A 72,089-nucleotide genomic window follows, 5' to 3' on the forward strand; every position below is an offset into this window, starting at 1 on the left:
CTTTTATTTTTATTTTTATACACCATTGAGGGCTATAAGTCCAAAAGTGATTTTTATTACTCACTACAGTGGGTTTTGATGTGATTTCGGAATAATTGATTTCAATTATATGAATTTTATTCCCTATTGGAATGAGGGGTTCATTATGTGTTGAGAAAATTGTTTACAATATTTATTGAAAAGAAGAAGAAAGGAAATTGAAAATTTCAGTTGGCACAATGAGCAAAATACTTGTGATTTGGAGTTGAGGACGAGATCCTCGCACTTTTATATGATGTGAAATATTTAAATTGTGCTATAAACCGCGATGGAAGTTATATAAGGACGAGGTCCTTGTGATGAAACATTTATGATTTTAAATTCTCCCTTTGTGAAATTAAATTTGAACTATAGTATTAATGGGGAGTCATGCCTATTAGGCCTATTTGATAATTCTTTTATATATTTCTGTGCATATTTATCCATATTCGTGCTGTAAATATTACGTTTTAGCCTATAAGGTGAGTGCCCGGGTGGTGTTAAATGCAACTCGTTGATTCGGATGAATAATTATGAGGTTTTCATGCCTCGCGTGTTGCTGTCAGTGTTGCGAAAATTTGAAATGAGATTTTAGTTAATATGAGATTAATTGTGGATGCTGGAATTAATTATAAATAACTATTATGACCAGAGATTTGGTTATGGGTATACGATGATGTGTACATAGGCACGAGTTGCTATAGCTTGTTGAAACTAATAACGTACGTTGATGTGATAATAAGGTCTTTTGAAATTAATTGGTGTAACGACCCGACCGGTCGTTTTGAGCATTTGCACTTCACTCGGTAGTTTACGGGCATGAGTAACTCCGTATGATGTATTATGACTTGTGTGAATCGTCGGTTTTAGTTTTCAGGTTGTATGAAATCGATTTGGAAGAATGAACTTTATGATTGAAGCTTTAAGTTGGAAGAGTTGACCGCGTTGGACGTTTTAGCATTTGACCTCGGATTGGAGTTTTGATGGTTCCGTTAGGTCCGGATGGTAATTTTGGACTTGGGCATATACCCGGATTCATAATTGGATATTTCTAGAAAGATTCGGCACTAATTGGCAAAAATTGAAATTTGAAGATTTGGAAAAGTTCATTAAGTTTGATTTGGGGTGCGATTTACCGTTTCAATATTGTTATGCGTGATTTGAAACCTCGAGTACGTCCGTGGTATTTTATGGGACTTGTTGATATGTTCGGACGGGATCTCGAGGGGTCGGGTGAGTTTCGGATAGGTTTGGGGTGTGTTACGCTCATTTTTTTTTACGTTTCGACGTCGTTTCTTCAAGCATAAATGGTACTATATTAAGCAAATGAGATCCAATTTCTATTATTATTGAAGCATTAGATCCATATCGTAATTACGGAAGCATAGCAAAAAGAATCGTCGAATTTGGACATCGTATAAGGAATTTATGGTCATTTTACTAAGAATTGGGTTGCCAGAATTTTCAGATTAATTACGCAATTGCCACTGATTTCGTATTTAAAAATCTGCACTATTTCCAAATATTGAAACCAATATATCTCCTTCAATAAAAGGTCAAATGGAGTGATTCAAGAGCCTAACTTGACTAGAATTTCATAAGAACTCCATTGGAGGCATCAAAAGTCAATTTCGAGATCTTTTGGCACAAGAAACGAGGCAGAACAGTGTTAAAACGAGGGTTTTGTTCATTTAACATATTTTGAGTTGGGGAGCTCGGAATTGGGCAATGTTCGAGGCGATTTTCAGCATATGAATTGGGATAAGTGTTCTCTACTCAGTTTTGATTATATTTCGTGAATCGATCTTCGATTTTAGCTTTGGTTGATGAATTTTTAAAGAAGAAATTGGGAGTTTGGCCTAAAGTTTCATAATATGAACTTTTGAGTTTTGAAAATCGATTCAGAGACAAATTTGAGTAAAACTAGTATGGTTGGACTCGTAATTGAATGAGTTGACGGATTTTGTGAGTTTTGTCGGGTTCCGAGGTGCGGGCCCGGGTTAGGCTTTTTGGCCGATTTTGGGCTTTTGATTAAGGGTTCGACCTTTTTCGATTGGGGTTGGTTCCTTTAGCATTGTTTGATGTATTTGAGTTGTTTTTGGTTAGTTTCGAATAGTTCGGAGGTCGGAATGCGCGATATGGCATTTTTAGAGCATCGCTTAGTTTGCTCGGTACTGGAATTTGCTTGTTAAAGGTAAGTAACTCTTCTAGACTTAGTGCTGAGGGTATGAAACCCCGAATTAGGTGTTATGTGATTGGTATTGGGGTGACGCACATGCTAGGTGATGAGCATGTGGGCGTGCACCTTGTGAATGGTGACTCCGTTGTTTCCATGGCATCATATAGTGGCCCTATCTTGTTGTTATTTTTGTTGTCGCCATATGATAAAGTAATTGAGCAGTCAATCATGCTAGATATCATGTTAGGATTTATACCGATATTGTTGGGACCCATAGTGGTCATTTCTTACTGTCATCTTATTGATTTTACTGATATGTTCATACTCAGTCATATCCGTGCATTCATATCATATCTCAGTCTCAGTTGTTATTTATTGATACATCATATCATTGTTGTCAGGCTAGTTTTATGATATTGAAAGCCCGAGAGACTCGAGAGATTGATGACTGCGTGAGGTCGAGGGCCTGATGGTGAGGATGTTTATGGGATCAGGCTGCACGCCATAACATATTTTACTGATTTATGCCATGATTGGCTTGTTATAGCGCTTGGGCTGAAGGAGCCCCTTCGGAGTCTATACACACCCCCAGTGAGCGCAAGTACCTACTGAGTGCGAGTGCCGAGTGATTGTGAGGACTGAGTGACTGGGAGGACTGAGTGGATTGATACATTATGAGTATGTATATGGTTTTATCACTGAGTTGCATCGCATTGGCATGCACACATGACATACAGGCATATAGATGCATTTTACCTCATGTTGTACGGTATCACGTCATTCATGACTTTTTACACACATTGATATGTGGGCATAGAGAGGTATTTCACACTTGCTATCTAGAAAGATAACAAAACATCTAATTTATTGTGGAAAGGATTTTTGGAAAAACTTACGGTTTTCAAACTATCTCATATTTTTACGACAATTTTGGTAAAGGATTTGAGTTTTCACTGATATTCTTGAAAAGTGGAACTATTTTTAGAAAATTATGAAAAAGCTGGACATTTTTATCTCTGAGTTACTTTCTTATTTATATGGTTTACGTTGTTATGAACTGCTATTGGTTATTGGTGTTGGACCCGACCTATGTTCCAGCTCGTCACTGCTTTCAACCTAAGGTTAGGTTTGTTACTTACTCAGTACATGGGGTCGGTTGTACTGATACTACACTTTTGTACATTGCGTGCAGATATTGGCTGTTGTTATTTCTGTGTTCAATGGTTGCTGGATTTGAAGACGTACCTACGTCTCTGTTGCATCTGCCTCTTTTGTTCGGGGTAGCCTTAGATTATAAAGCTCTGTTTATGTACTTTTCAAACAGACTGTGTATTTATTTCATTTCCTCTTTGTAAACTCTATTCTTAGAAGCTCCTAATTTGTACTACCAGTCCTTAGGAAATGTATGAGATTCAGTAAATTACTTTTGTTTAATTTCCTTATTAATATTATTGGAATTGGATAGATATTAGTTGACTTACCTATTGGGTTAGGTTAGGTGCCATCACGACTAGTGGATTTGGGGTCGTGACAATTTGGTATCAGAGCTCTAGGTTCATAGGTTCTACAAGTCATGAGCAAGTTTCTAGTAGAGTCTTAAGGATCGGCATGATGACGTCCATACCTATCTACGAGAGGCTACATGACATTTAGCATATACTTCCCATCTTTCTTTCCTTATAGTGCGGCATTGATTCAGCTTGAAGCGTAACTCTTTGAACTCCTTCCACGCATTCGTGTGCGCACTTGAGTGCTCGATATTAGCTGTGCATCGGCGGCTTGTGATTCCATGGATGAGGTACGAGATGTGATTTCAATATGCTGATGATGGGCTAGTTTGGAGGACTTGAGGCCGGGTTTTTACCATAGCTTGAGCACAGAGATTTTTGGTTGTGTGAGCACGTGCTTTTGGACTTATAAGTCCGATAGTGTCCCTATTAGTGGAATTTTTGGCTCAATGAGTGGTTGGATGGCTATATGATGAGTATGATGTGACTGTGGGATGTGTTCAGATAGATTGAATGTAACGAGAAGAGTTTGCAAAAAAAAGGCTATTGGGTGTTGATTTCTGTCTTGAATTGGCATATGGCCTCGAATTATGGGTGTGTTGAAAGATCTCTCATGTTGTTTAGTTGTGAAGTGAAGTAGATCTTCATGTCTTGTTATGAGTTCAGACTCAGGAAGATTAAGGGATTGTGTAATAGTTACGACTGTGGAAGGGTATAAAAAGATGTCAGTTTGAAGCATAAGTAGGTGGGTTATCTCCTACGGAGTGTCCTGAGGTTGTGTGATCCCTATGTTGTTTTGTAGCTAGTTCTCTTTTACCAGTGGATTTTATATGTTGCAATTTGAGTTTGGATCGCTTGTGGAAGTTGGCTTGACTATAACGAGGGTGAATGCGAGAGTTGCAGATAATTTGAAGAATTAGATGGATTGTGTTATATGAGCTTACGAAGGATTTAGTTGAATCTCACGGTGGTATTATGGCAACAATAGAGTATGGACATTGTGAGTTATTGTATGTTTTGATCTATGGCTTCGAGCCAAGTGGGGGAGTCTGCTATCGACGAGTTGATTGTACGATTATGTGTTGTATTGGTTTAGGTTTGAGGTATACTGGTGAATCAGTTATGACTGTAGGGGTTGAGATTGAGGATGACTCGAGTAAGGGAATTTCTGGATACGGGTTGTATTACACCCTATGAGTATATGGGAATCATAAAATAATTGCGTGGTTATTCGTAAAGGATGTAGTGTGCATGGAGTAGGAATTGCTCGGTTGCTTAGGAGTGTGGGTTACTCCCTTGGGTGTTGGTGTGCTAATGGGGCACAGGTCGTTCGGTACATTTGGTCAGTTTAATTGAGATTTGAGTAGAGTGGATGACTATCGAGAATGGTTCTAATGGATTCAAGGTTTATATGTAGCGATTTGGAATTTTCAAAAATTGTATATGGCTAGAAATTGAGAGTTACATGACGGTGTCGAGAATGTGGATTTTTTTTATATCATTGAGGATTATGCATTTCAGTATCAAGAAGGTGAAAGAAATAATTTTAGGTTCGCATAAGATCTCTTTAGAGTGGGCGTCTCGGTTGTGGTGCTTCAGGGTGCTTAAGAGGGAATTCAGTGGCTTATGGGCCTTAGGGCATTGTGGTTTTATACTACGGTCTCTTGTGTGGTGAAATTTGGTTAGGGATCGTGGTGTTCTAGCAAGGAGAAGTATCAATTTGAAGGCAATTTGGAAGGGACTTGGAGAGATAGGTCAGCTTGGTAGTTGGTTGTATGATCAGTTCATTAGGTACTTGCGACATGGCTAGTCTCTACGGGTGTTTTGTGGAAATGCTCTTCGGTTTGGCGACTCGCGTGGCCTGGTTGAGTTAGAGAGATTTAGTTCTGATCGCTTGATTATGTGCAAATGAGTTCGAAAGGTTCTCGATGGTTGCTACCACGGTTCGGGGTGTATATGTCCTACCGGTGTGTGGAAAATGTTGTGTATTGTGTGTGGAACATGTTGTGTATTGTGACTATCTCTGGGATGAAATCAAATGGAAGGTTTTTAGCTAATTGAGTATGTAGTTGCGGGTGACCCGGAGTGGACTATGAAGTTCTCATATTTTTCATATGATGGCATGGTAGATGCGGTGTGTTGTGTGGGATTTGAGACTTGCATGTGCTAGGTCACAGTTTAGTTTCGGAGGGAAGATCAGAAATTCGTAGGCAGCATGGACGGTCTCGGATGACTAAGTAAATGATGGCACTATTTGGTGTGACAGAGGGTATGTATTTAAGAAGGGGCAATGTGTTTGAGTTGTGGATACTTCACTGGTACTGTGGCACTCTCCTGGTTGATCAACTGCTGATATTTGTATTTTGCTATGTGGCAAGGAAGAATTTTAGAAGCATTATTTTATGGGATGATCGTGTATTAGAGATGTCTTAGACATTCTGGCGGTGGAGTTAGGATCGGATATGGTGATTCGTGTGCTCTATGGATTTGGAGACTAGAGTTCTCATGAGTAGATTATTCTTGGTTATGGACTGTGAAGTTGTGGACGAAGCTAGGCAGATGATAATGTCTGTTATGATTCAGTCATTTCGGACTTTCGGAGGGTTATATATCTACTTGTGGATGACTAGAGTTGAATTGGGAGCCCATGGGGAAGGCCCAATTAGGATGTGTAGTCTACACCGAGTCGGATTGGTTGACTCCATAATGCTACTGTTTAGGGATGTGCCATTCGGTTGTTGCTGAGCTATTCATGTTCTAAAATTTCTGTGAGTTACTCTTCTATGCTACGGAGAGTTGTGATTTGTTGGTTTTAGGCACACATGGTACGGCTCTATTGTGGTTTTATAGCGGAATTTGAGCGAGATGAGTAATTAGGTATTGCATGATTGAGGGCATATTGGTTATGTTCTTTCGGGTTTTGTGTGGCATTGTGTCATCTGATTCTCCGTGGTTATGGTAATGCACTTTGGGTAGTTGATATCGAATTTTGCGTGGTTAATGATTTTGAGCAGGGTGGCTCGAGGTATATGATATAGACCAGCGTTTGGATAGAGTCGCGCATTACAGCAGAGTTATATTGAGGTATGAACATTTGTGTTAGAGTCGGGTGAGGGTTCTACGGTATGTGATGGGTCCTTAGCATTGCGTGGTGGTGGTACCCGTTGAGCTTGCGGGACAGTTCTCTTGATTGAGTCATTTTCGCTATTGAGTACATTTGGATTGTTGCTTATTGGTGCATGGATTGCTCAGTTCGTGGCTCTGGTTAGTATCGGTGTTGCGTATCAGTAGAGTAGTTGGTATTCGATAAGATGAAGTCGTCGGATCTAGGATAGGTGCTATCGGATTTGGTTGCGGTATATTTGGAAGGATAATATCGGAAGTCGGCTTAGGAATTGGCTATAGTTCTTGTTGGAGGAGAGAGAGAGAGCTCCACGACTTGTTGATTTGATGAATGGTTATGAGTTTCTGCGTGTTCTTTCATTATCGGCATTGTACGAAGGTTTTAGAGTGAGATTTTGTTAGACATGAGGTTTATTACCGGGATTGGGTTGTTATGAGCAGTTACTGTGATCAGAGATTTTTCTAGGGGTATTTGAGTTATGTGGTATATCATGTGATGGTATTCTGGGTTATGATTGCAGTTTGGTGCAGCTTGTTTAGATGTATACAATGTGTAGGTTGCGAGATTCAGACCTTATAAGAAATTTCGGATGTTGGAAAAATTGTATTATAAGGCTTATGGGCTAGGTTGAATTGAGAAATTTCAGTTACGTTGTGTTATCGAGCCTATATGGGATAGGGTGACGTGGATCACCCCCGGGTATGTGCATGGTAAGGTTATACAGTGGTTTGATGGTTTTGGGAACAACTCTAGGCACATTCGAGGACGAACGTATGTTTAAGTGGGGGAGAATGTAATGACCCGACCGGTCGTTTTGAGCATTTGCACTTCGCTCGGTAGTTTACGGGTATGAGTAGCTCCATATGATGTATTATGACTTGTGTGAATCGTCGGTTTTGGTTTTCAGGTTGTACATAATCGATTTGGAAGAATGAACTTTATGATTGAAGCTTTAAGTTGGAAGAGTTGACCAAGTTGGACTTTTTAGCATTTGACCTCGGATTGGAGTTTTGATGGTTCTATTAGGTCCGGATGGTAATTTTGGACTTGGATGTATGCTCAGATTCACAATTGGATATTTCTAGAAAGATTCGGCACTAATTGGCAAAAATTAAAATTTGAAGGTTTGGAAAAGTTCATTAAGTTTGATCCGGGGTGCGATTTATCGTTTCGATGTTGTTCTACATGATTTGAGGCCTCGAGTAGATCCGTGTTATTTTATGAGACTTGTTGATATGTTGGGACGGGATCCCGAGAGGCTCGGGTGAGTTTCGGATAGGTTTGTGTTGTGTTACGCTCATTTTGTTTTATGTTTCGACGTTGTTTCTTCACACATAAATGGTACTACATTAAGCAAATGATCCAATTTCTATTGTTATTGAAGCATTAGTTCCGTATCATAATTACAAAGTCATAGCAAAAAGAATCGTCGAATATGAACATCGTATGAGGAATTTATGCTCATTTTACTAAGAATTAGGTTGCCAGAATTTTCAGATTAGTTACGAAATTGCTATTGATTTCCTATTTAAAAATCTGTACTATTTCCAAATATTGAAACCAACATATCTCTTTCAATATAAGGTCAAATGGAGTGATTCAAGAGCTGACTAGCATTTCACAAGGAATCCATTGGAGGCATCAAAAGTGAGTTTCGAGATCTTTTGGCACAAGAAACGAGGCAGAACAATGTTAAAACGAGGGTTTTGTTCATTTAACATATTTTGAGTTGGGGAGCTCGGAATTGGGCAATTTTCGAGGCGATTTTCAGCATATGAATTGGGGTAAGTGTTCTATACTCATATTTGGTTATATTTCGTGAATCTATCTTCGATTTTAGCTTTGATTGATAAATTTTTGAAGAGGAAATTGGGAGTTTGGCCGAAAGTTTCATAATATGAAATTTTGAGTTTTGAACATCGATTCGGAGTTGGGCTAGTTTCATGATATTGAGAGCCCGAGAGACTGGAGAGATTGATGACTGAGTGAGACCGAGGGCCTGATGGTGAGGTTGTTTATGGGATTGGGCTGCACGCCGCTGCATGTTTTACTTATTTATGCCACGATTGGCTTGTTATAGCGCTTGGGATGAAGGAGCCCCTCCGGAGTCTGTACACACCTCCAGTGAGAGCAGGTACCTACTGATTGCGAGTGTCGTGTGCCGAGTGACGAGTGATTAGGATGACTGAGTGATTGTGAGGACTGAGTGACAGTGAGAACTAAGTGACTCTGAGGACTGAGTGACTGGGAGGACTGAGTGGATTGATACTTTGAGAGTATGCATATGATTTTATCATTGAGTTGTATCGCATTGGCATGCACATATGACATACAGTCATAGAGATGCATTTTTCCTCATGCTGTACGGTATCACGTCGTTCATGACTTTTTACACACATTGATATGTGGGAATAAAGAGGTATTTCACACTTGGTATCTAGAAAGAAAACGAAATATCTAATTTATTGTGGAAACAATTTTTGGTAAATTTTACGGTTTTCAAACTATCTCATATTTTTACGACAATTTCGGTAAAGGATTTGAGTTTTCACTGATATTCTTGAAAAGTGGAACTATTTTTAGAAAATTATGAAAAAGCTGGACATTTTTATCTCTGAGTTACTTTCTTATTTATATGGTTTACGTTGTTATGAACTGCTATTGGTTATTGGTGTTGGACCCGACCTATGTTCCAGCTCGTCACTGCTTTCAACCTAAGGTTAGGTTTGTTACTTACTCAGTACATGGGGTCGGTTGTACTGATACTACACTTCTGCATATTACGTGCAGATGTTGGCTGCTGTTGTTGCTGTGTTCAATGGTTGCTGGATTTGAAGACGTACCCACGTCCTTGTTGCAGCTGCCTCTTTTGTTCGGGGTAGCCTTAGATTATAAAGCTCTATTTATGTACCTTTCAAACAAACTATGTATTTATTTCATTTCCTCTTTGTAAACTCTATTCTTAGAAACTCATGATTTGTACTACCAGTCCTTGGAAAATGTATAAGATTCAATAAATTACTTTTGTTTAATTGCCTTGTTAATATTATTGGAATTGGATAGATATTAGTTGTCTTACCTGGCGGGTTGGGTTAGGTGCCATCACGACTAGTTGATCGTGAAAATTGGAGTGTAAGAAGTTGGCTTTAAAGTTTATAAATGAGGATAAAAGAAATAATCTCAACTGAGATGGTATTGCCGGACCCATGCTAAATTGTGGTGACATAGAATCAACCACGAGTATGCATGTAATAATACACTCAGAAATTAAATGTCCTCAGAATAATTCTTGGCACGTTCGAGGACGAAAGTATGTTTTAAGAGGGGAAGGATTTAACGACCCAACTTGTCGTTTTAAGAATTTACGTTCCGTTTGTTAGCTTAAGGTCTCGAGTAGCTTTGAAATGTGTATTATGACTTGCGATGGTGGTCAAGTTTGGTTTTCGATTTAGGATTTAATTGAAAAACCAATTCTTGTTTTGGAAGCTTAAGTTGAAATAATTGATCCGATGGTGAATTATGTGTAAACGACCCCGAAATGGAGTTTTGATGATTCCGATAGCTCCGTATGGTGATTTTGGACTTAGGAGCGTGACCGGAAAAGTTTTTGGAAGTCCGTAGTAAAATATTTCTTGAAATGGCAAAAGTTGAATTTTGGAAAGTTTGATCGGGGAGTTAACTTTGTGATATCGGAGTCGGAATCCAATTCTAAAACTTTTCATAGATCTATTATGTGATTTATCACTTGTGTGCAAAATTTGAGGTCAATCAGAATTGATTTGATACATTTCGGCGCAAAATATAGAAGTTGGAAGATTTGAAAACTCATAATACGATTCGATGCGCGATTCATAATTTCAGCATTGTTAGGCATCGTTTGAAGCCTCAACTAAGTTCGTATTATCTTTTGGGACATGTTGATATATTTGGTTAAGGTCCCGAGGGCCTCGGGTGGATTTCGGAAGGTTAACGGAATGGATTTCGGACAAAAGGAGCTGCCGGAATGTTTCTGCTGCAGAAGTTGTTTTTGGACAGCAACTGGTACAATCGCAAAGCCGATTTTGGAAGCTTATATCTAGAAATCTATAAGGATTCTGAATAATTTCAAAAATATGAAAGTTGTAGCCCTTTTATTCTAGTTTCCAGAAAGTTAAACCATTCATCATTTGGATATATGTACAGAAAGTTATGGTCGACTGAATGAAGGCTAGTAAAGAAGTTTTGCCAGAAATTTCTGATGCGTGGAGCCTACTTTGGAAACTTATATCTCGAAATCTATAAGGAATCTGGAAATTAAAAACATGAAAGTTTTGATTTTAGTTTCCAGAATGATAAACCATTTATCATTCGGACATTTATACAAAAGGTTATGATCGATTGACTGAAGTTGGTACTGCAGTTTTTGGCTACAGCAATGTGCATCGCCAGAAATTTCTGCTACACGGGGCTGAATTTGGGAGCTTATATGTAGCAATCTACAAGGAGTTGTGCGATGAGCGTAACATGAAAGTTGTAGCCCTTTGTATCTAGTTTGCAGAAATGTAAACCGTTTGGCAGTTGGAGTTGAGTATAAGATGTTATGATTGATATACTACAGGCTGTCGGGGAAGAGTTTGATCCAAAAGTCCATTTTTAGTTCTAGAGATTAAAATTTGATTTTGCGACTTTCGGGACTTTGATTATGAATTATAGGAGTGATCTGGAAAGTTTGGTCTAATTTCATCAAGTCGCGATTTGGTTTTTAGCGCAAAACATGAGTTAATTGTTTAACAAGAAAAATTGGTATCGCATAGAGCTAATGAGCTACGAATTGAGTTTCGATTGAACGACTAGGTTTGTATTATTATTTGTGACTCATAGGACTAAGAATCGTCGAATTCCAAATTCGTATGATGGAGTTAGAGCCTTTTTAGTGAAAAAAATAATTACTGGTGCAAGCAAGTTCTGGTGTGGACTTTTAGTGATGAAAAATAAACTTTTAGTGACAGAAAATGGACTTTTAGTGACAGATGGGCAGAAACTTAAGGGCCAAAAATGGTCATTTCCTTCATTTCATTTTTGGATTTTTGGAGCACGGTTCTTGGCCGATTTGGAGGATTTCTTCACGACTTCGACTTGGGTAAGTGTCCTATATCCAAAAGTGATTATATTTCATAAATCCATTGCTATATTCATCATTTATTTCGGATTTAAATGGAAGAAATCAAGATTTTTGCAAAACTTTTCAAGTACGAAAATTTTAGATTTGGAGGTCGAGTTGTTATCGGTATTTGATAAAATTAGTATGGGTGGACTCGTAATTGAATGGGTTGTCGGATTTTGTGAGTTTCATCGTATTCCGAGATGTGGGCCCCACGGGCAATTTTTGAGTTAAATTTCGGATTTTGTTGGAAAATTAGTATTTTTATATGGAATTAATTCCTATAACTAGTGTTCACTGAATTGAATTATTTTGGTTAGATTTGAGTTGTCCGAAGGTCAATTCAAGAAAGAAGGCGATTTTGGAATATCGACCTAACTTCAAAGATAAGTATCTTGCCTAACCTTGAGTGGGAGAAATTCCCCTTAGGCATTGAGTCTTATGTGCAATTTGTGTAATTGAAAACCATGTACGTGAGGTGACGAGTACGTACTTGGTTTATATGTGCAAATTACATTGGTTAAAATTCTTAGACACCTTTATGTATTAAATTGAAAATTATTGGCACTTATTAAATCCTTTAATTGTCTTACCTAAATCCTTGTTTTATATGATGATTTGGTGTGATTGCCAACTTGATTTTTATATGAAATATTGTTTTGTTGAGTTGTTCACTCCCGGATATATTTGTTAAGATTTTGTTCATATTATGGTCGAGTCATGGGCTATTTATTGTGGAAAAATAATGTATTGTTGATTTATGTGGAAAGTTGTAATATTTGAGCACTTTATGTGAAATTTGTGATATGTTGTAATATTTGAGCACTTGATGTGCAATTTGTGATATGTTATAATATTTGAGCACTTGATGTGGAATTTGTGATATGTTGTAATATTTTAGCACTTGATGTGCAATTTATGATATGTTGTGATATGTGAGCACTTGAGGTGCAGGTTGTATTATGGTGTGATATTTGGGCACTTGAGGCGCGATTTGTGAAATATTGTGATATTGATACGCATGCGGTGATATAAGGTCAGGGTGTTAAAACACATGCGGTGAGATAAGGGTGGCTTAAAATACGTGGCTAGTAGGGGAATTACTAGAAATCATGTGGTGTGATAAGGGTGGCTAAAACGCGGGATGCTATTCCGGAAAATATAATTTCTTTAAAATTAAATGTGAAGACTCCCGCGGTGATATAAGAAAATGAGATATTGTCAATTTTTTTATGATTGGGACTATGAGGCGGTACCTCGGGAGTGCCATGTTGATATTTCTTTATTTATGTTCTTGTCTTGGGTGATTTTATTTCATTTAATATGTAAATTCTTGTCTTCTTCCGTGATGTACTAGTTGAATTTATTATTATGTGTTTTGTGCTCCTAGTTGCATTGTGTTGGCTTTGGCTTTTTAGCACGAGACTCTGAAGAAGTATATTTCCCATTTTTCTTACTGATTTTCTATGATATAAAAGAAATTATTATTATATTTTAAATTTTATAATTTTACATGCAAATCATTAGTTTATCTGATGCTTTAGTTTAAGTGCAATGTTATTTTCTTCACCCAAATGATTTCTAAAATAAATTCATTTCTTTGTTGATTTCTTACTTGATTTTAAAAAAAATTATAAACTCGCTTTAGTGGAAATAAATTGATTATGTGGATCTTATATACATTGATATTATTGGCATGTGAGTTGTTCGTGCAGTTATGATAGAAATATGGGCACGAGGTGCCGTGAAAATATGGATGTGGGTTGAGACCCGTATTTTTATGATTATGAAATGAGGTGTCACAAGGTGACTTTTATTTGAAAGAATTATATCCAAAAATATTATTTCAAAGAATTATAGTTGAAAAAAATTTATTTGAAGGGAGTATATTCGAAATATATATTTATTTGACAAGGTTATATTCTAAGGATTTTTATTGAAAAACTTATATTTGAAATATTTATACTTGAAGTACTTACATTGGAAAGACGTATATTTGAGGGACTTGATTGATTGGTTGTATTTGTGTTCCTTATTCGTTTGTGCAATATTTATGGTGTTCTTGTTGCCTTGTTGTTTACATCATTTATTTATTCTTGTTGCCATCATTTCCATTTGTTTCTATTATTATTATTATTATTATTATTATTATTATTATTATTATTATTATTATTATTATTATTATTATTATTATTATTATTATTATTATTATTATTATTATTATTTGTATATACACTGTTATTATTATTGTTGTTATTATTATTATTATTAATATTTGTATTATTATTTTTTATTATTATTATTATTATATACTGCTACACTGTACATGTTAATTGATTAGTGAGTGTCTTAACTGTACGTCGTCACTACTCCACCGAGGTTAGTCTGGATACTTACTGGGTACCGACCGTGGTGTACTCATACTATACTTCTACACATTTTTGTGCAGAGCTAGGTACTGGAGATATCAGACTCGGGCAGAGTTAGTGTGTTGATCGCAAGGATTCAAGGTAGAGCTGCTTGGTTGTCACAGTCCCTCAGAGTCTTTCTATTTTATTATACTGTTAATTATTATTTGAACAATATTGTATATTCGATCCTTAAGATCATTTCATAAATTCAGTTAGAGTTCGTGACTCAGTATTACTAGTCTTGGGAGGTTTTTAAAATTATTTCCGTTGTTGGTTTCGACACGTGTATTAAATTATATCTTTATCAAAAAATGGGGGGGGGGGGGGGGAGGGGATTGTAATTGTAATCGGCTCACCTAGTCTTAGAGACTAAGTGCCATCGCGACGCCTGTGGTGTGATTTTGTGTCGTGATACATAATCAAGGCAACATATCTGTAGAATCATTCTATTACGCATATTTCCTCTGGTTTTCCATAAACAAGTCAACAAACTCAAAAAAATCTTCTGAAGAAAACAATTGCAAATAATTAGCTACAATTGAATTGAATTTCACGACATAATGTCAAAATTGGCGATTATGCTTCAGCTCAATGGTCGGTGGGATAACATTGGGAGATACAAAGATTTTGATGTTGACGGAATTGTAGTAAATGAAGATTCAAATTATAGTCAATTGAATTCCGCAATTGCAGAGCATCTAATGATCGATACCTCTGCAAAAATTATCGAATTCAAATACGGTTTCAACGAACGTTGTCCTCCAATGGAAATTCGAAATGATATGGGAGTTCAAGTGTATATGACGACTAAAAATAAAAACAAAAACTTAGGAATATATCTACTGTGTATAACAGTACACGATTTCGATTTGGAATGCAGTATGTTGAATGCAAGCATAATTGCAGGTTTGCTCTGTTTTTCCAGTGCTGCTGTTTTTCAATTTCAAGTGTTCTACAATTTTACTACAAATTATCTACAACTATACTACATAACAAATGTAGTTCAACTGTTATGTCTCTATATACAATTGAAGTGTAACTGTTACACAATACTTAAGGTTGGAAAAAAATAAAAATGTGATCACAGAACAAAGTATCTACAAGCATTCTGTCAAATACTGAACACTTGAATATACAGAGGTCTGAATTACTATACTTTTAATTGAGTGTAGGTACTTATGATTATCATAATACTAACGTGGTACAATTGTCAAGCAATTGCAACACAATTGGAAAAGTATTAGGAACAGTGAAGTTGATTGATATGCCAACATCTTCGGCAATTGTGGAATATAAAAGTATCATCATGACAGAACATACGACAAATGTAATTGAAGTAGGCCAAGTTTACCAAGACAAGAAAACAATTGTCAGTGTAATGAAGCACTATTCTTTCATGAATAAGTTTCAATTTAGGGTGAAAAGGTCTGGTGCAAGAAGGTAGGAATATTTTATTTGTCAAATTCATATTGTGTATAAGTTATAGTTTTTATGTATATAAATTATTTAAAATAATTTGTTATGCATAAACAACCTCGTATTATGTAGCTACAATTTGCATAATATTTTTTTAATAGTTTTTTTTCTCTAGCTACTACCTCGTATGTGTTGGGGACAATTGTACGTGGCACTTCATCTCTACCATCATAAATAAATCAGCATTGTTCAATTTTCGAAAATTCAACAGCTTGCACACATGCTCTTTGATGGGCAACACATATATACAATGCAAAGCGACTGCCATGGTAGTTGGCAGCATGGTGATGCCAAAATATGCGGATCCTAAGACAATATACACACCAAAAGGTATACAAACTAACATATTGTTGGAACATGGTGTGAACTTAATATACATGCAATTTTGGAGAGCAAAGGAAAAGGCTTTGGAGTTTTATAGAGGTCATCATGCTGATTCCTATAGTCACTTGCCGAGTTATTTGTATATTCTGGAGAAGACTTATCTGGGATCGGCAGTGAAATTTCAGAAGACTGAAGATGACTGTTTCTTGTAAGTCGGCATATAGGGGAATCATGCTAATAACTAGTACAATGGATGCAGCAGGTAATGTAGATTAATTGTAAAAATATTGTAATAAAGTTGTTTCTAAGACTGTATTTTTTATATTTTCAAGTTTATTACTGAAATTGAATTTCTTTTTGCTACCTATATGATATGTAGCATATTACCACTAGCATAAATCGTTGTTGATTCATAAAAAGAAGCATCATGGAGGTAGTTTTTGAACAATACAAACATACATATTGTAACGACCTGGCCGGTCGTTTCGAGAGTTATAGCCCCGTTACCCCATTTACTGCTCATTTATGCCTTATAGTTGTTATGTGACTTGTCGGGGTAGTTGGTTAGGTTCCGGTGAGGTTTTAGAATGAATTGAGACACTTAGTCTCAAGGATGAAAACTTAATTTGAAAAGATTGACCGGATGTGGAATTATGTGTAGACGACTCTGTAATGGAGTTTTGATAATTTTGTAGCTCCGTTGGGTTATTTTGGACTTAGGAGCTTGTCCGAATTGTGATTTGGAGGTCCGTAGTGGAATTAGGCTTGAAATGACAAAAAATTGGAAATTTGGAAGTTTGACCGAGAGTGGACCATGTGGATACCGCGCTCGGATTGGATTTTCGGGAGTTGGAGTAGGCCCGTGGTGTCATTTGTGACTTGTGTGAAAATTTTAAGGTCAATCGGACGTTATTTGATAGGTTTCGACATCGTTTGTAGAAGTTGGAATTCCTTAGTTTTCATTAGGCTTGAATTGGGGTGCGATTTGTGTTTTTGATGTTGTTTGATGTGATTTGAGGGCTTGACTAAGTTCGTATCATGTTTAGGACTTGTTGGTGTGTTTGGTCGTGGTCCTGAGGGCCTCGGGTTAATTTCAGATGGTTAACAGATCAAAAATGAGATTTAGTGCATTGCTGAACTGGGAGCCTTCTAGTGTAATCGCACCTGCAAGGGTCTTGGCCGCAGGTGCGGCTGGAGTGGCACAGAAGCAAGGTTGTTCTGCCTTGGGGTGTATCGCAGGTGCGGAAGGAGGAGTGCACATGCGAGTCCGCATAAGCGGGATTGTGGTCGCATGTGCGAAATTTGGTCTTAGCTATGGGCATGCAGAAGCGGACGCGGGTCAGCAGGTACGAGACCTTGGACGCAGAAGCGGTAGGTTGGGGGTCGAGTGTAAGACAGCTAGTGCGGATCCCTGACCACAAAAGCGGTGCCGCAAAAGCGGATAAATGAACCGCAAAAGCAGAGCCACTGGTAGTGCATATTAATTCAAGGGTTCACGATTTTTCTTCAATTTGAACATTTCAAGTTCGGGATTGGACGATTTTTGAGAGGATTTTCGAGGGGTTTGGTGTAAGTCACTTGTGGTTAAATTTGTTCAATAATTATATTTCCCCATTGATTTTCCCATCTAGATTGTATGATTTTGAGGTGTAAATTGGGAATTTGAGGCTAGGGATTTGGAGAGTTTTATTTGGAGAAATGAGTGACGATTTGTGTCGGATTTTGGTAAATTTTGTATGGTTAGACTCATGGTTGAATGGGCTTTCATATTTTATGACTTTTATTGGATTTCGAGATGTGGGCCCGGGGTCGGGGTTTTAAGTCGACTTTTGAATTTTGATTAATAACTTAGTATTTTCTTGTAGAATTATTTCCTTTAGCTCATGTTGATTGTATCGAACTGTTTGTGGCTAGATTCGGGGCATTTAGAGGCCGATTCGTGAGGCAAGGGCCTGTTGGAGTAGGGATTTGCACAGATTGAGGTAAGTAATAGTTCTAAATTTGGTTTTGAGGGTATGAAATCCCGTATTATGTGTCATGTGATAGGTTTTGAGGTGACGCACATGCTAGGTGACGGGCGTGTGGGCGTGCACCATAGGAATTATGACTTGGTCAATTTCATGGATCTGTATAGTTGAATAATTTATTGTTATCCGTATATTCTCCCTGTGTTATAAAAATTGGACTGTAAATCATGTTAGAAATCATGTTTAGGCTATGTGTTGGCCTTGTAGGGACCCACATAGGTCGTGTTACATGTTGAATTATCTGCTAAATTGTTGTTTTATACTCAATCACAATTTTACTGCATATTATAACTCAGTCTCTATTGTTCTTTATTGATAAATTATATCATCGCTGTTTGGGCTGATTATCATGATTTTTGAGAGCCCGAGAGACTAGAGAGATTGATGACTAGTTAGGCCGAGGGCCTGATTGTGAGGATATTTATGGGAGCGGGCTGCACGCCGCAGCATGTTTTATGGATTTTTTCCATGATTGGCTTGTTATAGAGCTTGGGCTGAAGGAGCCCCTCCGGAGTCTGTACACCCCCAGTGAGCGCATGTACCTACTGAGTGTGAGTGCGAGTGCCGAGCACGAGTGCAGAGTGTCTGAGAGAAATGAGAGATTGTGAGGAATGAGTGACTGTGAGGTTGGAGTGAATGAGCGGATTGAGTGACTGTTACTCTGAGTATCTTCACTTGATTTCATTACTATTGTGCTTCAGCTGGCATATATCACTGTCATGGAATTCCTAAGAGATTCTATATCCTGTTTCAATTGAACTTGACATGAATTAACTATTTTGGCTTTAAATGTCAAACTTGGAAGCATGCCTATTTTTCCTGTATTATATTGTCTATAAATTGAACTGCATCCGTGAAACTCGTCATTACTTTCAGTCCAATAGTTAGTATTTTTACTTACTGAGATGGTTGTACTCACGCTACACCCTGCACTTCGTGTGCAGATCCAGGTGCTTCTGGTCACAGTGAGTGTTGATTATCCGTGCAACCTGATCATTTGGAGATTTCACAACTGCCCGGTGTTCGCAAACCTTGACTCTCCCTCCCTATCTTTCAGCTTTATATATTTAGTTTCATCTTTCCATAGATAGAATTTTCAGACTTGTGTTGTATAGACGCTCATGTACTCAGTGACACCCTGGTTTTGGAAACTTTCGTATTGAGTTTGACTTCCAATACAGTTTATGAGGACTTTAATTATTCAAACTTGTGTTATTTTATTGTTTACTTAAAGTGTTGGAAGTATTTTGAAATGTCGGCTTGCCTAGTACCACGTTAGGCGCCATCATGATAGGCTAAGTTTTGGGTTGTGACACATATGGTGAAAACCCAAATATGTGTGTTGTTTTGGACCGAAATGAGAGTATATTGAAGGCAACATCTACAGTTTATACCGGCATGTCACATTATGCTTGCATGTGTCATATTTGGACAAATGTAAGGTCAAAGTTCAAGAAAGGTCATTTAAAGTTAAGCGAATTATACTTTGCCATGGCACAATTATACAAGCTTGATGAATTTAATGAAAGAATGTCAAAGATTGAATAGATCGACACACGTGTTAAAACATACATATACAATATTGGTTATCGCATATGGGCTTAGGTACATGCTACGGTGAACAGAACATGACATCAAACATTACAGAGTCCTTGAATGCAGTAACCAAAGATGCAAGAGAGCTGCCCGTAGTTGTCACAACCCAAAATCAACCGTCGTGATGGCGCCTATCGTAGAACTAGGCCATCCTCAACTCAACAACCCAACACCAACAACAATAAGTTTGAAAATGTTAACGGAAGCATTTAACATTAAAGAAAAATTGTTTGAAACATAAGAAAATCCTAAAGTGATACAATCTAGCCCAAAACCAGGGTGTCACTGAGTACATGAGCGTCTAGATCAGAAATACAGTCTACTACAGTGTCTAGAGATATAAACTGAAAGTACGATAAAGATAAAAAAGGAGAGTCAAGGCCCGTGAACGCAATGCAACTACCTTGATAGTCTCCAAAACTCTAGAATCCTCAATTAGCAACTGCCGCTATGACCGGTATCGCCTAGATCTGCACACGAGGTGCAGGGAGTAATGTGAGCACACCAACTCAGTAAGTAAAAAGTCCAAACTTTGGACTGCAAGGTAGTGACGAACTCAACCTCAATAGATATAACAGAAATAAATGTGCAGAAACGTAGGCATGGTTTCAAGTCAAATGTACAGCTCAAACAGTAAAGGAAATACAGATATGAACAGTGTAAGGTATACAACTCAGCTATCTTTACAAGCTAATGCACAACCTGTATAAAATGCACCATGTTCTCCACTCTCAAGTATTCAACCACTCGGTACTGTATATGGCCATCCAGCTCAGGGAAATCCATCCCGGAACATATACAACACTGACAATAAGTCACCAGTACCGAGGAAAAAGGGCAATCCGACCATGTGGAGAAATCCATCTCCAGGTATCAAGTGCTTCGGACAAATCCATGTCCAGGGATATCCATCCCTCAATACAATCATCCGCGCTCACTGGGGGTGTGTTACAGACTCCGGAGGGGCACCTACAGTCCAAGCACTATCATAATCATCAATATAACCACTGTGGCATGTAACCCGATCCCATAACTGTCACTCATAACCAGGCACTCGGCCTCACTCAGTCATCAACCTCTCCAGTCTCACCACGGGCTCACAATGTCATGAAAACAACCCAGAACAATGATATGATGAATCAATAAATGACTGAGACCGAGATATGATATAAAAATGCATGATCATGACTGAGTATGGAATAGTAAATGAAACTAGTGAGATGACAGCAAGAAACGACCGCTGAGGGTCCAACCAATACCGGCACAAATCCTAAACAAGATATCTAGTATGATTTAAAACTCAATTACTCTATCACATGTTGAAAGCATGGATATTAATAGAATTGAATCACTAAACGGTGCAACGGAATCACCCTGGACACAATTCTCACGGTGCATGCCCGCACGCCCATCACTTGGCATGTGCGTCACCTCAATACCAATCACATAACACATAAATTTGGGGTTTCGAACCCTCAGAACCAAGTTTGGAAGCGTTACTTACCTCAAACCAAGCAACATCCTACTCCGCGATGCCCTTGCCTCTCAAATCGTCCTCCAAAGGCCCCGAATCTAGACACAAGCAATATAATATGATCAATATAGGCTAAAGGAACCAATTCCACAAGAAAAATACCAAATTATAGCCAAAATCTAAAATCGACTCAAACTCGGGCCACCGGGCCCACTTCTTGGAATCCAACAAAAATCACAAAACCCGAAAGCCCATTCACTCACGAGTCTAGTCATACCAAATTTACCAAAATCCGACCTTAATTTCCCCTCCAAAACTCCAAAGTTCACTCTCCAATTCCCAAGCCCTAAATCCCTAAATTTCCATTTCCAATCCCTAATTAAATGATCAACAAAGCCATAGATTCATGGAAATTAGACCAATACTAGTTAGAATCACTTACCCCAACCTCCTCCTTGAAAACATTCGAAAAATCGCCTTTCTCCCGAGCTCCCCAAGTCCAAAATTGAAAAATGGAAGACAAAGCCTCAAGCTGGGTTTTCTGCCCAGTTAAAATCGCACCTACGGTCCTAGTTCCGCACCTGCGGAATCGCATCTGCGAACTTGGCTCCGCTTCCGTGGAAATTCATTAAAAGCCTGACTCCGCACCTACGATCACTTGACCGCATCTGCGGTCATCGCAGATACGGGAGCCAAGCCGCACCTGCGATCCATCTGTGCATATGCAACCACCACAAATGCGGGATTTCCATCGCACCTTCGGTCTGAGCCCAGGTCTCCTTTAGCCGTACCTGCAGCTCTTCCTTCACTCATGTGGCCTCGCACCTGCGGTTCCCACTCCGCATGTGCGGAAACACTAGAACCAGTAGCTTCAACTGCAATTCATCAACTCCAATTCTTCTATTAACCACCCGGAGTCACCCAGTGGCTCTCGGGACCTCGACCAAACATACCAACATGTCCCATAACATCATACGAACTTAGTCGAACCTTCATTGTCACGACCCAAACCGATGGGCCGCAACGGGCACCCGGTACCTTACTTAGCCTAGTACCTACGTAAAGTATCTTTCGTATCATACTATCATAGGTAAATGAGCTAGAGAGGCTGTCATAAGATAAGTAGAATAAAACATGGGGAAAATGCTCGATCTTGGTCGACCCAACATATAATCCAAACTTATACGTATGATGTACAGGCCTATAAGGCCAAACTAATCACTCGTATACTGAGTGATTTCAATATACGAGTGATTAGTTTTGCCTTATAGGCCCGTACGTCTTACATATAAGTATGGATTACATGTTGGGTCGTCCAAGGTCGAGCATTTTCCCCATGTTTTATTCTACTTATCTTACGACAGCCTCTCTGGCTCATTTACCTATGATAGTATGATACCAAAGATACGTTACGTAGGTACTCGGTTGAGTAAGGTACCGGGTTCCCGTTGCGGCCCATCGGTTTGGGTCGTGACAAAAGTGGTATCAGAGTAGTTCTGTCATAGAGAGTCTATAAGCCGTGTCTAGTAGAGTCTTGTTTATGGGTGTGTCATGCACCATACTTATAAGCAGGAGGCTACAGGGCATTTAAGATTGTCACTCTTTCTTCTTACTCTAGATCGTGTGGTAGAGCTCAGTTGTAAGAACTCAATTTCCTAAACTCTATCTTATTCATAATACGACGATGCCTACATCCAGAAAGACGATTGGTAAGAGATATAGTTGTGGAAGAGTTGAGTCAGAGGAACTCGATTTTTGCATCATGCTTATGTTGGATAAATATGAGGTATTCAGTAGATCATGTGCATACTAAGATATGAAAGCCTCTTGATAAGGAGCCTTAAGGAAAGAATATCTATCCACCCCTATGGTGAAAGGCAATGAGAGATTCAGAAGATAGATACAAGTAATAGAAGCAAAATGAAGAAGGGTACGAGGCGCCCAGTTAATGAAGATTATCAGTATTCACAATTCAGGCAGAGGATTATAAGCCTTTTGAGTTACCTTCAACAATAACAGAGGTATGTACAATTGGTCATACCCATCTCAGTTATACCCTACTGGGGGCTAACATGTGTAGTTTAAGAAAAGGACAGGATATTAGGATCCGGCTGGGGTTAGAGTAACCTAAAATAGTAAATGGATTGTTTGTGTTAGTTGACATTTCTAAAGGATATTACAAAGGTGACAATAGATCTCCTTGTGAGGCACCCGGATGGTGCACTCTAGAATATTACAATTAGATGTGAATATTAGCATGAAAAAACAAGGAATGAGATTGCATTTATTCAAATCCTACGGATATGCTATGACTCCAGAATATTATGCAAGCACGACATCAAGGAGAGGAAGTAAGGGTTCTAGCCCGAGATATTTTTGATAAATAAGGAGCCAGTGCGAGAGGTAGGTTAAGACAAAAGGAATAACCCAAGAAGATTACGCGAAATATTGATATGAGAATGGACCAACGAGTAGTTAGTAGTTGATCCGGGAAGAGACTAGTTATGGCTAAACAGGTGGTCACAGACAAATCAACAGATTGTGCAAGATGAACATAGTGAACCCCAACATAGGGAATTCAGTCTCGCCGATATGACATTGTGATCCTTGAGATATATTCAGATAGGAGTCGGGGTAGTTAAAGGTAAATAAAGGAGAATGCCACTGGGAAGACAGCCAAAATATTAGTTCAGAAGCAACCCTACAAGCACAAGGGCATGGAAATAAGTAACTACGGATAATTATAGGCCCCAAGAACATCAAAAGTTCCGTCAAATATACGATGTGATAAACTTGTAACTTTACAAGAGCCAGAAGGTTTCCCTTAAGTACTACAACGAAATACTAGCTGAGGAAAAAAGGAAGAAGGCTTCAACCTAAGCACAGTTACCTAAGGAGGAAATTGTCTTGTAACAACAGTCTCACAAACAACATTGTATGCACTTCATAAAAAAGTGGCACCTAGCATGGCTAATGAGCGGGAAATGAAACTAAAAGTAATATTCGAGACCATATGAGTTGCACAAAATTCTGACATGCATGGGAACTAAGATAAGTATGTACACAACAAGGGGGCAGAAAGACCAAGAAACGTAATTGCTTGCGTTTAAAGAAAGCTGAGATGGAACAAAAGGAATTATTCGATTAATGATCTAGAGTTAGTTACGTTATGAACGCACATAAGATTTCATAGTATTATCCATGCAGCATATATATTGACATTCATACAGCCGTAGAAGACTCTTGTACAAGTTAAAAGAAGGAATTGAGCCCAGGGCATAGACAAAGGATTGATTTGTCAGAAGATTATATCATGGATATTCCATAGCGACCATGAAAGGCTAAAGTAATAACTAATACCAGGAGCCGCAGATCGAAAGATAGCTTAAGCCTACATGAAGGCTGATCAGAAGGAAGAAGAAACTAAAGAGTTACATTAACTCAGTAAATCAGGACTCTAATTATTGGACCAAGAAAATTATAGAATTCGTGATTGAGAATATTGCAGGATCGCTCGTAATGTCAGAGGTACAAGAGAGATTGTACAGTAGCCATATTCTATAATGGTCTACAATAAAGCCAGTTAGAAGAGTATGAGCCTCATAAGAAGTCAACATGAATCTCCCACCGAATTGTGTATGCACCAGAGGTGCAAGTATTATAATAGAGCTTCAAGTTATAAACATGAATTATCCTATGAGGAAGGGAGGTCAGGAAAGAGATTGAAGATACGATGCAAGATTTTAAGGCAAGTAAGGTAAAGGTGAACAACATACAAGATAATTAGGTGCAGAAGATTGTGAATAATCCATACATCAGATAGAGGGATAGAAGCGTTGGGATTCGGTATCCAGGGAGGACAGCGGTGTTATTAGTGGCATATCTTCTAGCCTATGGTTTCTAGGTACCGAGAGATCTAGCCAAGAGAGTAAAGACAAGTTAGAGACGATATAATCTCTCGCTTGATGTTCCAGAATAGCATAAGGAATCTATAGTGCAAGCAAGTTGAAGGAAGGTGGCAAAGAATATAAATAAATATGTGTAGGTCACAAGCTAAAGTATGGTAAATCGACAAGGTTTTAGGAAGACATGAGTAAGGATAAGAAAGGTCGAGGAAGAAGGTGACGAGAAAGGATAAGTCCTCATTTTTAAGCCCATGAAAATAAGAGAGCTGATGATTTCTCTAAGTTATAGAAAGCTCCGTACAGCCTGAATGAACTCAAAGGAATCAAGACTAATAGCATCTAGAAGAGATGGAATGCAGCCCTGGTAGTAGAATGAGTTTGTAATTGTGATAGATAAAGGATGACGTTTGAGCCTTCGATTGAGTAATGATTTGATTTCATGAATTGTACAGAATTAAAATACCCACATAAGGTGAATCACATCGGGATGCTATGAAATACGGTTATGAAAGCATGGTATCGCCCTAGGTGGATCAGTCTAATCATTTCAAATGTTCCCCGATGAGACGTGAGCCCTAGCGGCAGTATTACATAAAAGGTCAAGTTATCAATGGTAGATTATAGATCAATATTGAGGTGAACCAACAATGGTTGGACAAAAGTCACAAAGTATGAGGTGAGATTAGGCCGTCATTCTTAAGATGAATAGTAATGAGGAAGCATTAAAGGACATAGATTTATACATATGGGATAAGCAACAAACGTAACCTCAAGTTTGGTAGCAGACCTCAGTAACGATAAATGGAGGCAAGAGTTATGGTATATTATGACCTACTTAAATGCAGTAAAGTCTTGCGGATAGATAAACGGGTCTATGAAATAAGGTATAGCAATATTCATAAGTTCGACAAAGTACCGAGCGAAGGACCTCAGTATACCTATAGATGCCCAGAGGGACATCTTATCAAGTTCTGTATATGTTCCCAAAGTGAGGCCTAAAGATTGGCTAAAAGCTAAAGGGAAGAGTTGCATAGGAGCACATGCAAGGAAAACGTCCTACAGGCTGCATGACAGAAGGTAGCAAGAGTTACGAGATTGGAAGAATTCCGACCACAGACCGTGGTGTGAGAAAGAGGCCTAAAGGGGGAATGCCCTGGCCTTTGGATTTATTCACAGAACAGCTGTCTAGATGGCAAGGAGAGTACTAAAGTATTCGGAAGATATAGGTTATGAAAATGATAAGTGGAACAGTCAACATTCGAGGACTAATGTTCCAAAGGGGGGAATGATGTTACACCCCATGTTTTCGTACGAAAATGTACGCATGTAAATTGATGAAAGCTCGAAAATGAGATATTACATCCCGCATTTTCGTGCATTAAAATTTCATCGTAAGTTAATCGATGTAAGTTCGGGAATGGGATTATTTTGAGATTATAAGCATTATGCTATTTCAAACATGTGAGGAGTAAATTCGTGAAGGTGAGAGGGTAAGAAAATCGAAGAAAATGAATTTCGTCGAAGTTTGACAATTTGGATAAAATACGACCTGAGCTAAAATACCCGGTATTTATGGACTAGTACCATACAAGGTACCACATGAACATGATAATATAATGTATAAAGTATATTAAAAATGAGTAGTATTTTAAGTAATTTGAGATAAATCCTAATTATGTGGATAATTGGGTAATTATTGGTTAATAGGAAATTAACAAACTAATTGAGGAATTAAGTGGATAATGTTGGATAAGCCTAAACTTTCCCCACGTGGAAGCAACACATGATTCTTGAGTGACTCTTGAATTCAAATTTGCAAGATGTCACAATTAAGAAGAGTTGGTGCCTAATAATCACTTTATACTACACTTTTTCAATGATTTCAATCCTTGAATTGTATAACTCTAAGATTTCACGTCAAAATCCCAAAGCTCTTGAATTGTATAACTTTAACATTTTCACGTCAAAAAGCTTCAGCAAAGTTCATGGATTGCAATAGCAACATATTGCTTCAAAACATTTCGTACAGAGACCATTTTACTATATAGCGTGAGATTTTGCGGTTCTAAAGAAGTACGACGCAACCTTTTCCAAGAATATCATACGGATTTTTCCCTACTCCATGTATGGTAAGGCTATCCTTTCTTTCTTTTGACATGATCTATACGACACGAACGAAATGAGCAAATGCACAACTTCCATAAATGACTCTATTCATAGAAATACTATGGGTGTCTATATTCTTGATTCCCCATATGAATTATTATTATATCTTCTGTTCATTGGTCTCAGAAAAATACGTATTTGATAAAATTTATACGATAGGCATATTATTTTTATGACATTCCGAGAAAATCTTATTAACGTATTTCTTATGCATATCATGCATTTATACATGTACATTGACACATGACCAGATGGCATTATATACGCGTATATTATATGTATATGGGATATGGGAAAAGGTTATGGCGTTATATACGCACTACCACCTGATCAGCTAGTATACGTTGATGATTTGCCCACAGTGGCCGAAATGATATGATGGGATGCCCTCAGAGGCTTGATGATGTTATGAACACATATACCTATGTATGGTATGACATTTATACGCATATGCATGACGTTATAAAAATGAAATGATTCACAGAGCTATGCAGACGTACATGTCGAGCCTTTTACTCCATGTTTCTCTCATGTCTATTATTTACTGATTTTCATTCCTTACATACTCGGTACATTATTTGTACTGGCATCCCTTTTACCTGAGGACGTTGTGTTTCATGCCCACAGGTCTCGATAGATAGGCCGAGAGTCCTCCAAGTAGGCGATCAGCTCAGCGGAAGATGTTGGTACACTCTATTTGTTCCGGAGTTGCTTATGTGGTCAGTATGATTAGGACATGTACTGATTAGTATGGTGGGGCCCTGTCCTGACCTTTATGGCATTTATGTACTCTTAGAGGCTTGTAGACATATGTCGTGTACGTAAAAGATTGTACGGCCTTGTCGGCCTATATTTTGAGTTTATAAATGATGATATTGGCCTATTAGGCTCGTATGTCACGCATATATGATGATGTAATAAGAAAGATACATTACGTTGGTACTCGGTTGAGTAAGGTACCGGGTTCCCGTCGTGGCCCATCGGTTTTGGTCGTGGCAGAATCACTCAAAACAACATCAAAACACCAAATTACCCTCGGATTCAAGCCTAAGAACTTCTAAACTTCTAAATTCTGCAAAACGATGTTGAAACCTATCCAACCATGTCCGAATGACCTCAAAATTTACACACACGTCACAAATGACACCACAAACCTACTCCAATTTCCGGAAATCCATTCCGACCCCGATATCAAAATTTCCACTGCCGACCAAAATTGCCAAATTCCCAAATTTCGCCAATTCAAGCCAAATGCTCCTACGGACCTCCAAATCACATTCCGGACGTGCTCCTAAGTCCACAATCACCTAACGGAGCTAACAGAATCATGAAATTTCAAATCCGAGATCGTTTAGACATAAGTTAACATCCGGTTGACTTTTCCAACTTAAGCTTCTAATAAAGAGACTAAGTGTCTTGATTTACTCTGAAATCATTTCGGAGTTGAACCAACTAACCTGGTATATCACAATATATCTGAAAAACAGAAAAAGAAGAAGAAATGGAGCAAACGTGGCTATAACTCTCGAAACGACCGGCCAGGTCGTTACATCCTCCCCCTCTTAAACAAACTTTAGTCCTCGAATGAGTCTAGAAACATACTTGGAGCATCAAATAGGTGTGGATATCTGCTCTGCATCTCCAGCTCAGTCTCCCAGGTAGCCTCCTCTACAGGCTAATCTCTCCACTACACCTTCACTGAAGTTATATCCTTTGACCTCAACTTCCGAACCTGCCGCTCCAAAATGGCCACCGGCTCCACATCATAAGTCATATCACTATCCAACTGAACCGTGTTGTAGTCCAAAATATGGGACGAATCGCCAATATACTTTCGGAGCATAGAAATATAAAACATTGGATGCACACTCGACTTGCTGGATGGCAAGGCAAGCTTATAAGCCACCTCCCCTATCGTCTGAAGCACCTCGAAAGGCCCAATGAATCGGGGACTCAACTTGCCCCTCTTCCCAAACCTCATAACATCCTTCATGGGTGATACCTTTGGCAAAACCTTCTCTCCGACCATGAAAGACACATCACGGACCTTCCTATCCGCATAGCTCTTCTACCTAGACTACGTCATGCGAAGCCGCTCCTGAATCAATTTCACCTTGTCTAATGCATCCTGGACCAAATCTGTACCCAAGAGCCTAGCCTTACCCAACTCAAATCATCCTACTGGAGATCTATACCTCCTTCCATATAAAGCCTCGCACAAAGCCATCTGAATGCTCGATTGATAACTGTTGTTATATGCAAACTCCGCGAGCGACAGAAACTGGTCCCATAAACCCCCAAAATGGATGACACAAGCGTGTAGCATGTCCTCCAATAACTGAATAGTGCGCTCGGACTGTCCGTTCGTCTGAGGGTGAAAGGTTGTGCTCAACTCAACCTGAGTACCCAACTCTCGTTGCACGACCCTCCAAAACTGTGATGTAAACTGAGTGCCCCTATATGAAATGATGAAAACTGGGAGACCATGAAGGCAAACAATCTCTCGGATGTAAATCTCAGCTAACCACTGTGAAGAGTAAGTAGTACCAACTAGAATGAAGTGTGCGGACTTGGTCAGCCGATCTACAATAACCCAAATAGCATCGAACTTCCTCGAAGTTCGTGGGAGCCCAACTACGACGTCCATGGTGATCCGCTCTCACTTCCACTCTAGTATCTCTAACTCTGAAGCAAACCACCCCGTCTCTGATGTTCATACTTAACCTGCTGACAGTTGAGACACCGAGCCACAAACCCAACTATATCCTTCTTCATCCGCCTCCACCAATAGTGTTGTCTCAAATCCTGGTACATCTTCGCGGCACCCGGATGGATGGAATACCGCGAGCTGTGGGACTCCTCAAGAATCAACTCCCGAAGCCCATCCATATTGGGTACACATATCTGGCCCTGCATCCTCAACATGCCATCATCACCAATAGTCAAATCTTTAGCATCACCTCGCTGAACCCTGTCCTGAAGAACGAGCAGGTGAGGGTCATCATACTGACGCTCCCTGATACGGTCATAAAGAGAAGACCTGGAGACCACACAAGCCAATACCTGACTCGGCCTCAAAATATCAAATCTGACAAGCTGCTCAGCTAAGGCCTGAACATCAAATGCCAGAGGTCTTTCTGCTGCTAGAAGATATGCTAGACTCTCCAAATTCTCCGTTCGGCGACTCAAAGCATCGGCCACCACATTGGCCTTCCCCAGATGGTACAAAATAGTGATATCATAGTTCTTGAGAAGCTCCAACCATCTCCGTTGGTGCAAATTAAGATCCTTCTGCTTGAACAAGTGCTGCAAACTCCGGTGATCAGTGTAAATCTCACAATGAACCCCGTACAGATAGTACCGCCAAATCTTCAAGGCGTGAATAATAGCTGCTAACTCAAGATCATGGATAAGATAGTTCTTCTCATGGGTCTTCAACTGGCGTGAAGCATAGGCAATCACCCCGCTCTCCTACATCAGAACACCTCCAATACCTATCCTCGAAGCATCACAATACAAGATGTAAGAACCTGAAGCTGGCGGTAGAACTAGAACTAAAGTTGTGGTCAAAGCAGTCTTGAGCTTCTGGAAGCTCTCCTCACACTCATCCAACCACCTGAATGGAGCACCCTTTTGGATCAATTTGGTCAAGGGCGATGCAATAGATGAAAATCCCTCCACAAATCGACGGTAATAGCCCGCCAAACCAAGAAAGCTCCTAATCTCTGTGGCTGAGGATGGTCTAGGCCAACTCTGCACCACCTCTATATTCTTCGGATCCACCTGAATACCCTTACTGGACACCACGTGTCCCAAGAATGCTACTGAATCGAGCCAAAACCTACACCTGGAGAACTTTGCATAAAGCTTCTTCTCCCTCAATCTCTCTGTAATACAATACTCAGATGTTGAGCATGCTCCTCCTGGCTACGAGAGTACACCAAGATGTCATCAATGAATACACTAATGAATGAATCCAAATAGGGCAGGAATAGACTGTTCATCAAATGCATGAACGTCGCTGGGGCATTAGTCAGCCCAAAAGACATCACTAAGAACTCATAATCGCCATATCGAGTCCTGAAAGCTGTCTTAAGAATATCTGAATCCCGAATCTTTAGCTGGTGATACCTAGAGCTCAAATCAATCTTGGACAACACCCTCGTTCCCTGAAGCTGGTCAAATAGATCATCAACACGAGGCAAAGGGTACTTGTTCTTGACTGTGACTTTTTTTAACTATCTGTAATCAATGCACATCCTCATGGAACCATCATTCTTCTTTACAAATAGAACCGGTGCACCCCAAGGTGACATACTAGGCTGAATAAACCCCTTATCAAGGAGTTCCTGAAGTTGTCCTTTCAACTCCTTCAACTCCGCCGGTGCCATACGATACAGTGGGATAGAAATGGGCTGAGTGTCCGGCACCAAATCAATACCAAAGTCAATATCCCTGCCAGGCGGCATGCCGGACAGGTCTGCAGGAAACACATCTGGAAAATCACGTACCACCAGAACAGAATCAATGGTAGGGGTCTCTATACTAACATCCCTCACAAAAGCCAAATAGGATAGACAACCCTTCTCAACCATACGTCGAGCCTTCAAATATGAAATCACCCTACTAGGTACATAGTCTATAGAACTACTCCACTCAACCCTTGGCAACCCCGGCATCGCCAACGTCACAGTCTTAGCGTGATAATCTAGAATAGCATGACATGCAGACAGCCAATCCATACCCAATATCACATCAAAATCAACCACACTAAGCAGCAAAAGGTCCACTCGGGTCTCCAGACCCCCAATAGTCACCACATAAGATCGATATACGTGGTCCACAATAATAGTATCACCCACAAGAGTAGATACATGAACAGATGAAACTAAAGACTCACGGGGCATATCCAGAAAAGGAGCGAAATATGAGGAAACATGTGAATAAGTGGACCCAAGTTCAAATAATACTGAGGCATCTCGGTGGAAAACCAAAACAATACCTGTAATCACAACATCTGAAGAAATGGCATTTGGTCTAGCTGGGAGGGCATAAAAACAGGCTTGGCCGCCCCCTAATCGGCCTCCCCCTCTCGGACGACCCCTAGCTGACTGAACTCCACCCCTAACTGGCTGGGCGGGTGGTGGAGGAACTGGTGCTGAAGTCGAAGGCTGACTCCTCTGCTAAGATAAACCTCCCATCATGCGGGGACAATACCTCTTGATATGACCCAAATCCCCACACTCAAAGCAACCTCTACCGGCCACTGGGGACTGAAGGGAACCCCGAGCACTGGGATAACCGCTAGAAGGTCCTAACACAGATGAACCCTAAGCTGATGGTGCATGAGAAAAACTCTGAGCTGGTAGCGCACTGAATGATGTCTGGCCCTACTGATAACCATGGGGCCCATGATCGGATGATGCACCTCGGTGCACTGGGCGAGCCGTCTGAGCATGCCTGAAAGGATGACCTCTACCGTGTTATAACTGACCCCCAGAATGAGCACCACTAAATCCTCCCTATCCACCAGGCCTTTTGGCCTTCCTCTCGACCCGCTCCTGAATGCGAACCATCTCAATCTGATGAGTAACGTCGACAACCTCATCAAAAGTAGCGCCAGACATTCTCTCTCTGGTCATAAGCAATCATAGCTGATAAGTGAGGCCATCTATAACCTCTTGATCCTCTACCTGTCTGTGGGAACCAACCAGATAGCATGATGGGCCAACTCTGAGAATTGCATCTCATACTGCGTCACAGACATATCACCCTGACGAAGCTGCTCAAACTGCCTGTGCAACTCCTCTATGGGGGACCGAGGTACGAACTTCTCCAGAAAGATAATGGAGAACTGCTGCCAAGTAAGGGACATTGCGCCGACTGGCCTACGTCTCTCGTAAGCCTCTCACCAACTGACTAAAGCCCCAGAGAAATGAAAGGTAGTGAACGAGACCCCACTGGTCTCCAAAATACCTATTGTATGGAGTATCCTCTGACACATGTCCAAGAAACCCTGTGCACGCTCTCCCTCTGCACTACTAAATGATGGAGGCTGGAGTCTCCCAAACCTCTCCAATCTACGCTGCTTATCCTCAGGCATAGCAGGAACCACATAGTCTTGAGCAGCCATAACCGGCTGGGCTGGTGGTGCCCCCGGTGTCTGGAATCCCTGTACCACCTGCTCTGGTGTGCGGGCAGCGGGAGTCTGATCACCTCCCCCAGCCTGAAAAGTGGTTGTTGTGGCCGGAACAGAGACCGGATGAGCAAGAGTGGTACACGCGGTCAGAATCTGAGCTAAGGCCTCCTGAAGGCCTGGAATCACAATAGGCACAGGTGGTGCCTGAGCTGGTGCATCAACAACTAGAATCTGGTCCTGATCTGGGGCAACTGGTGGATCTGCAGGTACTGCCCTAGCTGTTGTGCGGGCTACACCTCTACCCCTACCGTGGCCTCTACCGCACCCTCGGCCTCTCGCGGCCCTGGCTGGTGGTACTGGTGGTTGTCCATCCTACCCGGTAGTACGAGTTCTCACTATATGTGAGAGAGTGAAACAATAAATGTTTGGTTACTAGAATCAATAGATTTTCACTACAAGAATTCAAGAATGTGGAGTTTCCTAAGGGTTTTGTAGCCTCTCGAAAATAAGTACAGACGTCTTTATACCGATCCGCAAAACTCTACTAAACCCGCTCGGATTTATGTAACCTAGGCTCTGATACTAACTTGTCACGACACAAAATCAACCATCGTGATGGCGCCTATCATGGAACTAGGCCAGCCTCAACTCACTAACCCAACACCAACAACAATAAGTTTGAAAACATTAACGGAAGAATTTAACATTAAGGAAAAACTGTTTGAAACATAAGAAAATCCCAAAGTGATACAATCCAGCCCAAAACCAGGGTGTCACTGAGTACATGAGCGTCTAGATCAGAAATATAGTCTACTACAGTGTCTTGAGATATAAACTGAAAGTACGACAAAGATAAAGAAGGAGAGTTAAGACCCGCGAACGCAGTGTTTTATATAATTATATTTCGTATTTTTAGGCTATTTACATAATTTTTCAAAGAATAGCATATATTCTATGCATAATTACATTTTATTGTATTATATGTGCTAAACAACATTTTTTATATTTTTATAATGTCAAGCTAGTATTCTAAATTATTTTACTGCATAAATGATGTTTTTATTATTTATTAATCCCTTTTATGAATTATTTTCAAAATAATTTTGCATATTTATTTTATAGCCCAATACAAGGCTATTTTTGGACCAAATTAGGCCCAAACCTTTGGCCCACTCCACTTCAATCATCAGAAGCCCAAACCAAATACCTATTTAATAAACCCGGTCGGTACCCGTTTAATTAACCCGCCCCGGCCCCTTTTTAAAATCCTGGCCGCCGTTGATCTCTAAGATCACCGGCCCACAATTAACCTACCCCTTTTAATTACCCAACCCCAAACCCTAATCCCCCATTCCCTCTAACCCGCCACCCTGAAACTCTCTCTTCTTCTCTTTTCTAAACCCTAGCCGCCTTTCTTAATCCCTTTCCTAATCCCTCTCCTAATGAGATTCGACTACTATATTCTTTCCATATTCGAATCCTTCTGGTACTGGTTGTCCGTTTGTGGTGTTACCTAAAGTTCTTCCCTAAACATGGCAAGCAATAATCTCCGAAATCGAACAAAAAGGGGTTCGAATCTTTGATTTTGAGCACTGTTTTTGTCTACATACATTCAACACTGTATTATGTGAGTCCGATTTAGTTTGAATTTCTGTGATTTACACTTTCCATAAAAAAACCTATGGTTTACCGGATTTCTCTCCTAAATTGATTTTGAATTGATTTTGCATGCCTTCTTTCCTTATTATATGAGTGATTTACTTAGTGTCCTTGTTTGTTCATTCAATTTTTACTGCTATATAAACCCCTCCCATTCCCCTTTTAGGACAGACTTGAATCGACATATTTTCACTAAACATATTGAGGGTTTGTTATGCTATTCTCTTGTTCTGTATTCTGTTTTTGGCCGGCTGAAAGCCAAGGCCACTAAGACTTTGTTATTCAACCTTCTCTTGGTGTGAGCATTGCCCGGAATTCTTTCAAAGATCCTGGGAATTTTGACGCATTGAGATTCTAGGTTCTTGTGGAAATTTTACTCTTTACTATTATTCGTTTAACTGGTAAGTTACTGGACTTCTGCAATTTCATTCTTATGTGTCTGTGATTCTCATACGTTCTCACTTCCGAAATTCATAGCTTAATATGTTTCTAAACTGCCTTTGTGTGCAATTCTGCTAGCTTTACCGTAGTTTTAGGTCTCTTTAGCATTTAATTCCACATAATGTGGCTACTCTGAAACATGCTTTTGCCTAATTTGAACAATTTAGATTCTCTTAAATCCATTTAGCCAATGTGTTCTGAACTACTGTTGTGTGTGACCTTTGCACTTGTTAGCATCTCTTTAGTCTTTAGTTTTGCTTAAAATGTCAATTATGTTATTTGAATATGCTTCATCTGCATAATTTGTACTTTCTTTAGTTAATTAGTCTATTGTGTCCAAAACCTGAATGTTTACATTTACTATTTGATATGAGCTTGTTTTCCCATTCTGTTCTGAATCTCTATAATGGTAATCTTGCCATGTAGTATGTTTTAAGTCTGTATTATGATCCTTCTCTACCAACCATGACTAGTTCCTTGTTAATATGTCCCTCAACATGTTTTTGGCTCACTTGATCCAACCGTAATTGTCATCATCTGTGTTGCCCCATCATGTCTAATGCAGCTTTGCCGTCTGAAGTGAAATTAACATGGCTATTTTATGACACAAGGATATATAGTTAGCATAATTTGGACCTTTAGGTTCTCACTTGTTTGGTATTAGACATCTGTGCATGATAATCTTTGTCAATCCTGCAAACTTGTTCTTTCCTTAACTCTGCCAATATGTGACTGCCTATGTGCTAAGTGTTGAACCTGCTTCTAAATCTGTACTAAACTTACTTTTAAATCATGTGACTTGTTTGATTATCTGCTCTATATGCTCAACTTGGCCATGTCTGTTTTAAGTTATAATTGTATCCCTAAATTCCTGTCTCTCAACCTTGGTCCACTCTCCTTCACTTGTTACCTATGCTCTCTTAAATTTCTCATTCTTAGCTGGCTGAAAGCCAAGGCTACCTAGGCTTTACTGCTGACCTCCCTAGTGTGAGCACTGCTCGGGGTCCATTTGAGGCCCTTATGAACTCTGACACACTAGGATTTGGGTCCTTAGTCATTCCCTGAAACTTAAACTACCCCCATTAAACCCTTTTCTTCCTATTATCTGTTATACATCTAAGTCGGTTGGTTTAAATGATATAATGCTTGGCAATATGGTTATATGAATTGAATTTGGGCTCCTCTATGGATTCTGGGGTTGCATTGATGAATACAGCTCCTTGTTAGAAGTCTGGGTATGCTGTGTGAGAATTGTTGAAGGCCCAGACAGTGCTGAGTATTTCATTTGGGCCTGCTGTGGGCATATTGTCATTATTTGTATAACATTTGTATCTTACTCATTAATGAGCCTGTAATAACTTTGTATAAACGGTTGGGGTATTAGTAAAGTGGGAAATGGGTAGATTTCTAATATTTGCATACAACATGGGTAAATAATATGCCTATAGGACAAAATGGGTCTGCTAGCAAACATGAATTCAAAGTGCTGCAATTATGCTTACTAGTACGTGCTACTAGAAAACCTGCCTATAGGAATAAATGTCATTGATTTCAATTCGCATCAGCATTCACTAGAAATCATGCCTACAGTATTCTGACTATTCCGTTTCTACTGTCACCTAGAAAATATGCCTATATGATTAAGGTATGACGATAAAATCAGCTCTAAGTGTTGAACGTTAGAGATCCTGCCTATAGGATATAATTATTCGTCATAATTTATTAATGTTAAATTGCTCAAACATTGTTTCACGTATGCTATTGTTAGAAAGCATGAATAATTCTGGGCTTTCCTCCAATAGATTTCTTTGTCACTTAGTGATTCACACCTAGACACACAATCTATAGGTTAAATAACTGGAAATCTAAAATCTCAAATCAGCATGCAACAATCGTATAATTATTTGGAGATAAGCAGCGCCTAGACTTTGAAGCCGCTTGTATGTTTTAATAGAAATCATGTCTATAGGGCTTAAGGTTCTTAATTCTAAAATGACCTAACATGAAAACCTGTTTCGCGTGCATTTGTTGCTTAAGTGTGGAGGCTAACTTGAGCCCTTAACTGCCATATTTGAAGTTCAATATGTATTTTGTATGTCGCCTAGTTTTGACATTTTTGAGGAGCCTATATAAGGCCTAGAACTACCTAAATAGAGGTCCAAAGCCTCCTGGACCATAGGTATGGGACGGGAAGTGCACGCATAGGGCACGGCTTGGAATTGAATTAGAGCGCTCTTAGGTAAACAACTTTAACATAGTAATCGGGTAGCAGGAGATGATAGTCTGTTCCCGCTGGATAATATGAGTAACACCCTATCTCAAGAGAGTTACGAAATATTATTTATATTGCACGGGAAGATTCTTTAGGCTAAAAAACATAGGACCCCCCTCCCCCCTTTTCCTTTCTTTTCTATTAGAATGAAAAAATAGTCGTACCTCCCTATTCAAGATCTCTTTGTAATAAAATTCTTAGATTTTGTACTCCCTTTGCTTACTTGATCACATAGACTAATCCATATAATATAAGTTTGGCCTGGAGCCAGAGTTGTGGACCTCGAAGAATGCCTAACACTTTCTCTTTGAGGTAACTTGAGCCCTTACTCGATCTTTGGTGGCGTTGACTAGTTAAAACAGAGTTATTTGCAAATAGGTGCCCTAACGCACCTTAAAAATCGTTAGGTAGTTACTCTCCTCTTTTAATATCCTCTATTTAAAAGAGTTGTCATATGTCGAAGCCCACTTTCGCGAGAAAACAGGGCGCGACAGTATGGCGACTCTGCTGGGGGCTCTTACCATAGCGAATTTGGCTTATATGGATTAGTCTTCTTTGATATAAACGCGCTTCCATTTTCCGTTTTTATTTGCTACTACATGCACATCCCTCTCCCGTTTTCCTTTTACTTGTTTAAATTCGTTATAATATGCACATCCCTTTCCTGCTCCACCTTCCTTTGCTTAAATTGGTTATAACATGCATATCCCTTTCCTATTCACATTTATTTGCTCTAAACTGCTCTTTATTTGTTTAAAGATTGCAACATAATGTATCTCCCACCCCTACTTCCTTGCTTACTTTATTACATTACGTATATTCCATAAACTAACTTCTTCCTTTGTCTTTCTTTTTACATCTTTTATGTTTTACCTTAATACTGTATTTATTGCTTTTATATATTTATCATGCAAATGCTTGGTAACGTGTTATTATCTTTGCATAAAGCATGCTCCACATGATATTCCACTCGTGCCCAATTAATAACATAAAGGCACTTGATGAGTGTCCGCACTCTTCCAAAATTACCCTTTTAAATTGGAAAGGCTTACTTGCGGTAAACTAGTCGATCAGCGGTGCAGTCGACGGTCCCGTGCCTTTCCCTCTCAAATTGTCCACTTGAGAGTACTGGTCTAGACCCTTCTAGAAACCTCACTCCAATATCAAATATGCATGCATCATGTCAAACCTAGTATGGGTTAGAACGTTGTCCACATGATAATGCACTAAGATAAGCCTTGTCCATAGTCCGATGGGATTTCCATAATCCCAATGGACACCATCACGTTATGTGCATTACTTGGAGAAAACATGCCGGTATGTTGATCATTAATGTGTAAATAATCAGATCCGGAGGGGGAAAGGGCTAACTCTATTTGTTTGTAGAAAATGAAGCATGAAGTCCCCAGGTTCGGCATGGTTCAAAACACCCCACCTTTGCTTCTTGATTGGTGGAAGAACCTCTCACCTAGTGAGAAGAATCATGTGAAAAGGGTCCTTGGTAATTTACCTTCCTTATTGGACATTCGGCCAAATAGGGCATTGATTGAGGCCGCCACTATGTTTTGGGATGAGAAAAGAGTTGTCTTCTGCTTTGGTGACATAGAAATGACTCCTCTCCTAGAGGAAATAGGAGGCTTCGCTAAGCTGCCATGGGATAGTCCGGGTTTATTAGTACGAGATAATCGCACTCCCCGTGATTTTTTGAAAATGTTGGGTTTCAAGAAAAATGATGAGTTACTTTGTCTGAAGAAGTCATACATCCCATTTGAATTCCTTTACAAACGTTATGGGCATAGCAAGTCATATCGCCTTCATCATGATGAACTTGCCATCATTTCCTTAGGTTGGACACGCCGCCGAGTTTTTGTGTTCATTGTCTGTTTCTTGGGATTGCTGATATTTCCGATGAAAGGGGGAAGAATCCACACTCACTTAGCCATGGTCGCTAGGACTCTAATAGAAGGAATCGAGGGAAAAACTTACATTATCATCCCCATGATCTTGGCCGAAATGTATCGCGCTTTAGATTGATGCAAGCAAGGGTATGGACATTTCGAGGGCTGTAATATGTTGCTGCAAGTTTGGTTATTAGAAAATTTCCAGAGAGGTGAATATTTCCAAGAGCTTCTGTGATAACCATTGAATGAATACATAGCTTACCATTATCCAAAGAGAATAACATTTATCCCAGATAGGTTTGCACAACCTGGAAGTGATGTGAACTGGGTGCGTTTCTTCAGCAATCTGACTGACTAAAAGGTACATTGGATGTTTGAATGGTTCCCTAGTAGTGAGTTCATCATCAGATCAAGAGAAACTACTCATCTAGTGCTGATCGGGTTAAGAGGGATCTATCCTTATGCTCCTATAAGGGTAATGAGGCAAGCGGGAAGAAAACAGGTTATACCTTAGGTTTCCAACATGGTCCAATACAAAGCAGATTTTAAGGGAACATCGTTCCTTTCAAGTTCGAGGCACAACATATGTGGAATCAAAAGGTCATTATGGAGAAAGATACTATCGAGCCATGCCAGCCATGTGTACTTCTACCCATCATGGTTGGTAGATGATATAGGGTTATAGATGACGCTGCTGAAGCACAAGTCAAGTATAGGATAATGCGCAAGAGGGTCTTTGAGTCTGAAGCTAGGCATTTGGAACAACACAAAGTGGATATGGAAGCGATCAATGAATGGAGAGAAATTGTTACTAAATCAACAGAGAGATTGGAATATTTGGAGCAAGGGCTAATGGAACTTGATGGAAAGATGAGAAAGAGACTCTCGGATTGTTAGAACACGGAAGGCAATGAAGGAGGGCATCTAGCAAGGGCTTACTTACTATTGGATATGCGTAACCTGGGGAACCTGATCGACGGATCCAATAAGGCCAGGCATGGAGAAGGTCCTTCTGGGGCCAAATAGATTAGGAAACAATGTCTTTATTGATTTCTAGATTCGTTCAAATTTTTTAATTGTAATAAGGCAAATTCCATTAGTGACTTTCTCATTATTGTCGTTTTAATAAAGATCTGACTCATTTTCGCATTAATGAAATGATGCAATTATTGGCATCAATTGTCTTCAAGTCTTTGTGTCGCTTGGCCTACCTCGGTCACAATGAGGTCCCTCAAATTAGGACGCAAATTTATTAATTTTGCAACACATGTTCAATATTGCAAACATTCTTTTAATACTCGTTACTGACTTGGTTACTTTTTTTTTTCTTCTTTTGTTTATTCCCATTCCCCAAGGTTGGTTCATGCATACTGGCATCGTCAACATACCACACTAGATCAAGAGGTCCTCCACCTCCTCCTCCACCAAGTGATCGCAAGAACAAAGGAAAAGCAAAAACGGATGATATGAGTGGTATTAGAAAAGACAATGCTACCCACGTACAGAACATTGAAACTTCAGACGACCGGAGTACGCCAACACAGAATGATTTGATCCTACGTCTGGAACAGAAAATATTGGAGCTACAAGGGGAGCTTGAGCAGGTCCAGAACTTGGCAAACCTTTCCCTCACCGTAAACGTCCCCGACATCAACCAACAAAACACAAATGCCCAAAACCCGGTACCTCCCTAAAACACACAAAACCAAAATTCGCAAAATCCTCCCGCGCCTCAAAACCTTAATCCTCCACCAGTACCTACCCCTCCACAACACCATCACCATCCGACTCAATATCCACAAACCACCACTTATCACACTCCTCAAAACGCACCACAACCTACCCCTGATCCCTAAAACTCAACTAATGACCACCATTATGTCCAGATTCCCGGAGTCCATCAAAGCAATCTCATATATATGGAAACTTTACCCCATACCCTACAACAGACCCTATATATACCCGAATTTGCCGAGAAAGACCTGCTCATCAAGAACATGGCAGAAGAACTCAAGAAGCTTACTAGCAGAGTTCAGAGTGTCGAAGGTGGCAAAGGCATTGAGGGTTTAAATTATGAGGATTTGTGTATTCAACCAGATGTAGAACTGCCAGAGGGTTACAAACCTCCTAAGTTTGAAATGTTCGATGGAACTGGTGATCCGAAGGTGCATTTGAGAACGTACTGTGACAAACTTGTAGGGTTTGGCAAGGATGAACGAATCTGTATGAAGATGTTCATGAGGAGCCTCACCAGAGACGCCTTGTCTTGGTACATCAGTCAGAACCCAAAGAAGTGGGTTAATTGGGTGAGTATGGCGTCGGATTTCATGGATCGGTTCAGGTTTAACATAGAAAATGCACCAGATGTTTTCTACATTTAGAATCTCAAGAAGAAACCAACGGAAACTTTTCGCGAGTATGCTACTCGGTGGAGGTCTGAAGCCGCAAAAGTAAGGCCGGCACTTGAAGAAGAACAGATGAATAAGTTCTTCGTCAGAGCTTACGACCCGCAATACTATGAAAGGTTTATGGTTATTGAAACCCATAAGTTCTCTGACATCATCAATCTAGGAGAGAGAATAGAAGAAGGGATCAAAAGCGAAATGGTGATGAATTTTGAAGCACTCCAGGCCACAACTAAAGCTTTGCAGTCGGGAGGAATCTCTAAGAATAAAGAAGTGGGTGGAGTAATGGTAGCGCAAGGTCCGCAGTCTCCTCTCACATACCAAACACCTTCACCCACATATCAGACTTCACCTCCCAGATACCAACAACCTGCCGCCACTTACCATACCTATAACACCCAACCAACATACTACCACTCACCACCAGCCCGCCAAAATTACCAAAACCCAAGACCAAATTTTGACCGCAGACCACCCAAACAGTACGCTCCAATGGCTGAACCCATAGACCAAATTTCGACCGCAGACCACCCAGACAATACACTCAAATTCCTTAAACCATAGACCAACTATACAAGAGGCTAAAGGCTGCCGGTTATGTCACTCCCATTCCTGCTGTTGCTATGGAAAACTCTTCCTAGTGGATTAACCCAAATAAGACATGTGCCTATCACTCATGCATGAATAGTCATACTATTGATGAGTGTCGTACTTTGAAGGATAATATTTAGACATTAATTGACACCAAAGTTATACAGGCAAAGGACGTTGCACCCAATGTCCGTAACAATCCTCTCCCGAATCACAGGGGTGAAGGGGTAAACGGGATTGAGATCGATGAGGAATGGGACTCGGAAGGGTCAATTGGACTCATTCGAGAAGGGGATAATCCTAAAACATCTCCACATACTCTCACACCTATCGTGGCAAAAACTCAGGCACTAATTAAAGTTGAGGTAGTCGCACCAACTCCCTTTGAGGTTGAAGTAACAACACCCTTCACCATGATGGTAGCACATACGCCATCTTATAAGTCTAATGCTATACCATGGGATTATGTTGTGGAAGCAAGAAGAAAAGTAAAAGCAAAAATGGAAGAAACAGTTACAGCGCAAGGCAAGACCAGAACCGGTAGGGTCTATACACCCGAGCATTTGGGGGGAACGAGCAAAGAAGTTGTATCTAAGCCGCCTGTCATTGAGACTGGCCCGGATGACCTTTGGAGAAAGGGGAAAGCAAGAGAATATTCTGTGGTTGATCATCTGAACAAAACCCCTGCTCAAATATCCATTTTATCATTGCTGCAAAACTTTGAGGCATATAGGAATGCCCTAATGAAGGTGTTGAATGAAGCCTATATACCCAATAACATCACAAGTGGAGAAATGGCCAACATGGTAGGGCAAGTGTTGGAAAGCCAAAAGATCCCTTTTCATGAAGACGAGCTGCCACCGGAAGGACTAAGTCACAATAGGGCATTGCATATCACAGTGCAGTTTAAAGACAAATTCATTGCCAGAGTCCTGATAGATGGTGGTTCAAGTCTCAACATATGTCCACTAACTATTCTGAAAAGATTGGGTAAAGGATTGCATGAGATACGAGCGACAAGTATGAATGTGAAAGAATTTGATGGGTCTCAAAGGGCCACAATTGGGGAGACCAACCTCAGCCTACAGATGGGCCTAACCTGGTTTGATGTTGAGTTTCAAGTGTTGGACATATCTGCTACCTACAACCTATTGTTGGGACGACCTTGGATACATGCCGCTGAGGCCGTAGCTTCTACTCTACATCAGGCCGTGAAGTTTGAGTGGAACCATCAGGAAGTGATTATCCATGGAGATAGAAGTAATCCCATTTATACCAATCAGATTGTTCCGGTCGTCGAGAATAGAAGGAAGTTGGGTGGAGAAACATACCATCTCATCAAGCGCGTCAATGCAATTAAGAAAGACAAATGATGGAGCAGTAAGAGAGAAAGCATATTGTCATGGATAGGGTATGAACCCGGCAAGGGTCTCGGCAAGAATCTCCAGGGGATCACCAAATCGATACAGCTAAAGTGTCATAGCACAAATTTTGGGCTTGGGTATGAATACACTGGCAAGAGTGTCAGAATTGGTCGCCACCATGGCGTGGTCCTTATTACCCTCTAGAACAACCAGTACCACATTTGCACCAATCATTTCATCAAGCTGAGAGGATGTGAGGGTCCGCAAAAGATGAAGTTTTAGCTGGCATAAGGAATTTGTTCCTGGATGATGAAGGCATGGATTGCAGTGTGATAGTTGAGGAGGAGGAGGAAGACCTTATTATTCAAACCGTAGAGAAGAGAGCTGTTCTCAAGAACTGGACTGCTGCACCATCAAGGGCCCGTCGAGTTCCTGGGTAGCCTAGCAATTAGCATCATTTATTTTTGAAAGCAATTTTATGAGCATCTAAGACATTTTCAGTATTTTGTTTTAAGCATATTTTGTTTTAAGTAATTGCTCGAATCATCGAACTGCACTTGTTTGACGTTTTAAATCTTTATCAATGGATTGTTGTTTTTAGTATTTATTATTATCCCTTACATTTTCTCTCTCTACAACATTATTATTACTTATCATGATGAACCTACGACTATGACATGTAATGAGACAATGCAACATAAGGATATTGATTTAGAGGATCTGGAAGAGGATATAATACCCGAGGAAATTGTTAGAGAAGTGGAAATTTTTTAAAACAAGCCTAAGTCCTATTTGGATGAGACTGAAATAGTTAATTTGGGAGACTCCGAAATAGTCAAGGAAACGTGTGTAAGCATTCATCTATCGCCGTCAGAAAAGGAAGAATACATCCAATTTTTGAAATAGTATGAGGATATTTTTGCATGGTCCTACGATGATATGACCGGTTTGACCACGCCCATAGTGGCTCATAAACTACCTACCGACCCTATGTGTCCGCCGGTAAAGCAGAAACTCAGAAGGTTCAAGCCAAATATGAGTTTGAAAATAAAAGAGGAAGTCACCAAGCAAATCAAAGCCATGTTTCTCAGAGTGGTTGAATATCGGACCTGGTTGGCTAACATTGTGTCAGTTTCAAAGAAAGATGAGAAGGTCAGAGTGTGTGTCGACTATCGGGATTTAAACAGAGCAAGTCCCAAAGATGATTTCCCTTTTCCCAATATACACATACTGATTGACAATTGTGCCAAGCATGAACTCCAATCCTTTGTGGATTGCTTCGCGGGATATCATCAGATCTGGATGGATGAAGAGGATGCCGAAAATAAAACCTTTATTACACCATGGGGAGTATATTGTTACAAAATGATGTTGTTTGGCCTAAAGAATGCTGGAGCCACTTATATGATGGCCATGACAACCATTTTCCATGACATGATACACAGGGAGATAGAGGTATACGTGGACGACGTCATCATTAAATCTAAAAAGGGTATAGATCACATAGCGGATTTGAGGAAATATTTTGATCGACTTCGAAGGTACAACCTGAAACTAAACCCCACAAAGTGTGCCTTCGGAGTCCCTGCTCGAAAACTGCTAGGGTTCATCGTTAGCTGCCGAGGAATTGAGCTAGACTCATCAACGGTCACGGCTATCCAAGATTTGCCACCTCCAAAGAACAAGAAAGATGTGATGAGTTTCTTAGGGCGTCTCAATTACATCAGCCGTTTCATAGCACAATCAACTGTGATCTATGAACCGATTTTCAAAATGTTGAAGAAAGACGCTGCAACAAGTTGGCTGAAGAGTGTCAGAAAGCCTTTGACAAGATCAAGGAATATTTATCCAAACTACCTGTTCTGGTCCCATCGGAACCTGGGAGACCTCTGCTACTCTATTTATCTGTACTAGATGGGGCTTTCGGTTGTATCTTGGGACAACACAATGAGATGGGAATAAAGGAGCATGCAATTTACTATCTGAGTAAGAAGTTCACACCCTGCAAATCACGGTATTCTTTGTTGGAATGCACCTGCTGCGCTTTGACATGGATAGCTCAAAAGTTGAGGCACTACTTTTGTGCCTACACCACATATCTCATATCAAGGATAGATCCGCTAAAATACATCTTCCAGAAACCCATGCCTATGGGGAAGTTAGAAAAATGGCAGATACTACTGAATGAGTTCGACATCATTTATGTAACTCAGAAGGGCGGTCAAAGGGCAAGAATTGGCGGATCATCTGTCAGAAAATCCTCTAGATGGAGAATACGAACCACTAAAAACGTATTTTCCCGATGAAGAGGTATCATTCGTAGGAGAATATATCACCGAAGCCTATGATGGTTGGAGAATGTTCTTTGATGGGGCTGCGAATTTCAAAGGAGTGGGTATTGGAGCAGTTTTAGTGTTAGAAATAGGTCAACACTATCCAGTATCCGCAAAACTCAGGTTTCCATGTACTAACAACATGGCAGAATACGACGCCTGCATGTTAGGACTCAGGTTAGCCATCGACATGAACATTCTGGAATTGCTGGTAATTGGAGATTTAGACCTTTTGGTACATCAGGTTCTAGGAGAATGGGCTACAAAGAATACCAAGATATTACCATATTTGTACTATGTACAACAGTTGATGAAGAGATTCACAAAAATAGAGTTCAAACATGTTTCGAGAATCCAGAATGAGTTCGCAGATGCACTGGCCACTTTATCTTCCATGATACAACACCTAGACAAGAATTTCATCGATCCTATCCCAGTAGGGATTCATAATCAGCCAACTTATTGTGGTCATGTTGAAGAGGAAATGGATGGAAATCCATGGTTCCACAACATCAAAGAATATCTGGCAAAAGGAGATTACCCGGAGCACGCAAATCATACTCAGAAACGCACACTCCGAAGATTATCCAACCACTTCTTCCAAAGAGGAGGAATTCTTTACAGAAGGACTCCAGATCTGGGATTATTACGGTGTGTCGGCGCCAAGAAAGCATCCAAATTGCTAGAAGATATACATGCCGGAACTTGCGGACCGCACATGAATGGCTTTGTCTTTGCTAAGAAGATTATTAAGAACAGGATATGTTTGGATGACTATGGAAACAGACTGCATCGGGTATGTCCAAAAGTGTCAACAATGCCAAGTACATGCTTATATGATACGAGTGCCACCCAATGAACTCACTGTAACAAGTTCACCTTGGCCTTTCTCCGCTTGAGGGATGGATGTCATCGGTCCAATCGAGCCCGCCACTTCAAATGGGAACAGGTTCATTCTAGTGGCTATAGACTATTTCACAAAATTGATTGAAGCCGCATCTTACAAGGCTGTAACTAAGAAAGTCGTCGCAGATTTTGTTAGGGATCATATTGTTTGTCGGTTCGGGGTGCCGGAATCAATCATCACCGACAACGCCGCCAACCTTAACAGTGATTTGATGAGACCCATGTGTGAAACCTTCAAGATCAAGCATAAGAATTCCACAGCATATAGGCCGCAAATGAATGGAGCAGTAGAAGCCGCCAACAAGAACATCAAGAAGATATTGTGGAAAATAGTAGTAGTTAATTACAAACAATGGCACGAGAAGCTACTGTTTGCTTTGCTTGGATATCGTACCACGATTCGCACATCAACTGGGGCAACTCCTTATTTGTTGGTCTATGGTACTGAAGTTGTTATTCCCGCCGAAGTAGAAATTCATTCTTTAAGAATCATACAAGAGGCTGAACTCAGTGATGCATAATGGATACGAAGTCGGTATGAAAAACTGGATCTCATTGATGGGAAAGGAATGAATGCGGTATGCCACGTTCAACTCTACCAAAACAGAATGTCCAGAGCTTTCAACAAAAGGGTCAGGTCTAGACAATTCACACCGGGCTAGCTGGTGCTAAAGCGGATCTTCCCGCATCAAGATGAAGCCAAAGGAAATATTTTACCTAATTGGCAAGGGCCCTACATGGTTCACAGAGTACTAACAGGAGGAGCACTCATCCTTGCAGAAATGGACGGAGAAATTTAGCCAAAACCTATCAAATCAGACGCAGTCAAGAGATACTATGTTTAGATTGTTTACATTTCTTCATCTGATGTAACTGAACTATACTTGACATGATTCCCATTTAAGAGGGGATACGTAGGTAGCCCTGTGGGTTCGGTCACATCTTAATAAAATCTTCATTTTTTCCATGGTCAGAAACTGGGTCGGAATTTTGAGGAGGACCCTCAAAATTCTAAAGCTAGTCCAGCCAACTTCGTCATACGCAGAACAGTCAAAGGATTGTTTTTAAACTAGGACAGAATTTTGAGGAGGACCCTCAAAATTCTAAAGCAAGGAGGTCGCAATGTCTCTAAAAAATGTCACATTCATTGGCTCATCTAGATTACTTAATATTGCATACTACCATATTTCAAATAACTACACTCATCAAATGCACGCATATTGTTTTCGAAAAAACTTTATTTCTATAACAGCCAGATGCTGCCCATGGTAACTCAAACAGGATCTCAAGACAGGAGCAACAGCAAATAAAGAAGATGAAAGCACAGACCAACCTTCTCCCATAAAACTCACAATCTTTCTTTGGATGCAGGCACAGTAAGATAACAATATCTGCAGACCCATAAGGTGTAATGACCCGGCCGTCGTTTTGATAGTTAGAGCTCTGAACCCCTATTAACGGCTTTCCCCATATCTATTTCTGCTTTTGAGACTTGCCGAGATGATTGGTTTTGAGTTTCTGAGTATTTTGGGACACTTAATCCCTAAATGAGAGCTTAAGTCTTAGAATTTGGACCCTAGTTGGAACTATGTGAAGACAGTTCCGGAATGGAATTCCATCAATTATGTTATCTCTGTTGGGTGATTTTGGGCTTAGGGGCATGTCCGGAATGTTTTTTAGGGGCCCGTAGCTTATTTAGGCTTGAAATGGCGAAAGTCAAAATTTTTGAGTTTTGGACCGGTAGTGGTAGTGTTGAATATGACTTGTGTGCAAAATTTGGGGTCAATAGGACGTGGTTTGGTTGGTTTCGGCATCGGTTGTCGAATTTGGAAGTTTCAAGTTCTTTAAGTTTTAATCGGAGGATGATTTGTGATTTTAGCATTGTTTCATGTGGTTTGAGGATTCGACTAAGTTTGTATGGTGTTTTAGGACTTGTTAGTATGTTTGGTTGAGGTCCCGGAGGCCTCGGGTGTGTTTCGGATGCTCAACGAGTCATTTTTGGACTTAGAGAAGTGGCAGATTTCTGATGTTTTATTGCAGAAAAATCCTTCATCGCATTCGCGAGAGGTGCCTCGCAATCGTTTAGAGCATCTGGGAAAGGAATCTAAGTTGTTCTTCACGTTCGCGATGTTATTCCCACGTTCGCAAAGGTGTGGGACCTTAAGCCTATGCGTTCGTGATATGGTCCTCGTGTTCGCGTAGAGGAACGGGGCAGAGGGAGCTTCGGGCATTAAGCCTACGCGTTCGCGAAGAGGTTCCCGCGTTCGCAAAGGGTCCATCAGTGGAAGGTACGCGTTCCTGAGAGTCCCCTCGCATTCACGAAGGAGGAATTTTGGGCCTGTGGAAATTGTTTATCGCGTTCGCGATCGTGATGTCACGTTCGCGAAGAAGAATGCACCTAGGCAGAATTTAAGGTTCAAAAATGAGGGTTGAGTTCATAACACAAAATTTTGATTGAGAGCTCGGTAGAAGGCGAAATTTGGAGAGATTTTCGGAGGAAATTTTTGGGTAATGATTCCTAACTCCTTTATGGTTATATTTAATTAATCTATGGTTGATTTCATCATTTAATTTCGGAATATGGGGTTGAAATTGGGAAATATTTGGAAGAACTTTTTTAACAAAGATTTCGATTTTTGAAAGGGCAATTGTGGTCGGATTTGAGTAATTTTTATATGGTTAGACTCGTGAGTGAATGGGTGTTCGTATTTTGTGACTTTTACCCGATTCTGAGATGTGGGCCTCACGGGCAAGTTTTGAGTGAATTTCAGAATTTTTGTTAAAGTGTTGATTTCATTAATTAGATGAGTCTATTATGGTTGTATTTATGATATGTAATTGCTTTTGGCTAGATTTGGGCCATTTGGAGCCGGATATTCGTGAGAAAGGCATTGTGACCGATTGATTGAGCTTGGTTCGAGGTAAGTGGCTTGCCTAACTTTGTGTGGGGGAAATCCCCTTAAGATTTGGAACTATTGGGATATGTGAGCCCCGTGTACGTGAGGTGACGAGTACGTACACGGGCTAGTTATGGTAAAACCCAATTTTCTTACTGAGCAGCAACATGTTTTCCTGTTATTTTGAGTTATACCATTTTAATGAGTACTAATCTATTTTCATTCTTAATTGAAGTATTCCAATTTGTGTAGCTATCATGTTTAGTCTAATACACATGTCTACGTGTCTTAATTGTTTATGTGAATTCTGTGCAGCATGCTTAGTGAATTTCCTGCTTCTTCCCTGACTGGTACTTAGTCTAAATTGTAAGAATTTCGAGATGTAGTTGTATTTCTATCATTCACGCTGCATATTTACTTTGGGACTACGAAACGGTATTCCGAGAGATCCCCCTGTACTGCATATTTACTTTAGGACTACGAAACGGTATTCCAGGAGATCCCCCTATACTGCATATTTACTTTGGGACTACGGAACGGTATTCCGGGAGATCCCCTTGTACTGCATATTTACTTTGGGACTATGGAACGGTATTCTGGGAGATCCCCTTGTACTGCATATTTACTTACTTTGGTACTACGGAACGGTATTCCGGGAGATGCCCTTGTACATTTACGTTTGGGATGACGAGACGGTATCTCTGGAGATCCCTTGTTGTGATTTCTGTGTACTGAGCTGTTACCTTCTATGATTTCATTGTTGTTAAATTTCAACCTTTATTTTATTGCGGTATTACACTCTATATTGTTTTTATTATATATTTTCTAGTAGGGCCCTGACCTGACCTCGTTACTACTCGACCGAGGTTAGGCTTAGCACTTACTAGGTACCGATTGTGGTGTACTCATGCTACTCTCTGCACATGCTTTTCGTGTGCAGATCTAGGTGCACCTTATCAGCCGCACTATCAGTGATCCGGATAGCTTTGGAGACTTCAAGGTATATCTGCCATGTCTGCAGACCTCGGAGTCCCCTTCTACTCTTTCTCATGTCCATTATCTTCTGTATTTTCCTTGTTAGATTCTGATGTATAGAGACAATAGATTTTTCCTTCTGTAGTTTGTGATTCACAATGTTCCGAGTTTTGGGATTTGTTGTGTATTTTGAATAGTTGGTTAAATTTATATTTTTATTCACTATTTCGCAAAAATATTAGGCTTACCTAGTTATAGAGACTAGGTACCATCATGACGTCACACGGAGGGTAAATTGGGTCGTGATAAGTTGGTATCAGAGCTCTAGGTTCATAGGTGTCATGAGTCACAAACCAGTTTAGTAGAGTCTCGCAGATCGGTACGGAGACGTCTGTACTTATCTTCGGGAGACTATGAAACTGTTAGGAAAATTTCACTGCTTTGATTCCTTGTCGTGCGAAAAATTTGTTGACTTCAAAGATTATAAACTTCTATATTCTATTCTCTCATAGAAGGTGAGGACACGTACAAGCGGATTCGATGACCAGGCACCCGCACCCCTTGCTAGATCCGCGAGAGGACGGGGCCGGGGTAAAGGCCGAAGACGTCCACGTGGTGCATCTAGAGCACCCGTAGGAGCTGCTATAGAGGAGCCCCCAGAAGCTCAAGCTGGAGGGCAGACACTTGAGATACATGTTCCTGCACCAGCCCTCCAGGAGACTCTAGCCCAGTTTCTGAGCATGTTCAGCACCTTAGCTCAGGCTGGATTGATTCCACTTACTCCTGCCATATCTCAGGCCGGGGTAGGAGCACACACTCATATCGATGGTACTCCTGAGCAGCGGGTTCAGGTCGACCATGTTCTAGAGGTTGTACCAATGCAGACGGTGTCTCCAGCTCAGCCTGAGGTTAGGGCAGCAGCTTTTGAGGTGGAGCAGCTCAGACTTGAGAGGTACAAGAAGTACCACCCACCTACCTTCAGCGAATTGACTACATATGATGCTCAGGGTTTTCTGGAGGAGTGTCATCATATTCTCAGTACTATGGGCATAGCGGAGACGAGCGGGGTTTCTTTTACTACATTCCAGCTTAGAGGAGCAGCCTATCAGTGGTGGAATGCTTATGAGTTGAGTAATCCGGCTGAGGCAGCTTCACTTACATGGACTCAAGTCTCGAATATATTTTTGAGAGAGTATATCCCTGAGAGCCTCAGGAAATCATGGCGCGCGGAGTTAGAGCAGCTGCGCCAGGGCGCTATGACTATGTCAGAGTATGCAGTCCGCTTCAGTGATTTGGCCCGACATGCATCGGCCTTGGTTGCCACAGTTTGAGAGAGGGTTCGACGATTTATTGAGGGACTTCACCCTAGTATCAAGATTAGTATCGCCAGGGAGTTGGAGATGGATATTTCTTATCAACAGGTTATGAGTATCGCCAGGAGATTAGAGGGCATGCTTGCCTGGGATAGAGAGGAGAGGGAGGCCAAGAGGTCTCAAGAGACTGGTTCTTATTCTGGTTCTCGTGCCCCAGCAGCGCTCCATGGTAGGGGTTATGTGAGCCACCTCGTTCATTCAACTCTTCCAGCCGCCAGTGGTGTTCCAGCCCCTTCTAGGCTCCAAGATCCTTATTATGCACCGCCAGTATCTAGTGTGCCTCCTGCTGCACGGGGTGTTCCTAGCGGCCAGTCCAACAGACCTAGCCCGAGCCGGCCACAACAGCCACGCCCTCCCAAAGTTTGTTTTGAGTGTGGCGACACTCGCCATATGTTGAGGGATTGCCCAAGATTTAGGAGGGGTGCACCTCCACAGACTTCTTATCCAAAACGTGCTCTACCCGGTCCTCACACTATGATTACAACACCATCTACCACCCCACCTGCTCAGCTAGCTCGAGGTGGAGGTCGGGGAGGTAGAGGTCGCCCTAGAGGGGGAGGTCAGGCCAGATACTATGCCCTTCCTGCTCATACAGAGGTAGTTGCTTCTTATTCTGTCATTATAGGTATTGTTCCAGTCTGTCATAGAGATGTGTCGGTATTATTTGACCCAGGCTCTACATATTCCTATGTGTCCTCTTATTTTGCCCCATATTTGGGCGTATCGCGGGATTCTTTGAGTTTCCCCGTTTATGTGTCTACTCCTGTGGGAGATTCTCTTATTGTGGACCACGTGTATCGGTCATGTTTGATTACTCTTAGTGGTTTTGAGACTAGAGCCGACTTATTATTGCTCAGCATGGTAGATTTTGATGTTATCTTGGGCATGGACTGGCTGTCGCCCCATTTTGCTATTCTTGATTGTCACGCTAAGATCGTGACGCTGGCTATGCCAGGTTTACCGTGATTAGAGTGGAGAGGTACCTTAGAGTATACTCCCACCAGAGTTATTTCATTTCTTAAAGCTCAACGGATGGTTGAGAGGGGGTGTGACGCGTATCTAACTTGTGTGAGAGACGAAAGTATTGATACCCCTACAGTGGAGTCAGTTCCAGTAGAGAGGGACTTTCCAGATATGTTTCCAACTGATCTTCCGGGCATGCCGCCCAACAGAGATATTGATTTTGGTATTGATTTGTTGTTGAGCACTCAGCCCATCTCTATTCCTCCATATCATATGGCTCTTCCTGAGTTGAAGGAGTTGAAGGAGCAGTTACGGGAGTTGCTTGATAAGGGCTTCATTCGGCCCAGTGTGTCACCTTGGGGTGCTCCTGTCTTATTTGTGAAGAAGAAAAAGGATGGATCTATGCGGATGTGTATTGATTACCGCCAGTTGAACAAAGTCACAAGGAAGAACATGTATCCATTGCCTCGTATTGATGACTTATTTGATCAGTTACAGGGTGCCAGAGTGTTTTCCAAGATTGACTTACGTTCAGGATATCATCAGTTGAAGATTCAGGAACCAAATATCCTGAAGACTGCTTTCAGGATCAGATATGGTCATTATGAGTTTCTTGTGATGTCTTTTGGGTTGACCAATGCCCTAACAGCTTTTATGCACTTGATGCACAGTATGTTCCGGCCCTATCTTGACTCATTCGTCATTGTGTTTATTGATGACATTCTGGTATACTCCCGGGGTCGGGAGGATCATGAGCAGCACCTGAGGACTGCACTTCAGACCTTGAGAGAAAAGAAGTTATATGCAAAATTTTCAAAGTGTGAGTTTTGGCTAGACTCAGTGGCATTCTTGGGTCATATAGTATCGAGTGAGGGGATCCAGGTGGATCCGAAGAAGATTGAAGCAGTGAAGAGTTGGCCCCGACCGTCCTCAGTTACAGAGATCCGGAATTTTCTTGGTTTGGCGGGGTATTACCGCCGATTTGTAAAGGGTTTCTCATCTATTGCAGCACCTATGACTGGGCTAAACCAGAAGGGTTCTTTATTCAGGTGGACAGAGAAATGTGAGGAGAGCTTTCAGAAGCTCAAGACAACTTTGACTACAGCCCCAGTATTGGTATTACCTACAGGTTCGGGGTCTTATACTGTATATTGTGATGCATCACGGATTGGTCTCGGTGCGATGTTGATGTAGGACGGTAGGGTGATTGCCTACGCATCCAGATAGCTGAAGGTGCACGAAAAGAACTATCATGTCCCCGATATTTAGTTAGCAGCTATTGTTCATGCCTTGAAGATATGGCGACATTATTAATACAATGTTCCTTGTGAGATTTACACCGATCATCGAAGTTTGCAGCATCTGTTGAAGCAGAAAGATCTTAACTTATGTCAGCGGAGGTGGTTGGAGCTGTTTAAGGATTATGATATCACTATTTTGTACCACCCTGGGAAGGCCAATGTGGTGGCCGATACTTTGAGTCGTCAGGCAGAGAGTTTGGGGAGTTTAGCATATCCACCAGCAGCAGAGAGGCCATTGGCGTTAGATGTTCAGGCCTTAGCCAGCCAGTTTGTGAGATTGGATATTTCTAAGACGAGTTGAGTATTGGATTGTGTGGTCTCTCGGTCTTCTCTTTATGATCGTATCAGGGAGCATCAGTATGATGACCCCCGTCTTCTTGTCCTTAAGGACACGGTCCAGCACGGTGATGCTAAGAAGGTCACTATTTGAGATGATGGTGCATTGAGGATTCAAGGCAGGCTATGTGTGCCCAATGTAGATGGCTTGCATGAGTTGATTCTCCAGGAGGCTCACATTTCGCAGTACTCTATTCATCTGGGTGCCGCAAAGACGTATCAGGACTTGAAACAACATTACTAGTGGAGGAGAATGAAGAAGAACATAGTAGAGTATGTGGCTCGATGTCTGAATTGCCAGCAGGTAAAATATGAGCATCAGCGACCAGGTGGATTGCTTCAGAAGTTAGAGATTCCAGAGTGGAAATGGGAGCGGATCACTATGGATTTCGTTGTTAGACTCCCATGGACTCGGTGGAGGTTTGATGCAGTTTGGGTGATTATGGATAGGCTGACAAGTCAGCTCATTTCATTCCTTTGATGACTACCTATTCTTCCAAGCAGCTAGCTCGAATCTACATCCGTGAGATCGTCAGGCTTCATGGCGTACCGGTATCTACTATACCTGACCGAGGTATGCAGCTTACATTATGGTTCTAGAGAGTTGTACAACATGAGTTGGGTACTCGGGTTGAGTTGAGCACAGCATTTTAACCTCAGACGGACGGGCAGTCCGAGCGCACTATTCATATATTAGAGGATATGCTCTGTGCGTGTGTGATAGATTTTGGGGGTGCTTGGGACCAGTTGTTTCCACTTGCGGAGTTTGCTTACAACAACAGTTATTAGTCCAGCATTTAGATGGCACTGTATGAGGCTCTGTACGGTAGGCGGTGTCGGTCCCCAGTGGGTTGGTTTGAACCCGGCGAGGCCAGATTATTGGGTACGGACTTGGTTCAGGATGCCTTAGAAAAAGTGAAGGTGATTCGGGATAGACTTCGCACAGCCCAGTCCAGATAGAAGAGTTATGCAGACCAAAAGGTTCGCGATGTGGCATTCATGGTTGGAGAGCAAGTCTTGCTCCGAGTTTCGCCTATGAAGGGCTTTATGAGGTTTAGAAAGAAGGGCAAGCTGAGCCCAAGGTTCATTGGTCCATTTGAGGTGTTGCGTCGAGTTGGGGAGGTTTCTTATGAGCCTTCCTTGCCTCCTAGTCTAGCAGGAGTTCATTCGGTATTCCATGTTTCTATGCTCCGGAAGTATCACGGTTATCTGTCCCATGTGTTGGATTTTAGCTCAGTTTAATTGGACAAGGATCTATCTTATGTTGAGGAACCAGTGGCTATTTTAGACAGGCAGGTCAGAAAGCTAATATCAAAGAACATTGCTTCCGTGAAGGTTCATTGGAGGGGACAGTCGGTCGAGCAGGCGACTTGGGAGATCGAGCAGGATATGCGCAACCGTTATCCTCATCTTTTCACCACTTCAGGTATGTCTCTATGCTCGTTCGAGGACGAATGATTATTTTAAGAGGGGGAGGATGTAATGACTTGGCCGGTCATTTTGAGAGTTAGAGCCCCGAACCCCTATTAACTGCTTTCCCCATATCTATTTCTGCTATTATGACTTGCCGGGATGATTGGTTTTGAGTTTCAGAGTATTTTGGGACACTTAGTCCCTAAATGAGAGCTTAAGTCTTAGAGTTTGGACCGTAGTTGGAATTGTGTGAAGACGGTTCCGGAATGGAATTTTGTCGATTCCGTTAACTCCGTTGGGTGATTTTGGGCTTAGGGGCATGTCCGGAATGTGGTTTGGGGGCCCGTAGCTCATTTAGGCTTGAAATGGCGAAAGTCGAAATTTTGGAGTTTTGGACCGGTAGTGGAAATTTTGATATCGGGGTCAGAATCGGATTCCATAAGTTGGAGTAGGTCCGTAGTGTTGAATATGACTTGTGTAAAACATTTGGGGTCAATCGGACGTGGTTTGGTTGGTTTCGGCATCGGTTGTCGAATTTGGAAGTTTTAAGTTCTTAAAATTTGAATCAGAGGATGATTTCTGATTTTAGCATTGTTTGATGTGGTTTGAGGATTCAACTAAGTTCGTATGGTGTTTTAGGACTTGTTGGTATGTTTGGTTGAGGTCTCAGGGGCGTTGGGTGTGTTTCGGATGCTCAACGGGTCATTTTTGGACTTAGAGAAGTGGCGGTTTTCTGGTGTTTATTGCAAACAAATCCTTCATCGCGTTCGCGAGAGGTGCCTCGCGATCACGTATAGCATTTGGGAAAGGAAGCTAAGTTGTTCTTCACATTCGCGATGTTGTTCCCGCATTCGCAAAGGTGTGGGACCTTAAGCCTACGCGTTCGCGATATGGTCCTCGCATTCGCGTAGAGGAACAGGCAGAGTGAGCTTCGGGCATTAAGCCTACGCATTCGCGAAGAAGTTCCCGCATTCGCGAAGGGTCCGTCAATGGAAGGTACGCGTTCGCGAGAGTCCCCTCGCATTCGCAAAGGAGCAATTTTGGGCCAGTGGAAGATTGTTCATCGCGTTCGCATTCGCGAAGAAGAACGCACCTGGCAGAATTTAAGGTTCAAAAATGAGGGTTGAGTTCATAACACAAAAATTTGATTAAGAGCTCGGTAGAAGGCGAAATTTGGAAAGATTTTCGGAGGAAGTTTTCGGGTAATGATTCCTTACTCCTTTATGGTTATATTCCACTAATCTATGGTTGATTTCATCATTTAATTTCGGATTTTGGGGTTGAAATTGGGAAAACTTTGGTAGAACTTCTTTAACAAAGATTTCGAGTTTTGAAAGGGGATTTGTGGTCGGATTTGAGTAATTTTTATATGGTTAGACTCGTGAGTGAATGGGTGTTCGTATTTTGTGACTTTTACCCGATTCTGAGACGTGGGCCCCACGGGGAAGTTTTGAGTTAATTTCGGAATTTTTGTTAAAGTGTTGATTTCATTAATTAGATGAGTCTATTATGGTTGTATTTATGATATGTAATTGCTTTTGGCTAGATTTGGGCCATTCAGAGCCGGATATTCATGAGAAAGTCATTGTGACCGATTGATTGAGCTTGGTTCGAGGTAAGTGGCTTGCCTAACTTTGTGTGGGGTAAATCCCCTTACGATTTGGAACTATTGTGATATGTGAGCGCCGTGTACGTGAGGTGACGAGTACGTACACGGGCTAGTTGTGGTAAAACCTGATTTTCTTACTGAGCAGCAACATGTTTTCCTGTTATTTTGAGTTATACCATTTTAATGAGTACTAATTTATTTTCATTCTTAATTGAGTTATTCCAATATGTGTAGCTATCATGTTTAGACTAATACAACATGTCTACGTGTCTTAATTGTTTATGTGAATTCTGTGCAGCATGCTTAGTGAATTTCCTACTTCTTCCCTGACTGGTACTTAGTCTAAATTGTAAGAATTTCGTGATGTAGTTGTATTTCTATCATTTGCGCTGCATATTTACTTTGGGACTACGGAACGGTATTTCGGGAGATCTCTCTGTACTGCATATTTACTTTGGGACTACGGAACGGTATTCCGGGAGATCCCCCTGCACATTTACATTTGGGGCTACGAGACGGTATCTCGGGAGATCCCCTATTGTGATTTCTACGTACTGAGCTGTTATCTTCTATGATCTCATTGTTGTTAAATTTCAGCCTTTATTTTATTACGGTATTACATTCTATATTATTTTTATTATATATTTGCCAGTAGGGCCCTGACCTGACCTCGTCACTACTCGACCGAGGTTAAGCTTGGCACTTACTGGGTACCGATTTGTAGTGTACTCATGCTACTCTCTGCACATATTTTTCGTGTGCAGATCTAGGTGCACCTTATCAGCCACACTATCAGTTAGCCGGGACAACTTTGGAGACTTCAAGGTATATCTGCCGTGTCTGCAGACCTCGGAGTCCCCTTCTACTCTTTCTCATGTCCATTATCTTCTGTATTTTCCTTGTTAGATTCTTATGTATAGAGACACTAGATTTATCCTTCTGTAGTTTGTGATTCACGATGTTCTAGGTTTTGGTATTTGTTGTGTATTTTTGAATAGTTGGTTAAATTTATATTTTTATTTCACTATTCCGCAAAAATATTAGGCTTACCTAGTTGTAGAGACTAGGTGCCGTCACGATGTCACACGGAGGGGAAATTAGGTCGTGACATCAGGTCACTACCTTCAAGACAACAAATTATCTATCACAAGCTGCTCCACCTAAGAAATACTCTACTTTCTCACTATCACTCATCGTTTTCTTGCATAAGGCTAAGCACCGCCTTTCTTTTCATAAGACTAAGCAGTGTCTCCTATTTGCATGAGGCTAAGCATTGCCTCCTTAACTGCATAAGGCTAAGCATTGCCTTTTCCCCATGAGACTAAGCAGTGTCTCCTATTTGCATGAGGCTATGCATTGCCTCCCTAATTGCATAAGGCTAAGCATTGCCTTTTCCGCATGAGACTAAGCATTATCTCCTATTTGCATGAGGCTAAGCATTGACTCCTTAACTGCATAAGGCTAAGCACTGCCTTTCTTTGCATGAGGCTAAGCATTGCCTCCTTAATTGCATAAGGCTAAGCACTGCCTTTCTTTGCATGAGACTAAGCATCGTCTCCTATTTACATGAGGCTAAGTACTTCCTCCTTAACTGCATAAGGCTAAGCACTGCCTTTCTTTGCATGAGACTAAGCATTGTCTCCTATTTGCATGAGGCTAAGCCCTGCCTCCCTATTTGCATGAGGATAAGCCCTGCCTCTTTAATTACATAAGGCTAAGAACTAACTTTCCTGCATGAAGCTAAGCACTGCTTCCCTTACTTGCATGAGACTAAGCATTGTCTCCTCTTCCTGCATGAGTCTAAGCATTGCCTCCCTAATTCTACAAGGCTAAGAACTGCCTTTTCCTCGTGATTAAATGCTATCTCCATTATGCCATCTAAGACCTAACATTATCATCTACTCACCCAGGGCTAAGCATTGCCTTCATCTTACCCAAGACTAAGCCTTGTCTTGTCTCGTCTTCGCATACGGCCAAACATCATATTTTGCATTTCATGGGCTAAAATATCGCCATCTTGTCCAAAGGCATCATGGTCTGAAGGCATCATCCTCATAGCTGGAAGACACCATTCCATGGCCCGAGGATCTCTTAAAAGTGCACATCATTATTCAAAGGCGTCTTGGTTCGGAGGAACCATTCTCATGGCCCGAGGACATCATTTCATGGCCTGCGAATCCCTTATCACATGATTCATGGCCCAGGATGTCATGGTCTAAGGACACCATCCTCACCATCCAAAGAAACCCTCATGGTCCGAAGGGAATCTACATCAAGTTTAAATTCTCGCAATAATCCATATATACTTGCATGCATCGTGTTTTAAATTTTGCAGGTAATCCAGGAAGTAACTGTTCTTCTAACGGGAGCAATCTTCGCTCCGGTTTTCGTTCAATGTTCAGATCGTGCAATTATTTCTAACATAACATCAGTTACCTGCTTTTTACTCTATGACCTTTCATATATTTACTCAGTGATCCATCTGTAACGTTTCAGATTCACATCGACGACTCCGCATAAATTCATCTGCTACTGTCCTACCCCGAAAGAACCTTTTCCGAAGCATACGCCCATTCCTATAACAACTCCATCGGTTCAGTTCACCGTTGGATCTAGAACTACACACAGCTTGATTCCCGTAACACCAGGGATATGTAGGCAACTCGGGAACCAGGGTTCGGCCCCCACTTTTTCCAAATCACATCATCCCTCATTTAATTCGGCCAAAATTGGTCATCATTTTCTTTACCCGGCAACTCTTTCATCATTCCCGAGAAAAGAGGGACAGTTGTTGATACCCAATTTTGCCCTCATATATTTTTCAAATAATATATATACTTTCAAAATATCATTTTGCATTATTATTTAATTTACAAGATTTATGCAACACATTTTCCCATAAGTTTTCATAATTTTAAGACTTCAAAATCAACTTTTCTTGCATTTAAATCATTCAATATTTATAAATTATCCTTTAATTTTTTTTATAATAATTCAATCATCCAGTTTATTATTCTACATCTATATATATGCTTCTTAATATTTTAATTTGTTTTATATAATTATATTTCGTATTTTTAGGCTATTTACATAATTTTGCAAAGAATAGCCTATATTTTATGCATAATTATATTTTATTATATTATTTGTGCTAAAAAGCTTTTTTTATATTTTTATAATGTCAAGCTACTATTCTAAATCATTTTACTGCATAAATGATGTTTGTTTTATTTATTAATCCCTTTTATGAATTATATTAAGAATAATTTCGCATATTTATTTTATAGCCCAATACAAGGCTATTTCTCAACCAAATTAGGCCCAAACCTTTGGCCCACTCCACTTCACACATCAGAAGCCCAAACCAAACACCCCTTTAATAAACCCGGTCGGTACCCGTTTAATTAATCCGCCCCAGCCCCTTTTTAAAATCCTTGCCATTGATCTCTAAGATCAACGGCCCACAATTAACCTACCCCTTTTAATTACCCAACCCCAAACCCTAATCCCCCATTCCCTCTAACCCGCCACCCTGAAACTCTCTCTTCTTCTCTTTTCTAAATTCTAGCTGCCTTCCTTAATCCCTATTCTAATCCCTCTCCTAATGAGATTCGACTACTATTTTCTTGCCTTATTCGAATCCTTCTGGTACTGGTTGTACGTTTTTGGTGTTACCTAAAGTGCTTGTCTAAACATGGCAAGCAATAATCTCCGAAATCAAACAAAAAAGGGTTCGAATCTTTGATTTTGAGCACTATTTTATCTACATACGTTCAACACTGTATTATGTGAGTCCGATTTCGTTTGAATTTCTGTGATTTACACTTTTCCTAAAACAAACTAGGGTTTACCGAATTTCTCTCCTAAATTGATTTTGAACTGATTTTGCATGCCTTCTTTCCTTATTCTACGATTGATTTATTTTGTTTCCTTGTTTGTTCGTTTAATTTTTACTGCTATATTAACCCCTCCTCATTCCCTTTTTAGGACAGACTTGAATCGACATATTTTCACTAAAAGAATTGAGGCTTTGTTATGCTATTCTCTTGTTCTGTATTTTGTTTTTGGCTGGCTGAAAGCCAAGGCCACTAAGACTCTGTTATTCTACCTTCTCTTGGTGCGAGCATTGCCGGAGTTCTTTCGAAGCTCCTGGGAACTTTGCCGCATTGAGATTCTGGGTTCTTGTGGAATTTTTGCTCTTTACTGTTATTCGTTTAATTGGTAAGTTACTGGACTTCTGTAATTTCATTCTTATGTGTCTATGATTTGCATACGTTCTAAATTCTGAAATTCATAGCTTAATATGTTTCTAGACTGCCCTTGTGTGCAATTCTGCTAGTTTTACCTCAGTTTTAGAAATCTTTAGCATTTAATTTCACATAATGTGGCTACTCTGAAACATGCTTTTGCCTAATTTGAGCAATTTAGATTCTCTTAAATCCGTTTAGCCAATGTGTTCTGAACTACTGCTGTGTGTGACCTTTGCACTTGTTAGCATCTCTTTAGTGTTTAGTTCTGCTTAAAATGTCAATTATGGTATTTGAATATGCTTCATCTGCATAATTTGTACTTTCTTTAGTTAATTAGTCTATTGTGTCCAAAACCTGAATGTTTACATTTACTATCTGACATGAGCTTGTTTTCCCAATCTGTTTTGAATCTCTGTAATGGTAATCTTGCTATGTAGTATGTTTTAAGTTTGTGTTAAGATCTTTCTCTACCAACCATGACTAGTTCCTTGTTAATATGTCCCTCAGCATGTTTTTGGCTCACTTGATCTACCAGTAATTGTCATAATCTATGTTGCCCCATCATATCTAATGCAGTTCTGCCATCTGATGTGAAATTAACATGGCTATTTTATGACACTAGGATATATACTTAGCATAATTTGGACCTTTATGTTCTCACTTGTTTGGTATTGGGCATCTGTGCATGATAATCTTTGTCAATCCTGCAAACTTGTTCTTTCCTTAACTCTACCAATATGTGACTGCATGTGTGCTAAGTGTTGAACCTGCTTCTAAATCTTTACTAAACTTGCTTTTAAATCCTGTGACCTGTTCGATTATCTGCTCTATATGCTCAACTTGGCCATGTCTGTTTTAAGTTATAATTGTATCCTCAATTCCTATCTCTCAACCTTGTTCCACTCTCCTTCACTTATTACCTATATTCTCTTAAATTTCTCATTCTTAGCCGGCTGAAAGCCAAGGCTACCTAGGCTTTACTACTGACCTTCCTAGTGTGAGCACTGCTCGGGGTCTATTTGAGGCCCTTGTGAACTCTGACACACTAGGATTTGGGTCCTTAGTCATTCCCTGAAACTTAAACTACCCTCATTCAACCCCTTTCTTCCTATTATATGTTGTGCATCTAAGTCGGTTGGTTTAAATGATGTAATGCTTGGCAATATGGTTATATGAATTGTCTTTGGGCTACTCTATGGATTCTGGGATTGTGTTGATGAATACGGCTCCTTGTTAGAAGTCTGGGTATGCTATGTGGGAATTGCTGAAGGCCCAAACAGTGCTGGGTATTTCATTTGGGCCTGTTGTGGGCCTATTGTCATTATTTGTATAACATTTTCATCTTACTCATTAGTGGGCCTGTAATAACTTTGTATAAACAATTGGGGTGTTAGTAAAGTGGGGAATGGGTAGAATTTGAATATTTGCATACCAAATGGGTAGATAATATGCCTATAGGACTCAATGATTTACTTGTTATATATATGTTATTCCATCACTATGTGCACTATAGAAATCATGTCGTTAGGGGAAACACACACACACACACACACGGTCTGCTAGCAAACATGAATTGAAAGTGCTGCAATTATGCTTACTGCTACGTGCTACTAGAAAACCTGCCTATAGGAATAAATGTCATTGATTTCAATTCGCATCAGCATTCACTAAAAATCATGCCTACAGTATTCTGACTATTTTGTTTGCCACTGTCACCTAGAAAATATGCCTATAGGATTAAGGTATGACGATAAAATCAGTTCTAAGTGTTGAACGTTAGAGATCCTGCCTATAACATATAATTATTCGCCATAATTTGTTAATGTTAAATCGCTCAAACACTGTTTCATGTATGCTATTGTTAGAAAGCATGAATAATTCTGGGCTTTCCTACAATCGATTTCATTGTCACTTAGTGATTCACACCTAGACACAGCATCTATAGGCTAAATAACTGGAAATCTGCAATCTCAAATCAGCATGCAACAATCGTATAATTATTTGGAGATAAGCAGTGCCTACCCTTTGAAACAGCTTGTATGTTTTAATAGAAATCATGTCTATAGGGCTTAGGGTTCTTAATTCTGAAACGGTCTAACATGAAAACTTGTTTCGCGTGCATTTGTTGCTTAGGTATGGAGGCTAACTTGAGCCCTTAACTGCTATATTTGAAGTCCAATATGTGTTTTGTATGTCGCCTAGTTTTGACATTTTTGAGCAGCCTATATAAGGTCTAGAACTACCTAAATAGAGGTCCAAAGCCTCCTGGACCATAGGTATGGGACGGGCAGTGCACGCATAGGGCACGGCTTGGAATTGAATTAGAGCGCTCTTAGGTAAACAACTTTAACATAGTAATCGGGTAGCAGGAGATGATAGTCTGTGCCCACTGGATAATATGAGTAACACCCTATCTCAAGGGAGTTACGAAATATTATTTATGTTGCAGAGGGTGATCCTTTATGTCACGACCCAAAATATCACATGTCGTAATGGCGCCTATCGCAATACTAGGCAAGCGGACAATCTCAATAAACTCCCATATATTTTAAATTTGAAAACATAATGATTAAATTCAGCGGAAGAAAATTCACAAATACATATATAAATACTCTCAAAACCCGGTATCACTAAGTACATGAGCATCTAATATGAATACAATGTCTGACTGATAAAAACCACTGTCTGAAAGTATAGAACGGTACAATAACTGAAGGAAAGAGAGGCAAGGTCAGCGGACTCCACGCAGCTACCTTGATAGTCTCCAACTGATAGCACTCTGATATCTAACAGTCGTCGTGTCCGAAAGCACCTGGATCTGCACACGAGGTGTAGAGTGTAGTATGAGTACAACCAACTCAATAAGTAACAAGACTAACCTCTGGGCTAAAAGTAGTGATGATCTTCACAGGTACAGTCCGGTACATAAATAATGGTTCAAAAATGTAGGCATGCTTTCAAATTCAACAATTAAAAATCAATACAAGTAAAACAGATCATTACTCATTATATGAGGAATATGACATCTCAGTGGAAAGACCTCATGTAATACTGGTCACAAATCATTCGATCACTTGGTACTGTTTATGGCCAATCCATCCCAGGGATATTCCATCCCGTATATATATATATATATATATATATATATATATATATATATACACACACACATCGACTGACAGTCAGTAACTCAGTACCGCATAAGGCCAATCCAGCCCTGGGTAATTTATCCCCAAATTTAAATGATACGGACAAGATTCATGTTTAGGTAAATTAATTACAATACAAATAAGTAAGGCAAGTCCATACCCTAGGAAAATCCATCTTGAATATATATAATTATCGTAAGTAAGTCAAGTCCATGCCCTGGGAAGTCCATCCCGAATATATGTAATCATTTATGCTCACTAGGGGGTGTACAGACTCCGGAGGGGCTCCTTCAGCCCAAGCGCTATATAAAGCCGATATGGCCTACTGCAGGCGAGCAGTCCTGATCCGTATAATAATAAAGCCAATAAGGCCTACTGCAGGCGGGCAGCCTCGATCCATTTAATAATAAAGCCGATAAGGCCTGCTGCAGGCGGGCAGCCCCGATCAATAAAATAGTAAAGTCTATAAGGCCTGCTGTAGGAGGGCAACCCCGATCTATTTAATAATAAAGCCAATAAGGCCTGCTGCAGGCGGACAGCCCCGATCCATATAATAATAATGTATAAAGCCATTATGGCCTGCTGCGTCACGCAGCTCAATCCCATAAATATCCTCACAATGGACAAATATTACTGAGTGTGAAATGTATATTGTTTTTTGAACAATTAATTCATCAGCAACAAGACTCCATGGGTCCCAAAATATTGGCACGTAGCCTAAACATGATATTTAATAAGAGTCTCAGCTCAGTTTCAAGACACAATTTATATGGTGCACATGCTTGTCACCTATCGTGTGTGTCACCTCCAAACAATTTATATCTTACCAAATTAGGGGATTCATACCCTCAGAACCAAGTTTAAAAGTGTTACTTATCTCAAACCATGTAATTATTTACTCCGTTATGCCTTTGCCTCGTGAATTGGCCTCCAAACGCCTCGAATCTAGCCACAATTAATTCGATTCAGCCAATAAAATTTATTGGAATTAATTCCATAAGAAAATACTAATTTCCCATAAAAATCAGAAATTTAGCTCAAAAATTGCATGTGGGACCCACGTCTCGGAACCGAAATAATTAACAAAATACGGAAGCCCATTCAACAACCATACTAATTTTACCAAAATTTGACCTCAACTCGACCTCCAAATCTTCAAATCTTATTTTCAAATCCCTAAGTTCAAACCCCCGTTTACACCTCAAAAACATGTAATCTAGTCAGATTATTCGATGATAATTCAATATTATAGAGTAAAAATGATCACAAGGGACTTACCTCAAGTTTTTCCATGAAAACCTTGCTCAAAAATCGCCCAACCCGAGCTTGAAATGCCCAAAAATGGCAAAAGCTCGGAACCCCTCTGTTTTTGTATTGCCCAAGGGTTTTCGCACCCGCGATGATTTCTTCTCACCTACGGTCTTCTCACATGCGGTAAAACTCTCGCGCCTGTGATGTCTGCGCATGTGATGATTTCTTCGCGCCTGCTATATTCGCACTCGCGGCACAACTCTCGCGCCTGCTGTGTCCGCACCTGCGGTCTTCGCACCCGCGGCCAAATTTTTTGCACCCACGGTGCCTGGCCAGCCCATGTATTTCTGCTTCTATGACTAATGCCTCGCATTCGTGATCTGGCACCTGCGGCCCTTTTTCGTGCAGGTGCGATCATACCAGATACCCAGCTGCTTCAGCTCCTCCTCCAAATCCAAATTCGATCCGTTAAGCATCCGATCTCACTTGAGGCCCCCCGGGACCTCAACCAAATATACCAACAAGTCCTAAAATATTATACGAACTTAGTCTAACCTTCAAATCATATCCAACAATAATAAAAACACGAATCACACATAGATTCAAGCTTAATGAACTTTGAAACTTCATATTTCTACAAACGACGCCGGAACCTATCAAATCACGTCCGATTGACCTCAAATTTTGCACACGAGTCACAATTGACATAACAGAGGTATTCTAATTTTCAGAATCGGATTCCGACCTCGATATCAAAAGGTCAACCCCCTGGTCAAACTTCCCAAAATTCAACTTTCAACATTTCCAGCCTAATTTCACTACAAACCTCCAAATAATTTTCCGGATATGCTCCTAAGTCCAAAATCACCATACGGATCTATTGGAATTATCATAATTCAAATCCGAGGTCGTTTACACATAAGTCAACTATTTCAACTTAAGCTTCCAACATGAAATTCATTCTTCCAAGCTAACTCCGAAATACCTTAAAATCGAAACTGACAATTCACACAAGTCATAATACCTCGTTGAAAGTTATTCAAGACTTCAAATAATTGAAAGGAGCATAAATACCCAAAACGACCGGTCGGGTAGTTACACTTTAGGCTCAAAAACTTAAGACTCCCCCCCCCCCCCTTCCTTTCTTTTCTATTAGAATGAAAAAATAGTCGTACCTCCCTATTCACGATCTATTTGTAATAAAATTCTTAGATTTTATACTCGCTTTGCTTACTTGATCACATAGACTAATCCATATAATTTAAGTTCCGTCGGGACCCACAACTGTGGATCTCGAGGAGTGCCTAACACCTTCTCTTTGAGGTAACTTGAGCCCTTACCCGATCTTTGGTGGAGTTGACTAGTTAAAACAAAGTTATTTGCAAATAGGTGCCCTAACGCTCCTTAAAAATTATTATGTGGCGACTCTCCTCTTTTAATATCCTCTATTTAAAAGAGTTGTCACATGTCGAAGCCCTCTTTCGCGAGAAAATGGGGCGCGACACCCATTTCCTGATGAAAGCAAATGGAATGTGCTACAACATATAGCAGAAGAAGTTGTAATGCCATCTACTGGGAAAACGCAGTCAGGGAGACCTCAAAAACAAAGATACAGACTATACAATGAAATAAATGCAAACAAGGTTTCATGTGGAAACTGCGGACAAGAAAGGCATAACAAAAGATCTTGTAGGAATGCTTCCAAAAGAAAATGAGAATTGAAATAGTATAAAGAATTCTTTTTACTGAGTATTGTTGATGATAATCTGTCATTTAATACATATTCAGTTGTATTTGTTCTATTCTGGAGAGTTATAGTTATGGTGTAATTGTGTTGCTTATTTGAATAAAGATTGTCTCATATAATGAATGTTTGGTAAACAGATTTCGACTCTTAATGCAATTGGTTTGTAGTTGTTTTGTTTAAAAACTAGGTTTCTTTGTTAGTTTTAAGCTTTTCCTAACAACACTACTAAAATTGAATAGATTTTGTATTTTTGTATAGTAGTTGTAGACATAATTATAGTTATTCTATAAAGAAATTATATAGTACCAATATCGAAATCAAGTACTAACAACTTTCAACAAAAAAACATGCCACAAATGTTTTCTATTGTAAGTTTAGAATTCTTGACAAAATAATAAAACAAAAGGTAAAACAACTGTAGCACAAATCTGCTACAAATAAATTGTAGCTGAATTATTCTTAATAAACAATTTTCCTACAACTTTAATACAATCCAGCTACAACTAAACACTTTCACTATAATGTTTCTACTAAAAAGGGAAACTATTTCTTCTTGTTCCGAACTCGTGTTCTCTCCCTCACAAATAGTGCACCTTTTCTTCTTGCTAATCTCCCAGTCACCTCACTTCACTAATTGCACCAAGCTCTTTCTTTTTCCTAGCATAATCTCAAAGAAGCGTTCCATAGCGTCTACGATGTTGATCAATATCAGAAAGGTCTTCCTTTAAAATTAGGAGCTGTTCAATGCTGACATATTCTGCAAATGCCGCCACGTATACACCACAGTCACTGCAATAAATAATAGTGAAAAATATTTAGCATTCAATGTAAAATATAATTGGTTAAATTGAAGGAAAAGCAGCACATTCAGTGATCCCTCTTTTTGCTGGGGTATCTCACCGACTAACTACTAAATGTCAAGAGGGTCAGTAACACCTTTTTCAATGTATGACTTTATGTTCTTGTAGTTGATGTCTGGACGCTTGCCATAGAAGCAGGTGCATGACAAGTATAGGGGGATCATAATAGCAAACTTGTCGATAACAGATTCAACAAGTTTGTGATTACGTAAGAGACCATAGAATCATAAACATATAGAACCCTATCGGTAATGTCAAACACATCCAACAATGAATGAAATTTCTCAACAATATTTATGGGCATAATCACAAAATTAACTTTGTCCCATGCAATATTTGCAAGTAACCGGTACTCCAATATTTATTTTGATACGACATCCTAGGGTTTGACAATAGCAAGCTTCCTATCGATAGGGGCATTACTGTACATCTCATACATTTGTTCTATTCTAGTCTTGAACATACAGTCAATGGTTGTAAACTATGTTCTGTTTTCAGGACCATACTTTCCTCTCTTCCTCAAATAGTATAAAATAACATTAATGTGCTGCAAAAAAAATAGATTTCATTATTTCTCACTGTTGCATACAATTTAACTATAATTTTCAAACAAAACATCTACAGATATCTAAAATAACAAAATACTTCAGCTAATCAATAAATTTTGCCAGGGTATGAGTGGGCCGTGTTGTTGAGGATTTGCCCCGGGATGTGCCAAAGTATAAAACTAGTGCTTTTAGTCAACTTTCTCCACTCCAAGATCAAACCACGGGTTGAGCTGGTTATTTTTTATAGTATAAGGTGCCTTCTTCATATTTAAAGACATAGCAAGTACAATTAAAATGTAGTTGCAATTGAAAATCCATAAATTCTATGCACTCGATAATTTGAAGAAGTGTATAATCTAACCTCCTTGAAACCATGTCGGTACCTAAATATAACCATTTATTGAATTCTTCCAACAAATCAAGATCAACATTGTCACCAATAACCCTAGTAAATGGATGCTTGATGTTAAAAATTGGAGGAGGTCCAGCAGAAGTGCTTCCACCAGAACTGAAATAAGGGAGAAAGGGGGATCTGACATGCTTTCCAGGATCCCTTATTCTTCCTTGATGGACAAGGGTTATTAGTCAATTTTCTGTCATTGAAAGCCCAATCAAATAATCCAAACGAGAAAATCATATCTTCAAAGCCATCTTCACTAACCTCATTGAACTTAACTATCTATGAGAAGTTCTCGGACAAATCAAAATCATCAAGTGTTATTGCCCTTTTTGCATACCTGGATTCATTGTCTGAGTTAGCTACATTGATGAAGTCAACTGGTTCACCTACAAAGTTAAAAACAAAAGAATAATATTGTATGTTTCTAAATCAGAAATGTTGGGAAACTGTAAATGATATGAAAGTTGTTGTTTTTTCTACAATTATATTGTAATATATAATACTACTGAAATCTTCATTGCAATCCTCTCCTTGTTGTATAACACTTGCTTCTCGAATTGGAGATTGCAAATGTATAATCTCCTTCTCCTCACTGAAATGCTCTCATTGTATGCCAACATTTGCATCCTGTTTTGGAGAGTGCACATGTATAGTTTCCTTCTCTGTGACAACAAATGTGTACAACTTAAGAGAATTGTAGATCATTTGTAGTAAACTCAAATAAAAATTATAGATAAATTATAGTTGAATTGTAGTTAATTTGTTAAAATGTTGTCATTAGCTGAGATGTAATATGTATTGTAATATATGTAGATAAAATGTACTAAATCATACATGCAGTTTCTTTCTCCAATGCCTCTTGAAATTAGGAAGATAAGTCAACACATACTGGGCATGATATAGGAATATTCTCCTCTTTTTGAATGTCAGACATGTGTCTTGTATCTAAGACAACAATTGGAAATATAATATAGATTATTTATTGATAATTTAGGCTATATGTAGATATAATATAAATATAATGTAGATTATTTGTCATCAAATTGTGTTAAAACCGTTAAAATACTTGTTTCACTGCTGCTGCCCAACACCTGTTTAGCACTATTGCCATGATACTGTTGTTTCTTCTTTTCTTTGTAATGCTCGTCATTTTTCATAGAACTGCTAATAAACTGCAAGCAGAATTTGTTAGGCTATATACTTTATGAATGTTAATATAAACATAAACATGATAAAAAATATTTTCCAAAATAAATATATTTTGAATGAAACCTTAGCATCAATGTTAGTATCTTGTTGACTTTTTATTGCCTGTAACATAGACGTGATGGAATCATTGAGTAGCACTCGAATAGTACCTAGTTCTTCAAAAATCTAAAGAACAAAAAATGCTTATAATGTATCTAACAATAAGAGGCTTACATATATATATATATATATATATATATATATATATATATATATATATATAAAAGACTAAAACTCAAGAATTAGGCATACCTCTTTCTTGAGCAATCCAAGGTCTAAACCGACCTAAGAACAAAAATAGAAAGAGTTAATGAAATAATTTGCCTAACATAAATTAAAGAAATCAGCTAGGAATATCATCAGTTGTTACCTTATCAACATCTTTTTTTAATTTTTTTAGTTGTTTCAGA

This window comes from Nicotiana tomentosiformis, chromosome 7 (assembly GCF_000390325.3).
Source record: "Nicotiana tomentosiformis chromosome 7, ASM39032v3, whole genome shotgun sequence".
Lineage (NCBI taxonomy): Eukaryota > Viridiplantae > Streptophyta > Magnoliopsida > Solanales > Solanaceae > Nicotiana > Nicotiana tomentosiformis.